General features: G+C 42.3%; 1 protein-coding gene across 4 annotated transcripts; it reads right to left on the bottom strand.

Moving 5' to 3' along the window:
- Positions 1-35,548: 35,548 nt before the first annotated feature.
- LOC135575246 (E3 SUMO-protein ligase PIAS2-like) lies at positions 35,549-66,363 on the bottom strand. 4 transcript variants are annotated; one of them, XR_010468720.1, is made up of 15 exons: positions 66,222-66,363; positions 56,944-57,418; positions 54,273-54,357; positions 53,586-53,636; positions 53,369-53,459; positions 48,867-49,001; positions 45,330-45,435; positions 44,867-44,940; positions 44,019-44,179; positions 43,279-43,412; positions 42,643-42,814; positions 39,783-39,922; positions 39,293-39,352; positions 37,941-37,978; positions 35,549-36,200 (listed from the first exon to the last, which is right to left on the bottom strand). XR_010468720.1 is itself a non-coding variant. In XM_065044898.1 (14 exons), exons 1-14 carry the CDS (start codon positions 66,243-66,245, stop codon positions 37,765-37,767), a joined length of 1,776 nt encoding a protein of 591 aa, XP_064900970.1. In that variant the 5' UTR covers positions 66,246-66,363; the 3' UTR covers positions 35,549-37,764. The 4 variants fall into 4 exon arrangements, 3 of the variants coding, with proteins under 3 accessions (XP_064900970.1, XP_064900968.1, XP_064900969.1); XM_065044898.1 differs by lacking the exon at positions 39,293-39,352 and having other exon boundaries at positions 35,549-37,854; XM_065044896.1 differs by lacking the exon at positions 39,293-39,352 and having other exon boundaries at positions 35,549-36,203.
- Positions 66,364-72,089: the final 5,726 nt, after the last annotated feature.

Raw genomic sequence — 72,089 nt, 5'->3', positions numbered from 1 at the left:
TAGCATTCTCATCATACTGTCTCAAAATAGCCACAGGTTGTTTCTATGTTGTAGCTATAAATAGACAAATCTGCAAGTCCAATCGAATGCAGTCAACCTGTAAGGTTGTCATAAATTTATTCCTCAAAACCTCCAACTCCATTTTAGCTGTCATATTTATTGGATATATTTTCCCTTACCGGATCGAAGTCCTGTTTCAGTTCTATCAGTGTAGTATTTGCTTTATCGAGACACTGGCTGTTAATACTGGTGGAAATACAGCATTCGAAATTTCCTTGGAGATTTCTCACTTGCACAAGCAGATCTGCACCATCCCAGCAGCTTCTTGTAGGCTACGCAACTAAACAGAATTCTCAGAAAACGTTATTTGAGCTTACAATTTGCTTAACAAATCTTAACCTAGGAGAGGTATAGGAGTTTCTAACAACTATAAGAGTTCATGTATTTAAACTTTGTTCCAAATTTGGCATTCCATTGGTCTCAAAATACGGCCTTTCTTTCGTTCTCTCTCATGACCTCAAAAACTAGCATGGTGAATGTACTAAGAAGTCACTTACAACTAATTACCACAGAATAAGTCTATTAACAAATTTTTGGTTTAATTTTCCAGTTTCATTAGAACTATGGATCCACTGGTGATGCCTTTAAATTTCACCCTCAGAGTCCTTCATGCAGTATTACAGCTCTCTAGCAGTAATATTGCTTGGGGGAGGGGTGCGGGGGGGAATAAAACTTCCCTCTCGCCCCCATCTGAGATGGCAAGACGTACAGCCCAGCATGAAAACACATCAGTTGAACTCCACATCAAACCAATCTGGCTCCACTCCACACTCAAATCAGTACCAGTCTGACCCAGAGAAGCACTGAACACTGTGACCCCCCAAAGCTGACCAGTGTGAAAGGACTGACTTCAGCAAGGAGGTAAAATTATGAGCTCTTTTCCCCAGATGTGCCAAAACCTAGGAAACAAGACAGAAGCAAAAAGAAACAACACCAACAAGCCCTGATTCAAAGCCGAAAAACAACACAGTGCCACAACAAAAAATGGATGACATAACTTCAGGGAAAAAAAAAAAAGGGCAGAGCGGGGGGAGTAAAGCCCCCCTTTCTCTGCTTTAAAGCGGGCCGCCAGGTTTTTCCAGTTGTTTTTTCTTTCTCTTCTTGCTGCAGTTTTAGATACAACCAAGGTCACGCAGCTGGCATACTGGCTGGTACAAAGTAGGAGGCTCTGGGAAACTTCTCAGTTACAATGAGCTGCACACAGGCCTGGGATATTTTGCTCTTTTGTTTTCCCATTTCATTCCAGCCATAATACACTTTATATGCAATTTCAAGTAGCTCAGCAATAGTTACATTCCTTAGCTCCATTTACCTTTTACAATTTAGAGATGTCAAAAAACATTATAAACCAGTATAATAAACATAAATCCATTAGTCTATTTTCCTAGATCCAAATCAGTTCACATTCCAGCAACCTTTACATACAACTTCATAACTTCATACAATACCCCAAGTTCACATCTATCATAGTATTTTAACAATTTAAATGCTTTTCTAACAATATAAGCGATTACTCTAATGTGTAAGGATGCATCCTAAGGGGGAGCAAGGTGGAATTTTAGCAGTGGAACCGGTTCCCATTTTGTAATTATCTCCCCAAACAAGATTCTTTTGGTACCAAATATTAATATGCAAACTAAAATACTGAGCTCAGATACGAAAACCATATAACAAGTTCAAATAAGCAGATGGATCACACACCAATTTAAGACAATATCTCAATTTTCACATTGCACCTTTGAACCGCTTACTGCTCAGCCAGGTGGAGGCACCTCTGGGTCTCCCTGACAAAATAGGTCAGTGCGCGCTGGAGCCCCATCGGCCCCCACAGCGAGCTGGACTGGGCAAGGCCTTTTTTGTTTTGTTTTGTTTTGTTTTGTTTTGTTGTAGTGTCTCATCTGGTGCACCACAGCTGTTATTCCAAAACCAGGATTCTTTACATGATGTGCATACGGAAAAACCAAATCCAGCACACCGAGATGAGACACAGCCTGTCACAGAGTTGCGCAAGTCTGAATGCCGGAATAAAGGTAGCATGCTAGAGAAAAGAAAAAAAAATGACAGCTACTACACACAAAATTTTACCATCACATTCACGCAGTAAAGAACTAAATTACATATGATCTTCTGTATTATCACAAAACGCACATTTTGAGTCAACGGATTCTCATAATTTAACAGACTGTGAACTTATCTTACCATATAACAAAGACCTACCAAAATTGCAACATGCTTAAACCGATACCCACAAAGAAAACAGGTTAATGAGGAAAGCACCTTGCAGACTTTAGCAAGTTTACTGTGACCCGCGTGTTATCACTTAATTCTCTCTCAGCTTGTTGACGTTCAAACCGTTCCAGCTGTAAAACTGTCTGAAATGATTTAATGATCTCTTGTAGAGATTTATTTTGTCCTGCTCTTCTCACCTTAAAAACAACATTAATTGCAACAAAATCCTATTCTCCGGACACTTTTCCCAATCATTTAACTTAAACAGCAGCGAACACTGATTCCAATATTTAACAAGATCTTCCTTCCTCATAATTCTGAGTGCTTTCCTAAGTTTTAAAACACCTCCCAATACTGATTTTTCAGGAACACAACTGAAAACAATTATTCCTGACCCCATCTTGCAAGTAAAAACCTTGAGAAGGGGGAGGGAGGGGTAGAAAACACAGGCTGCTTGCAGCACGACTGGGAAAAATGGCGAGAGAGTTTTATGGCGCACTGAAGAACAACTAGTAAAACAATTAACTCACATTCCTGACAAGCTGCTTGATTTTCAGAGAGGCAATACACAGAAACACATAATATGTACTGTAAAACTTGCAGGTAACATGTTGATAGCAAACATTAGCATTCTCTACTGCTAATTTCAGCACCAATGCTTCCTTAGCTTCTAAGTTTTCAACCTGCTTATTGATGGACTCTTGAAGATGGTCAATAAATTGCATGTAATTCTCACTGGGACCCTGATTAATAGTTGCAAATGATTTGGCTGCATTGTTGGTTTCAGGCACCTTTATCGTAGCTTGATATGCGAGGTCTGTTGACTGCCTCAAGATTTCAGAAAGTTATCGTGCCTGTAGTTGTGGTGTGTCAATTAGTGTCTCTTCCAGAAACGCACAGGGTCCCGTGGTTTAACTGTAATCGAAACTGGGGGTAAATCCCAGCTTTTTGGTAAGTTTGGTTTACGCTCTGAAACTCTACCCCCACCCTCAGGAATTTGCTTTTCAGCAGCATGGGAGGGAGGCGGGGGCAGGTTGGGGGGACCCAAATCCATAGGAATTACGTTATTTGGCTCGGTCTGGCTCACCACGGGGGTGTCCTCCCCACCTAAATCTCCAGGCAAGGGGGGATAGGAAAAAAAAATGTCCATTTTTTTTCTTCTGCGACTGATAGCGGCAGGGCAGAGGGTTGAACTGTGATCAATGGTGGTGATGCAGACGGCGGAACCATGGTTGATGATGGTAGAGGAGAGGTTTGAGCCATGATTGATGACAGCGGAGCAGTCGGTTGAACACACCGCTCCGACTGGTGTTTCGAGGGCCCCTTCCCGAGATCGCACATAACCCAACGCTGTTTTTTCATGTGAGTCTTTCATAGCTTTTATCTGATCTCGGGGCCACACATATGTATACGACTCTTTCATAGTTTTTTTCTGATCTTGGGGCCACACATATGTATACGAGTCTTTCATAATTTTTTTCTGATCTCGGGGCCACATATACGTACGCTCCTCCTTTATTCCTTTTAACTTTCCAATTAAGTGCCGCGGATCCTTATCCATGTCAGATAATGTGGACTTGGGCGGTTTTGACGAATCTTTAGTGACGGGGGGGGGGGTCGGAGCAGTACTTAATTGTTGGGGATTGGCTCAAGGAGCACGGACATGAGTCCACCAAGCAACTGTACGAGCAGAGCCCATTTTAGTTGACATAAGTAGGCCTTAGTTAGCTTGTCTATTAGGCCGTGGGAAAGGGGGGAACGGAAAAGTACTAACTAAGGCAGGGTCAGGATATCCTTGAAGAGATAAGAGTCAGAAGAATGCGGGATGCGCATAGCTAGCTTAAACCCAAGTAGGTGGAGTAAGTAAATGTAACCTTTTAGTGCTTAGCCTATTAGATAGAGACAAGTATGCATAATTATGGTATTTGGTATAAATGCACGCTATCTTGGGCAATAAAGTTGAAGTATGCTTTATCACTCATATTGAGTCGGCTGCATTTCTTCCTCCGTCCGCTCGGGTTTGGAACTCTGATGGAATTTCTCTCTGCAATTGGCGCCCGAACAGGGGACCTGAAGTGGCGGATAGAAGCAAAAGGCGCCGGGAGAGCAGCGACCGGTGGGCAAGAGCGACCGAGCACTGTGCTGCGGTGTGTCGACTCCGAAGCCTGAACCGACTGAAGTTCGCCAGTGCTGGGCTACAGGAAACATGGGCTGCAAGAGGTCTCTTAATTTAGCAAGAGGTACCGTACTATAGTGATGAATAACGGAGAAATGGATTAAAATGATGAATAACGGAGAAACGGATTAAAATGATGAATAACAGAGAAATGGATTTAGACGTAGCCCTAGATTTATTACAAAGCTTTTTAGAAAAGCGGGGGGTTGATTATAGTTGCGTTAAACAGCTAGCTGGTCTAGTAGCAACGGGGAAAACTAAGGGGTGTTTTCAGGATCCTGATTTATTGTTTGATGAAGGAGTGGAGGAAATTAGGGGATGTGTTGTGGGATATGGTCATAGACGAGGATAAAACAGCTAAGAAACTGATGAAACCGTGGAGGGAAGTAATTAATAATATTAAGCGTCATAAAGTGGAAAAGAATTTAGCCGCGGTAGCTTCACAGAAACTCGGCAAAATGGAGCCTTCCGCTCCGCCGATGGAAACGGGCATATCTGCGTTATCAGCGAAGAACCTTAAAAGACTATTAACTTGGTGCAGAGGCAATAGGTATCCTGCTGACCTGTCAGGAGTTTTTCAAATAGAGACTTGGAAAAAGATGGGAACTGTGTTGTGGAAGGCAATTAGTCACCGCGAAAGATATATTCTCGGCCTTGTAACCATCTGGAAACTGATAAATACTACAGTGAAGCAATTAAAACCTGAAAAGACTGTTACGAGCATTAGTGACTCAAAACTTGAACTTTGGGACAGTATAGAGCAGAAATTATGGGATAAAGTCAGCAATGGAGATACAGAAGCTAAATCATTAGTAACTACATGGAAGCTTGAACGGTCTGCTGCTGCCGGAATTTTTGCAGCGTTGCAGCCTGATAAGTATCCTGAAAGTTGCGGTGAAGTTCACCCGGTTTGTGTCTGCGATACCCTCCCTATTCCATCCCCTGCTGTGCTTTCAGCATCCCCCATGGTTCAGCAGTCCGGGGCGGGGGGAAGGAACAATGCCAAACGGTTAGCCTCCTGTACCATCATCTAACCCTGGTGAGAACAGCAAGTCCAGAGGATTGGTGTCAGACAACTTACTCAAAGAACCTGTGAAAGCTGAGAATGCTAAAGTCGTAAACAAGTGTACTATCAGTCCTTTTACCAGTTTTACCAATCTGCTTTTCCTGCATTTTAACCCTCTAACTTCCACAATAGAACAGAAGAAGTCACTGAAAATAGAACTGGACAACAGAACTGTGTGACAGATTAGATCAGTTAACAGCAAGTGAATCTGACAGTCGGCAATGTGGTCATGATAATCGTGACGGGAAAGGGGGTGCTCCTGGGGACTCAGGGTATAAAACTTAGAAGTTAAGGAAGCACTGGTTTTGGAATTGGCAGTAGGGAATGCTAAAGTTTGCTATCAACATGTTATTTGCGAGTTTTACAGTGCATATTATGTGCTGCTGTTTATTGCCTCTCTGAAAGTCAAGCAGCTTGTCAGGAATGTGAGTTAATTGTTTTACTGGTTGTTGTTAGAATTGTTTCTTTGTGGTATAAGTGCACCGTAAAACTTTCTCTCCACTTTTCCCACTCACGCTGCAAGCAGCCCTGTGCTTTTCCGTGGGGTCAGAAATTACTGTTTTCAGTCGTGTTCATAAAAAATCGGTATTGGGAGGTGTTTCAAAACATAGGGAAGCACTTGAAAATATGAGGAAAGAAGATCTTGTAAAATATTGTAATTAATGGTGGCTGCTGTATAAGTTAAATGATTGGGAAAAGTGTCCGGGGAATAGAATCTTGAAGTATAACACCTTATTGCAATTAATGTTGTTTTTAGGGCGAGAAGAGTAAGACAAAATAAATCCCTACAAGAGATCATTAAATCATTTCAGACAGCTGAGAGAGAGTTAACTGATAACACACAGGTCACAGTAAACTTGCCGAAGTCTGCACAATGTTTTCCTTATTAGCCTGTTTTCTTTGTGGGTATCTGTTTAAGCATGTTGCAATTTTGGTAGGTCTTTGTTATATGGTACAGTAGGTTCACAGAGATTCATGAGAATCGGTTGACTCAAAAGGTGCGTTTTGTGATAGTACAAAAGATCATGAGTAATTTAGTTCCTTACTGCGTGAACATGATGTTAAGATTTTATGTGTAGTAGCTGTTATATTTTTTTTTTCTAGCGTACTAGCTTTATTCCAATATCCAGACTTGCGCAACTCTGTGACAGGCTGTCTCTCATCTTGGTGCACTAAATTTGGCCTTTTTGTATGCACATCAAGTGAAGAATCATGGTTTTAGAATAACAGTTGTAGCACACCACATGAGACACTAATAAAAGGCCTTGCCCAGTCCAGCTTGCTGCGGGGGGGGGCGGATGCCAAATGGGCCTCCAGTGCGCACTGACCCATTTTGTCAGGGAGACCCAGGGGTATCTCCACCTGGCTGAGCAGTAAGCGGTTCAAGGTGCAATGCAAAAAATTGAGATATTGTCTTAAATTGGTGTAAGTGTGATCCATCTGCTTATTTGAACTTGGTATATGGTTTTCGTATCTGAGCTCAGTATTTTAGTTTGTATATTCATATTCGGTACCAAAAGAATCTTGTTTGGGGAGATAATTACAAAATGGGAACCGGTTCCACTGCTAAAATTCCACCTTGCTCCCCCTTAGGATGCATCCTTACACATTAAAGTAATCGCTTATATTGTTAGAAAAGCATTTAAATTGTTAAAATACTATGATAGATGTGAACTTGGGGTATTGTATGAAGTTATGAAGTTGTATGTAAAGGTTGCTGGAATGTGAACTGATTTGGATCTAGGAAAATAGACTAATGGATTTATGTTTATTATACTGGTTTATAATGTTTTTTGACATCTCTAAATTGTAAAAGGTAAATGGAGCTAAGGAATGTAACTATTGCTGAGCTACTTGAAATTGCATATAAAGTGTATTATGGCTGGAATGAAATGGGAAAACAAAAGAGCAAAATATCCCAGGCCTGTGTGCAGCTCATTGTAACTGAGAAGTTTCCCAGAGCCTCCTACTTCGTACCAGCCATTATGCCAGCTGCGTGACCCTGGTTATATCTACACTGCACAGAAAGAAAAAACAACTGGAAAAACCTGGCGGCCCGCTTTTAAAGCAGTGAAAGGGGGGTTCTCTCTCCCCCCCACTGCAGCGATATAATACTGAATGGAGCAGTCCGAGGGTGAAGTTTAAAGGCATCCTGAGCAGACCCGTACTTCTAATGAAACTGGACAATTAAACCAAAAATTTGTTGATAGACTTATCCTATGGTAATTAATTGTACGAGACTTCTTAGTAAATTCACCATGCTAGTTTTTGAGGGCATGGGAGACAACAAAAGAAAGGCCGTTTTTTGAGACAAACGGAATGCCAGATTTGGAACAAAGTTTTAATACATGAATTCTTGTATTTGCCTAAAAGTCCTATACCTCTCTTGGGTCAGGATTTGTTAAGTAAATTGTAAGCTCAAATAACGTTTTCTGAGAATTCTGTTTAGTTGCATATCCTACAAGATGCTTCTTGGATGGTGCAGATCTGCTTGTGCAAGTGAGAAATCTTCAAGGAACTTTTGAATGCTGTATTTCCACTAGTATTAACAGCCAATGTTTCGATAAAGCAAATACTACACTGAGAAATCTGAAACAGGACTTCAATCCGATAAGGGAAAACAATATCCAATAAATATGACAGCCAAAATGGAGTTAGAAACTTTGAGGGATGAATTTATGACAACTTTACAGGATGACTGCATTCGATTGGACTTGCAGATTTGTCTATGAAACAACCTGTGGCTATTGTGCAACAGTATGATGAGAATGCTAACAGACTGATATACCAATTGTTACTCTGATCAAGAAAATGCAGGGAATGAATTTAAGTCTTAATAGGCCATGATCCTTTTGTCATATATGCACCATTTGTGAAATTTAATTATGATTTTTTTTTATTTTGTAATCTATGTCTTTGTCAATTGCACTAGCTGGTTTTCTTAACAGCACAGCTTTTGGCATGCATAAATGTAAAATGTAAATTGCTGCAAAACCTGCAAGTCTTTAACATCAGGCCATAGGCCATACTTGTATTTGGTCTGATCCTACATACTTGCACAGTTTTTGTTGATGGTTTTGGGCAGTCTCATAAAGCTGTAGTGGTTTAGCGTGAAGATAGCGATTAGCATCATTCTGTGAAAATTATTGAAAGTTCAACCCAATTAGCAGAACTTGGCACAGCTTTAAATTATTTAGAGATTTTTAAGGAGGAACCTCTAAATTTGATTTGTGATTTTGAGTACGTAGTCAAGATCCAACGCACGTATCTGATTCTGAACTGTGTTTTTGTTTTGTTTTGTTTTGTTTGTTTGTTTGTTTGTTTTTAAAACAAAAAGGGGTATTGTCAAAAGGATTGTATGTGATGAATCACTTATATCTAAGTGGTGCAGCCTAAATTTGCCCTGTGATGAAACACTTTGTAAGTATGACCCAAAACCATGCTAAATCAGAAAGAACCTGCATTAGTTATGGTCAAATCACTAGTTAACGTTCAATGGAAAAGGCCACACCAATTGATAACCTGGGGGAGAGGTTATGCTTATGTTTTTACAGATCAAGAGCTGCAATGGTTGCCAGCACGAAACGTGAAACCTGTGTTATCTTCCTGACAATGATTGTTGCAGCTGCTGTGTTTTGGATGCCTGCACAGACAAAGACTAACATGTGGATTACTTTAGCCAACATGACTGACCATCTATATGCCTAACTACGATGTCTCTGGAAAAAACGTTCCACACATGCTTGGTTGGTGTCTTCCTTGATGACTACAGCAGCATCACACGACTGTTTCAAATAGTGGTTGATGCAGAGGCATTGCAACGAACTGTAATAATACTAACACGGCACTTTGGATTAATTGCCACCTGGAAGCAGACATCGAACCACAGGAACTGGAATTGCTGGCATCTATGCCCATGGATGCTTGTATTCAGCCGGTTTGTGAAAAGTGTCAGAACAGTATACAAGAACATGAATGGACAAAACTACAAAATGTTAATGCTACCCTTGGTGACTACAGAAATGAAACTCGACGGTGTAATGCTTCACAGAAGAATGCAAGGGATGTCATCGACAGCGACCCTAAAACCTCCTGTATGGTGTATTCTTGATCTGTGAAGATAGAGCCTGACCGGGAATTCCTTCTAATGCTGTTGGAGGACTGTGTATTTTGGGACTATTAACTCTCTTAACGCCCAATGTATCTATGATAATAGATCACAGAAGAGCAAGACGAGAAAAACACTTTTTGCGTGTATATGAGTCAAAACGTGATGATAATGTAGATTATTGAGGATCAGGGTAAGGGTTTTAGGATCTCTTGTATCTAGTGTTGGCACAACTAAAGCTTTAAATATTTTAGAAAAATTAGGATGCTGGCTAGTTAAGCAAATAAACAGAACTTCTAAGGCTTTAAGTGGACTTTTGTTAGATGTAGATTCTGTAAGACATGCTACGCTGCAGAATACAGTCACAGGAGACTTTTGTTATTAGCCCATGGCCATGGATGTGAGGAATTTGACGGAATGTGCTGTATGGATTTACAGAATAAGTCGAGATCCATCCACAAGGAGATTAAACAACTTACGGACCATTCACAGAAGATCAGAGAGGATGTGGGCCTCTTTGGCTTAGAGGGCCTCACAAACTGGTTTGGACTAGGAGGATGGGTAAAAGGGCTTTTGCAGAGTGCTCTGGCTCTCTTAATCATAGTAGTAGTTGCATTAATATGCTTGAGTTGTGCTATATCATGTATTAAGAAGATTTTAGAGCAGACACTTGGGCAGGCTCTGCTCATTAAAAAAAGAAAAGGGGGGAGATGTTGGGGATTGGCTCAAGGAGCACGGACATGAGTCCACCAAGCAACTGTACGAGCAGAGCCCATTTTAGTTGACATAAGTAGGCCTTAGTTAGCTTGTCTATTAGGCCGTGGGAAAGGGGGGAACGGAAAAGTACTAACTAAGGCAGGGTCAGGATATCCTTGAAGAGATAAGAGTCAGAAGAATGCGGGATGCGCATAGCTAGCTAAACCCAAGTAGGTGGAGTAAGTAAATGTGCTTAGCCTATTAGATAGAGACAAGTATGCATAATTATGGTATTTGGTATAAATGCACGCTATCTCGGGCAATAAAGTTGAAGTATGCTTTATCACTCATATTGGGTCGACCGCATTTCTTCCTCCGTCCGCTCGGGTTTGGAACTCTGATGGAATTTCTCTCTGCACTTAATCTTGCTTTTTTCTCCGAATCTGGCCCAGGAGAGCCAGGAAGACCATCCCCCTCCACCACCTCTGCCTGTTGCTGTTTTAACTCTTTCAGAGTATCTAATAACAAGCGCCACGTCGTTAACAGTTCAGTTGCTTCCTTGGACCCTTGGGTAGCACTGTCAAACAGTTTATCCCCCAAGTCCATCCATTGTGACACACTAAATGCTGTCACAGGATTAACCTCTAAACCTTGTGCTTTGCCCCATAGTAACATTTTTCTTAAAGTCAGTTCCGGAAGGCTAACACCCTGCTTCTTCAGAAGCAGCTTCCATGTGGATAATATAGTACCCTCTTCTTTAGATAAGTTTCCCCCCATGTTCCCGGTAGCTCACCTACTCCTTAGCGAGGTGTCTTTTCAATGATCCGGATCTTCGGCAGCTCTCCTTGGCTGCTCTATCAGCTGTACCGGGCTCCGTCTCCACAGCTCTTCTTCGGCTGTTCACAGCTTCATGCTGTCACCTTGTCATGCGAGATCCTCTTCAGGCAGGATCACGTCGGGGTCACCATATGTTGCGGTTGAGACGGACAAACGACATGGACCAAGTTCTTTCAAGATGAAAGTAATAGATGCTATTTATTGCTACAAGTGCATTTTTATACAATTCTACCAGTTCATGTGTCTTTTCACTATTGGTTACAAGTTACAGCACTAACATCTCATTTAATTTTCCTATCATCCATGTTATTCTTCTATCCCCTTCTCTCTCACGGGTACATCTCTCCTCTCTCCGGATACTCCTTTACTCCCATCCTTCTCAAGGGTAAATCTTAATATCTCAAGGCTGATCTCTACTCTCATATTTTCTGTCAAGGATTCCACAGACCCGCTGCAGTTTCCCACAAACATGGTACAAAACAGCAGAGGAAGGAGCAGAGAACATTATGGGGTGGCTGAAAAATGTGTGAATCAATCTCTATGTTCTCCTCTTCTTCCAGCAACGCCACGAGCTCATCAATATCTCATTTAGGGGAAAGAGAGGACTTGACCAGAGGCTGGGCCACTTATCAAATTTCGCTGAGAAGAGTTTCTTTCCTGGAGCATCCCACAACTAAGCTTTGGGAGTGTGGCCGTGGGCAAACACGGGACTGCGAGCCTCCATGGAGAGCTTGAGGTGGCTTTTTATGCCCTGCTTGTAAGGGCAAGGGGCACGGCACAGCTTACAGCCATACAGCTAATTTTTTCCATCTTTCTCCAAGAAAAGGGTGCCTCTGTCTACACCACTTATTGGGACCAGTCCCTAGTCTATGATGTCCCCTGTGTTGTGCCCAAGCTGCCTGCTTTCAATCAGATTCCCCCTGATTGCTGGACTTGAACCATTTCCACCATCTTCTTGTGAAGAAACATGCTAGCCCTGTGCTATGTTTAGGCTTAAAAGCATTGTATATTTACTGGAATAGTACTTCAGGGCAATCTTTAGGTTTCTCTAAATGTAAATATACTAGGGAATTTCTTCCCACCGCCTTGGGAAGAGGCCTAGAGGCTGGTTACTGTTGCAGATGTTGGGATGTGAGCAAAGGTGATCATAAAACAAGCAGCATGTTGAATCCTAGCGAGTAAATGGCTTTAGGTTTAGGCAGCAACTCCAAGCTCCAGCTTGGCAAGTGGCACCAAAGCTATAAATATCTCACTTTCCTTCTGCACGAATGCTCTCCAAAACCACCAGCTCCACTGTGGGCCCTGGTGGTATGAGATATAATATGTCTGGTATCAGCTTTTAACAGGGGATTGAACACAGGAGGTTTGAGAAGGAAAAGAGTAATTAAAGAGTAATTACAACTACTGCTGCACAAAGAGAAATGGTGAGCAAATCGCTCTGGGAATGTTAACCATAATGTACTGCAGGGCATGAGAGAAAGGGAAAGAAAAGGTGAAAAAGTACCTTCATGATGATATTATGGTAATGATGTAGGCTGCTATGTAAATCACCTTTCTATCATTAATAACTGACAGCCTGAGACTTCTACATCCTGCATTTTTAATTCCATGAAAGGTGGGAACTACCACTTCCCAGCAGAAAGGAGTCAAAGTGCTTTTTCTCTGCACTGAGTGGGAGGGACCCTTTTAGAGACTTTCATGTGATTAAAAAAAAATAAATAATTACAAGCTGGAATTTAAAAAAAACTAAACAGTGCTTTCCAGTCAAAGTCACAAAATGTATGCACATCTCCCTGCTTTACCCTTTTTTGACAGAGTGCTCAGAACCAAACTTTCTCCTTACAAGCCTGGGAATCGAACATCACTCTTTTTTGCATTCTGGGCAGTTTGCTGATGAAAGGAGAGGCCCCCAGGGCATGAGACAGGACAGAGATTGGCCACAGAGATCACTCAGTGGAAGAGTTTTAGTTGCGACTTTTCACCATTTTATCTTTGCTATTTTTTTCCATTTCTATCTATACTTTTGATTTCTTTTTCATTGCTGCAATTTTGTTGCAGTCCTATCAACTAAGAAAATCAAGTACCAGTAGGGCTGCAAGGCCTCTAGGACAAATGAGAAAAACTGAGGAAATAAGGCAAGATGAGACTTGAACTGGTCATAAAGTCATCCTCTCAACACCAAGGCAGATCAATATGACCCTTCTCTACCTAACATGTTCTTGAAGCCCCCAAAGATGGAGATTTTATACCTCCTCAGGCAGCCTTATTGTTTAAAAGTTTCCTTCATGGGTAAAGCCAAATTTTTCCTTCTGCAACTTAAGCCCATGACTTCTTGTCATCTCAGGAGTCTTCACAGGGATGTGCTTATTACCTTCCTCTTGGCAGAAATAGTTTGGGTTTTTTTAAGACAGTTATCCTATCTCCCCTCAATTTTCTCCAAGACGAACAAACACATTTTCTACAACTCTGCCCATTCTTGCTGCTTTCCTTCTCCTCCTTCCAACTGAGTCACATCTTTTGGAAAGCAGAGTGCCCAAAAGCAGACAAAGTCCCTCAGCCAAGGACTCACTGCTAAGCAAGGTACATAAATTGCTCTGTGGATAAACTACAACACTCCTGTCTATACATATTAATATTATGCTTGATCTTCCCCCTCCCCTTCCAGCAAGAAACCTTTGCTGATCTGTCAGCATTTTGCTTGCTCTTAGCACAAGGTAAACAACTACATGATTTGCAAACCAGGCAAGAAACTAAAGCATTGCAAAATGCAGCTAAATTCCAATAAAAAATTCCACAGCAGCTGCCTGCACTACTGAAACCCACTTACCTCAAAGTACGTAAGAGAAATGTTCTGTTTACAGAATCATACAAGCCACAACACCTCAAACTGATTTTAAGTAAAATAAACTCTGCATGGGTCAAGGCTAAAGACTGGAAGATCGCCACTGGTGTTTGCTGTAAAAAGAGCTGTACCATTTTCAGATCAAAGACTGATGTACTCTACAGCAAAGCAGTCTCGGCAATAAATCCCTGAGAATTCAGCAGTGAAAAAATAAAGTGCTCTCTCTGTTATTTGGAACACTAATATTGCCACATTGATTTTAGGAATTTCATCCAGAAGACATTAAAGTTTAGGCAATGAGCATGCTGCCTTAATTTAACCTCTCAAGCCATTTCAGCTTGAATTTACATAGGGTGAAAAGCCTATATGGCAGGGTCTGATCAGGAGCAAATACTCTGGTGGTACAAATCAATCTAGCTTAAATTAAGTAAAACCTAGATTTTTACAACAGCCGGGCACTAAAACACAATCTAAGAAACACACAAATAATTACATTCTGCCTAACAGTCTCCTTTATGAATAATCTAACAGACATTACAGATGCTGGATTCACCTTCCCGGATTGACAAGATATTTAATATTGCCAGCACAACACCGAGAAGTGGTTTGAACTGTTATAACGGTATGGCTGGATCTGTGTTTCCATTCAGTTCGATCAACTTTTCCCGTTCCCTCAAATCCCCCCTTACCTTTTGAGATAGTTTCTCCCATAGAGGATCTGCTGCAGCAAGGTGACCACAGCAAAGGCACAGATGAAGAACAAAGTTCTATTTCCCAGCAAATCCCTGCTTGATGAAGGGTCGGTGTATCCCATCCTGAAGCTCTGCTGGGAGAAAAAGTCAGTTCATTGTCGCTCTCATGCCGTTTTCGCTGGGAAGTGGAGGGAAACGCTTGCTGGTTTTTCTCTGAGCAATCCAAGGACAAAGTACCCCATTTTTTGGCCCTGCTGCCGCTTCCTTGCCCCTTTTAGATGTTAGATCCAGGGATGTGCACAATGGCTTGCTTCCACGGTAAAGTTTCCAGGAGATTCAGACATGGGTAACATCTAAAATCATCTCTGTGAGCTCTTTCAGCACAGCCAGCCTGTGCTGTGCAAGAGGCATTCTGTTCCCTCTAAGCCTTTCTCAAAAACCCACTAGCAATTATCTACTTCAATCCCATTTTCATATTCCAGATGGGGGAAGCTGCAAATAAACTAGAAAACTGCAGCCAATGGCAAGCTCTGGCAACCTGCGTTGGAAATGCATAGTCATCAGCTCGTCTCAGCTTCTGCTCAGTGTGCTCAGTGATTCCAATGAAATGTGCTTGTGAAGAGAATTGACTGGGGTGTGCTATTATTGAATAAGCATGTAACGATCATGAGGATTTCATTCAGTTCCCTGCAAAAAACAAAATAAAACAAACAAAACCCCAAAAAACCCCAAACAAACAAGCAAAAAAAAAAAAAAAAAACACAAAAAAAAAACAAACAAAAAACAAAACAAAACAAAAAAACACAACAGCAGCAATCTGGTCAGGCTAGCAGGAGAGCTGCATTCTGTGTAGCAGTGTGTTCCATACAGTAGCATTTGCATGCAGAATACAGTGCCCTTAGTCGTAGAGTTCTCACTATTTGGGCTCCTCTGTTTCCCCTGGTTATTCCTCCAGAGTGAGCGTAAGCAAGGTCACTGTGCATCTCTTCAAGGACAGAGCTCGCAGCTCCTGCATACTGATTTATTGGAGGCTCTGAGTAGCCTCAAAGCTGCAGAGAGGGAGACTGCCTCTCCGTGCAGGATCCAAGAAACGTTCATTTAAAGAGACAAATATTCCAATTGTTCCTTCACCAGAAACAGTTCGCTTCACCAGAAACTCAGTTCCTGAGATCAGCTGATCGGAGGCAGCTCGGCGGGTCCCGATTAAGCGAAATCTTCGAGGTACAGAGAAGCCTTTTTTTGTGTTTTTTTTTTTTTTTCTCTCAATCGGGCACTTTCGTTCTCTAGAGGCCCGGCAGCTCTCGGCAGCCCTTGCGAGAGCAGCTGACGTGGAGTGGGCGTTACCGAGGCGAGGGCGATCACACCCCCGCCCCTCGTCTTGAAAAAGCCTCCGGGAGCACAGCGACGTGTTGCTGCCCACCAGGTGCTGGAAGGGGCAATCGGCTTGTGACGCGGGTGAGTAGCACAGTATCACAGTATGTTTGGGATTGGAAGGGACCTCAAAAGATCATCTAGTCCAATCCCCCTGCTGGAGCAGGAACGCCTAGGTGAGGTCGCACAGGAACATGTCCAGGCGGGTTTTGAATGTCTCCAGAGAAGGAGACTCCACAACCTCCCTGGGCAGCCTGTTCCAGTGCTCTGTCACCCTCACTGAGAAGAAGTTTTTTCTCAAATTTAAGCGGAACCTCTTGTGTTCCAGCTTGATCCCATTACCCCTTGTCCTATCATTGTTTGCCACCGAGAAGAGCCTGGCTCCATCCTCGTGGCTCTCACCCTTTATATATTTATAAACATTAATGAGGTCCCCCCCCCTTAGTCTCCTCTTCTCCAAACTAAAGAGCCCCAGCTCCCTCAGCCTTTCTTCATAAGGGAGGTGCTCCCTTAATCATCTTGGTTGCCCTACGCTGGACCCTCTCCAGCAGTTCCCTGTCCTTCTTGAACTGAGGGGCCCAGAACTGGACACAATATTCCAGATGTGGTCTCACCAGGGCGGAGCAGAGGGGAAGGAGGACCTCTCTCGATCTACTAGCCACCCCCTTGTAATACACCCCAGGATGCCATTGGCCTTCCTGGCCACAAGGGCACAGTGCTGGCTCATGGTCATCCTGTTGTCCACCAGGACCCCCAGGTCCCTTTCCCCTACACTGCTCTCTAATATGTAATTTCCCAACCTATACTGGAACCTGGGGTTGTTCCTGCCCAGATGCAGGACTCTACACTTTCCCTTGTTAAATTTCATCAGGTTATTCCCCGCCCAACTCTCCAGCCTGTCCAGGTCCCGCTGTGCTGCAGCAGGGGGTGTGGTAACTCGTGCACTAGGGTGTAGAGGTTGTCACCTTTTACTAGTTAGACTCCCACCTATTGTCAGTGTCTCATACTGTTGCCAACTATGCTCTCAACCAGAAAGAGAGCTTGTCTGAAGAAGACTGTAGCAACTCAGACTGTCTGCCCCACACTGTGGCTGTTCAGGTTTCTGACTGCAGGGAGTGCCAGAGCCTGCTGCTGCTGGATGACAATGGCCAGCATCCCACTTATGTGAGGTGTGAGCAGGTGCAAGATCTGCTCTACATGGTTGCAAAGCTTAAGGAGGAGGTTGAGATGCTGAGGGCCATCAGGGAGTGTGAAAAGGAAATGCACTGGTGGAGTAATTCCCTGGCGTGCCACTCAGAGAGGCTCCAGGGGGATACCCCCCAAAAACTGATGAACCCCTTGCCCTGTCGGGCAGAGGGAGAAGACCTGAGACAGCCACTGCCCTGTTGCTGTCAGGCAGAGGTAGGGGACCAAAAAGATGATGAGGGTTGGAAAGTAGTTCCAGTTCGGGGCTGTGGGCAACCCCCCTCCCTACCTTCTTTGCTTCACCAGGTGCCCCTCTATAATAGGTTTGAGGCCCTGGATCTTGAAGAAGAGGTAGGTGAGGATGTGGTGCAAGGTCCATCTATGAGGTCACATAAAAAGAGGCAGTTGACCCCATGCCTCAAGATCGCCTCAGATAAGAAAAAAAGAAGGGTAATTATAGTAGGTGATTCCCTTCTGAGAGGGATGGAGGGCCCAATCTGCAGAGCTGACCCTCATCGTAGGGAAGAGTGCAGTCTACCTGGAGCTCGGATCAGGGACATCACCAGGACGCTACCCAACCTGGTGCACCCCACAGACTACTACCCACTGCTGATCTTCCAGACAGATGGGGAGGAGGCTGCATCCTGCAGGCTGACGGGAGTGAAGAAAGATTTCAAGGCCTTGGGACGGATGGTAAAAGAGTCTGGGGCTCAAGTGATTTTTCTCTTCCCTCCTTCCAGTTTTGGGTGATGACATGGGATGGAATAGGAAAATTCAGTCTGTACACAATTGGCTACAGGACTGGTGCTACAGGTTCTTTGATAAGGGCTGGTTTTACAAGACACCAGTCCAAACAGTGATACGTGGGAAAGGTTTATCTCACAGGGAAAAGGATGCTGGGACAGGAATTAGCAGGGCTCATTTGGAGAGCTTTAAACTAGACTCGAAGGGGGATGGGGTTGTAGCTGGGCTTGCACCAGTGAGGCAGCACTCTAGAGTTGATGAAGACTGGGAGGCCTCCCATCCCCCTAGGGTGAAATCAGTGTGTTCAGCTCGCTCTCTGAAATGCCTGTACACCAATGTGCACAGCATGGGGAATAAGCAGGAGTTAGAAACCTGTGTTCGGGCAGGAGATTATGACCTAGTGGCAATTAGAGAGACATGGTGGGACAGCACACAGGACTGGAATGTGGTCATGGATGGCTGTGTCCTTGTCATGAAAGACAGGCCATCCAGGCGTGGTGGTGGAGTTGCTCTTTACGTGAGAGAGCAACTACAATGTATTGAGTACTGTCCAGGCCCGGATGAGGAGCGAGTTGAGAGTCTGTGGGTGAGAATGAAGGGGCAGGCTGGCAGGTGTGATACTGTTGTGGGCGTCTATTATAGGCCACCAGATCAGGGTGAGGAAGTTGATGAGGCCTCTACAGGCAGCTGAGAGTGGCCTCACAGTCACAGGCCCTGGTTGTGGTGGGGGATTTTAACTTCCCTGATGTTTGCTGGAAGGACCATTCAGCCAGCCAGCCACAGGCCAGGAGGTTCCTCCAGTGCCTTGAGGAGAACTTTCTGATGCAAAGGGTGGAGGAGCTGACCAGGAGAGGTGCACTGCTGGACCTCATCCTCACTAACAAGGAGGGGCTGGTCGAAGTGGTAAAGGTTGAGGGCTGCCTTGGTTGCAGTGACCATTAGATGGTGGAGTTCAGGATCTCCTGTGGCAGGAGCAGAATAGCAAGCAGAATTGCAACCCTGGACTTCAGCAGGGCAAACTTTGGCCTTTTCAAGCAATTGCTGGGGGAAATCCCATGGGCAAGGCTGCTTGAAGGCAAAGGGGCCCAAGAGAGTTGGTTAGTGTTCAGGGACTGCTTCTACCAGGCACAAGATCAGAGCATCCCGACACGTAGGAACCCAAGGAAGGGAGCCAGGAGACCTGCGTGGTTAAACAGGGAACTGCTGGGTATGCTCAAGTGGAAGAGGAGAGTTCATAGATCATGGAAGGAGGGGCTGGCCACTTGGGGAGAATATCAGGCTGTTGTCAGAGGGTGTAGGGAGGTAACTAGGAAAGCTAAGGCCTCCTTAGAATTAAACCTGGCGAGAGGGGTCAAGGACAACAGGAAGAGTTTTTTCCAATATGTGGCAGATAAAACGAACACCAGAGGCAATGTAGGCCCACTGATGAACGAGGTGGGTGCCCTGGTGGCAGAAGATACAGAGAAGGCAGAGTTACTGAACGCCTTCTTTGTCTCTGTCTGCTTTGCCAGAAGCTGTCCTGGGGAGCCCTGTACTGCTGAGGCCCCAGAGGAAGGCAGGACAATGGAGGAGTTTGCCTGGGTTGATGAGGACTGGGTTAGGGAGCAGTTAGGCAATCTGGACACCCATAAATCCATGGGTCCGGATGGGATGTACCTGCGGGTGCTGAGGGAGCTGGCTGAGGTCATTGCTGGACCACTCTCCATCATCTTTGCCAAGTCTTGGGAAATGGGAGAGGTGCCTGAGGACTGGAGGAAAGCAAATGTCACTCCAGTCTTCAAAAAGGGCAAGGAGGACCCGGGTAGCTCTAGACCGGTCAGCCTCACCTCCATCCCTGGGAAAGTGATGGAACGACTTCTCCTTGGTGCCATCTCAAGGCATATCAGAGATAAGAGGGTCATTAGGGGCAGTCAACATGGCTTCACCAAGGGCAAGTCGTGCTTGACCAACCTCATAGCCTTTTATGAGAATGTAACAAGGTGGATGGATGATGGCAGAGCGGTGGATGTGGTCTATCTTGACTAGAGAAAGGCATTTGACACAGTCTCCCACAGCATCCTCACAGCTAAACTGAGGGAGTGTTGTCTGGATGAGCGGGTAGTGAGGTGGAGTGTGAACTGGCTGAAGGGAAGAAGCCAGAGAGTCGTGGTCCATGGGGCAGAGTCCAATTGGAGGCCTGTATCTAGTGGAGTGCCTCATGGGTCAGTACTGGGGCCTGTATTATTCAACATCAACATCATTATTTCAGTCAAATATTCAATATCAATATTCAATTATTCAATATCAACATCAACAACTTGGATGAGGGAGTAGAATGACTGTCAGCAAGTTTGCTGGTGACACCAAGCTGGGAGGAGTGGTGACACTGGAAGCTGTGCTGCCATCCAGAGACATGGACAGGCTGGAGAGTTGGGCGGGGATAAATTTAATGAAATAGAACAAGGGCAAGTGTAGAGTCTTGTGTCTGGGCAGGAACAACCCCAGGTTCCAGTATAAGTTGGGGAATGACCTATTAGAGAGCAGTGTAGGCAAAAGGGACCTGGGGGTCCTGGGGACAGCAGGGTGACCATGAGCCAGCACTGTGCCCTTGTGGCCAGGAAGGCCAATGGTACCTGGGGTGGATTAGAAGGGGGTGGTCAGTAGGTCAGAGAGGTTCTCCTGCCCCTCTGCTCTGCCCTGGGGAGACCACACCTGGAATATTGTGTCCAGTTGTGGCCCCTCAGTTCCAGCAGGACAGGGAACTGCTGGAGAGAGTCCAGCGCAGCCACCAAGATGCTGAAGGGAGTGGAGCATCTCCCGTGTGAGGAAAGGCTGAGGGAGCTGGGGCTCTGGAGCTGGACAAGAGGAGACTGAGGGGTGACCTTATTAATGTTTATAAATATATAAAGGGTGAGTGTCAGGAGGATGGAGCCAGGCTCTTCTCGGTGACAACCGATGGTAGGACAAGGGGCAATGGGTGCAAACTGGAAAACAAGATGTTCCACTTAAATTTGAGAAGAAACTTCTTCATGGTGAGGGTGGCAGAGCCTGGCCCAGGCTGCCCAGGGAGGTTGTGCAGTCTCCTTCTGTGCAGACATTCCAACCCGCCTGGACACCTTCCTGTGTAACCTCATCTGGGTGTTCCTGCTCCCGCGGGGGGGCTGCACTGGATGAGCTCTCAAGGTCCCTTCCAACCCCTGTGAATCCCCACTGATTCTGTGATAGTACTGCACAGAAGAAAATATTTTAGAAAATGTATTTGAAGAAGACACAAGACTCTAGATGTACAGAACAAGCTAAGTTGTTCACTAAGATGCTGCCATTCTTATCTGGGCAGGTTTCAAATTTGAACTGTTCTGGGGAAAATCCTATATATAAACAGGCAAAGGCAGACTTGAAATCTTCAGGAAACATCCATGTAAAAGCTATATAGTGATGATAAGAGTGTCACCCCTGAGATAACACACTCCCTGAGGAAAGACAGACATTATTAGCTCAAAACCAGATCAAAAGGGATGTTTTTTCAGGTCAGAGCGAGCTGCCTTCTACATGGTTAACCTAGATGATAGCCAGAGAAGGTCCAGTCTGTCTACACAAGTCCATGTACAAATCACTTTTGATAACACCCATTCTCCAAACCACTGGATGTTGTGAAAATTCATTTGTATAGGTGATAAACCTGTTGAATCTATGACGAAGTACATCAGGCAATACACGGGAGAAACCTGTGCACGTGTACAAAAAGGAGTGGATTAAGGGCAAAACAGGGCAAGTGCAAATGGATTAAAAACTCTGAGAAACACTGGAAGCAAGAAAAAGTTCCTCCTGTTCCATCACAGCTTCTCTTAATGTGCAGGTTTTAACCAGCAAAGTAATATTTTTCTGTTCCAATAAGGCTTACTGAATCAGGACTCCAGCTCTTTGTACCCTCAGTACAAGGGTGACACAATATTTGGTACAGCTTGGACCAACTTATTTTCATGAAGCCTCAGCTACACTTCTACAAACCTTCTTTTTCAAAGTTTTTCAAACCTCCAAAATTTTCTACCGTCTCCTCTTACACTGCTGTAAACACAGAACCATTAATCACTTATACAAAATCATTTTAGATTCTCCAAGGCTGTATCAGCATATGAAAAAAATTCAAGTCAGTGCACAAGGAAGGTACAAAAATGATATCTCACTTCAATTTCACTTATGCCCTTAAACTGCATGCTGAGTGGCACACAGCCCTTGGGCTAAGTTATTTCTGTGGGCAGAGCTTTAATTCTTCAGGCACAATTTAGTTGATTATTGTATGGGAATATAGCAGAAGAATGGCAAGGAAGTTGGTTAAATGCAAATATGCTCAAGTGACTTGCACCTGTCTGTAGAAAAAGCATACACATCACACTAATTGCTTTACCGACCTTGTGTGCTTGATGAGTAGAACCTCTGTGTTAGGTAACATAGGCCTGTGAGAAACTCCAGGCACCTTATCACTATGGCTGAGATTCCTGCTGTGTTGTGAGAAAGAGCGGGAGGCTGCGCCTGCCCGAAGCCTTGAAATGCAGGCGAGCTCAGCAGGCCCAGTGATCTTCCAGCAGGGCTGAACTGACCAGCGCCTGCATCCCCGCCTGTGTCACCTCTGCCTGGGAGCTCAGGTGCGACTTCGGAGATCCCCCAGGAGAGAGGGAACTAAAATAAAACTTGCTCTTTGCAATGCATTCCTGGCCTCTGGCTCATCTTGTGATGTGCCTGCATTTGTGCACACATTTATTTGATTTGTTTTAGTGAAATTACAACTAGAGGGTGTTTAGTACAGCAGTCTCCATGTCTATGGCTGAAGGTGATGCTGTGGAAGAGAGAATGAGGACAGTAATTGCTCCAGAAATCCAAAAGAAGGCTGTGCTCTTAGTAAAATAAAAATATGGGAAGAGGAATGGTTAGCGCCTGTAATAAGATTTTTGTAGGTAACGTACAGGTTGAAAGATACTTTGTGTAAGAGCTGTCATTTTTAAATAGAAAAGAGGTTGTGTAAAGAATAAAATGCCCATGAAGATGGCAAGTCAGTAAACACTGAAGGGATTTTTCAGAGAGCCTGTTAATTTGGAAACTTCAACAGTTCTGTAAGGTTTGTTTTCCTCCACAGATTGGCATAACTTGGGAAAAAAAAAAAAAAAAAACACAACACAGAGGAAAAAGTTAATTTCAATGTTATTTATAGGATCATGGCCGAGCACTAGCTGTGAAAAAGAGTCCTAAAGTTGTGTACATGCATGCACAGAGGCACAAGGAAAAGGTTTTGCAATCAGCCATCAGGTCTCCAGAAAGAACTCTCTGTGTTGATGGAGAACTGCGCAGAGCTGAAATCCACTTTGCGTAAAGACCATACAAGTGCTGCCCAGTTCTTCAGAACAAAATAACAGTGTTTTTCCTCTTTTATGATACAACCAGGTTGATTAAAGGAAGCTGTCTGGGGTCTGATTCATGACCCCTAGAAGATACATGAAAAGAAAAATAAGCCTTTGGTTAGAAAAAGCTTGCCAGTGTTATAAATAAGAGCCAATAAATCGATTTTGAGCCAATCAATCGATTTTATTGAGCAAACGGTAATTAGGCAAAACAGCGCTGGGTGACCGGTGGAAGCTCAGTTCCGCCAACCGGCACACCGCTCAACCTTTTGTGTGTGCTTATATACGCACGTTCACGCACTGGGGCACTCTGACGAGTTAGCTCCTGGTTGGCTAGTCGACAGTGTCCACGTGCGTCTACCAGCTCCGGATTGGTGGAAGATGTTGCTGGGTGTTGCTGGGTGTTTCTGCCTCTGGAGTTCTGTTATCTGCTGCACCATCCGGGTGCTCCGCCATCCGCTGCACCATCCGGGCGCCGGCCTGGCCAGAGCCCCGCTGCCCCATCCAGGCATTGGCTTAACTACTACTACAAGGTTCTACAAAACATAATCAAACTTGCACAAGCACAGTTACTGCTTACAACAATATGCATAATATAATTGAATCCTACTCGATTTGTTCAACAATAACAATTTTGACCATCACTTATTACACCAGGAAAGTATCTGGTAAACATTTCTTCATGCTTGGGGAAAAGAGATGAATAAAACAGCATGTGGAAAGTCACAGGGGCTGAATGACAAGAAGCTCTCAGCCTTTTTCTTTCTTGGCCAAGACTTCAGTCACATAAATTATTTTGTTTTGAATACAGGTACAGCCAAGACAGCAAATGCATTGAGCTTACAGCCTGTTCAATGTGAATTTGCTAAGTATCTGGTTGAAGAAGCTCTGGAGCTCTCAGATGGAGCTTTTCCTCTCTTATAGTACTGCTTTGAGGAGTATGGTGCAACTAATACTTGCTCTTTGATAAAATGAGCAATGCCTTTGAGGCAACATATAATTCTGAACTCCCACTAGCCAGTTATCACCACTGAAATTGCTGTTAGATAAAAAAAAATGCAGGTCAGAATTTCCTAATCACATTACAGATCACAGGATCACAGAATGGTTGGGGTTGGAAGAGACCTCTGGAGATCCCCCAGCCCAACCCCCCTGTGTGGCAGATGCACACCCCCGTTCCCCCCCTCCCTTCGATATGGAAGGTGCAGACACATCTACCCCCTCCTCTCCTGCAATGGGGTTAACAGCTTCTTTTGTTTGACCCCAGAGCCCATTGGCCAGGGTCATTAAGAGAGAAGAGGAGGGGGTGCAGAGGTGCCAAGGAGCCCCTGGGAGCCCACAGCCAGAGTGGGGGTGCAGAGAAGCTTCTGGAATGTCTACAGTCAGATCTGACAAGGCTACATAAACGAGACCCCCGCCGAGGTTTTGCTGCCGGTTGTGCGGACCTCTTGGAGCGTGGGCCAAAGGCTGCGGCTGAGAGCCCTCCCCCTTAGGCAGAATGGCTGCCTAAGGTAATCTCCTGGGACCGGGATTCCCCCACCGAGCCACGTGGGTGAGTGATAAAACTTCTTTAATAATTCCTCGCAGGATCGCGGGTGCTTGTTCCGTGCTTAAATATAAGCACATGTATTTTCTTTAATAATTCCTTGCCAGATTCAGGCAAGTGTATACTTTTCCCGGAGTCATGGACGGCTCTGGCATTGTTTTGGTGAGCCATGTGTATGCACACTGTGGATCTCCATTGTTATTATTTGCTGCACCTCAATAATTACCTCGACTGATACTCGAACCTGTATTTATGTCACTATTGGAGAGCTAAAACCCCGTCTTCCACCAGTTAATCTGCTGCACCTTCTTTACTGAATAAAAGTTTGTTTTGGACCCTGTTGTCCATCTAAACTAACTTCAGGGTGCCTCCGTGACACCCTGCTAACGCAGGGTCACCAGAGCACATCACACAGGAATGTGTCCAGGCGGGTTTGAATGTCTCAGAGCAGGAGACTCCACACCCGCTCTGGGCAGCCTGGGCCAGGCTCTGGCACCTCCCAGCAAACAAGTTTCTGCTCATGTTCAGATAGAGCCTCCTGTGTTTCAGTCTGTGCCCGTTGTCCCTCACCCTGGCGCTGGGCACCACTGAACAGTCTGGTCCATCCTCTGACACCCACCCTGAGATATTTATCAGCATTGGTGAGATCCCCTCTCAGCTTCTCTCAGTCTCTCCTCATAAGAAAGATGCTCCAGACCCCTCAGCATTTTCCCACATTCCCACTTTTCAGTTCCCAAGTGCTTGCTACTGCTATTTTGATATCTTAAATGTATTTGATTGTATTAAGCTTTATCTATTTGAATAAAATCCTGCAAGTTCTCTCTCTCTCTAAAGCAGCAGCTCTGTTGAAAGTATAATAACAGGACAGTATTTTTCGATGCCTGACACTGCAAGTGGTTTCTGACAAGGACCATTCCTTCTGTATGGCTGATGCAGCCTTTTGTTCCATCTGTAGCACTTCATATTTAACAATATGCTTGCATAGCAGCTTGATTAGATATTCATCTTTTCTGATCTTCAACTCTTAGGAGTACTACTGTATAAATTTTCCCTTAGTTTGCTCTCCAAAGTTGGGAGCGGTGCTCACTCGGTGCTTGACAATTTAATTACCTAATATTTCTAAAAAACAATCACAGGTGAAAGCCTATATTTAAAATGTGAAATGCTGTTTGCAAGGGCAAAAACTCATGGACTCCACACAATCCAATATGAATTCAAGCGAAGCCATTTATTACAGAAACAAGCCTCCTTATATATGCAGTTATTTCCTGATCACACGTCCACGCTCCAAGCACGCATTAGCTGATGGGATATTGTCCATGTTCACGAGCTGTCCACGCGCCCGAGTCTCACTGCTACTAGGTCTGTTGATTTACATCTTGTTGAGGCCCTGTTATTGTACAACTGCCTCACTCCCACAGCAGGTCCTGTTTTCAGCTTTCGAGCTGGCCTTGAAATTCCTTTGGCTAGTTCAGAAATAAATCTCCATCTAATAGAAACCCATCCACACAACAACCTCAAGAAAATCCCTCAAATCTCCCACAGCTGTTATTACTTTAGTGTCTTTCCTGACTGAAAGTTGCTTTTAAAGGGATGAGACGTCACCTTCGCATCTCATCAAGGAACCGATCAGTCATTTAACTCATTTTTAAAAGTAACTAATAAGGGGCTGTGGCACCGAGACTGAATACCTATGCAAAGCAAGCGATCAAACCTGCCACCGAACATCCTAAGAGGGAAAACCGAAGCACCACGGCCGCCTCAGCCGGTCTCTCCGAGGGGAAGGGCTGGGGCTCCATCTACCGTTCACCCGGGTGATGACAGAGAATTAACGCGATGGCCGGAGCCGGGACTCTTTCCCACCTCCACACAACACGCAGGACCCTGGAGTTCGCTGCCACGGGGAAATTAACGGCACCGACAGCCCCTGTGAGGAGGGGGGTGCCCGCCCGCCGCCACCGCCTCCCCGCGCTCTCCCGTCCCCTTCCCGGACAATGGCCACCGCCCTTGTGAGGGACGCGGGAGACCCTTAGGGTCTGGGCGGTGGCTGGGGGGTCATGGCGGCGTTAGGAGCCCAGGGAAGAGCGGCAGGGCAGCTCACCTCCGGGGAAGGGTCGCAGCGGGAACAGGCAGCAGTCAAGGTGGACAGGGGAGACTGCTAGCACCGGCCGAGCTGAAGAGCACTCGGCTCAGGAGGAGGAAGCTCGAGCTCCAGCAACAGCTGATCTCGGCTCGTCCCCGCCTCCCGGCTGAGGCGGCGGCAGGTGGGATCCGCAGAGATCCGGCACGACGGTGAGTGCTGCTGCGGGGAGAAGGCCAGGTGTGGTGCCAAGACACCGGTCACAGGGGCGCTCTGAGGCAGCCGGGCCCTTGACCGCGCCTCACGAGGGGGCGGCTGCTATCTGTGTCGCCGCTCCCGTCACAGCGCTATCTGTCAGGTGCAGCGGGCTGGACAGGGGCGGCGGGTCGGAGCAACCCAGCTGGCCCTCCCTGGAACACGGTGCTTTTTCAGGAGTGTTCTGCTTTTTCTCTCATAGCTCTGGGGGTTGGCTGAGGAGGGGGAGGAGGTGGCAGTTCCCGCCCTCCCGCTGCTGACAGGAGTCGGGGGGGGGCGGGGCGCGGCCCTGAGCATGTCCCTTTCTGCCCGACTGTAGTACTGGGGCACCGCTGAGCTTATTAATTTATTTTTATTTCCCCCCCCCATGCTCTTTTATTATAAGGGTACCAGGTGCACGGGTAGGGAGGTGGCTGCTGTTTCTCTCTTTTTCCTCCTTTTGTAGGTGTGGGGAGTTAGGGCGAGAGGAAATGGCCTCAAGTTGTGCCAGGGAAGGTTCAGATTGGATATTAGGAAACATTTATTCCTGGAAAGGGTTGTGGAGCAGTGGAAAAGGCTGCCCAGGGCAGTGGTGAAGTCACCATCCCTGGAGGGGTTGAATAGACGCAGAGATGAGGTTCTCAGGGGCGTGGGGTAGTGCCAGGGGTGGGTTATGGTTGAACTCAATGATTTTGAGGGTCTCTTCCAACCAAAATGATTCTGTGAGTGCACCTCCGTGTAGGTCACAGATTTGAACATTTCCATACATTTTGCTCAGCATGTGTAGCAAATTCAAGTGTAAGATTAGGAGTACAATCCTGATCATCAGTGTATATAAAGGATAGGAGATAAAAGCATTGCTTCCAATGAGGCTGGGAAAAGGCTGTGCATATGTGCTAATATATGTATTATACAGTGCTGCGCTGCACTGATCTTGAGGAAGAATGTTCTTCCCTGAATCACATCAGCATTTTCTCAGGGAAATCAGTCTGTTGGAAACACTACAGGGTGGGTTGTTTTGTTTCATTTTTAATTTATTTTTCCCCTTAGTAAGCATACCCCATTATTTTAAATCACTGCAGCTCTGATAATGCGTTTCACCTGTTTTGAATCTCTTTATTCTAGTGAATCAGAATTTACCAGCCTGTTTCTGTGATAAACAGAAGCTTGTATGTCTTTGCATTTCTTGATGATGAGTGCTATTGGAACACTTTTTTCTTTTTTTTTTTTTTTTTCTTTTTCCCTTTTTTTATTTTTTCTCTCATTTCATTTTTCCTCCTTTTTTATTTTTCCTCTTCTTTTTAACTGTTATGGTCTTTCATTGTAGAAATATTTTTTACTGAAATGGACATTCTAGTTACCTATGTCAGCTTCAGTGTGTTCATTTTTGTTTTTAGAAAATATATTTCTGAATTGAAGCCATGTAATGGTTTGTTACAGTAAGAATTTGAACATCTGTAAGAGAAAGAGGTACCCTGCTGTTGTGGTTTAACCCAAGCTAGCAAAACAACCACAGTAGCTGTTCACTCATCTGCCTGCCTGCCTCTTCCCCCCCCAATAGGGGAGAGAGAATCAAAAGGGAAGGGAGAAACTTGGATTGAGATAAACACAGTTTAATAAAATAACAAAATACTAATGCACTACTAGTAAATATTTATATAAAATAGAATACAAAATAAAATATACTCACTGCAATTCCTCACGAACTTCATCCACACCAAGCAGCCAGTCCCAGGAAGCAGTACCTTGTCCCAAAGAGCTGATCCCAAAAAGAGAAAAAAGGCAGAAAGGCCCAGAGGCCTCTGCAAAATGGCAAAAGGCCAAACTAAACTGAACTCCCTCAACTCTGATAAAAAGAGGAAAGAAAAACGTGTGAGAGAGAGTGGAATATCCCAACTCTCCTTAAATATGAAGCATGATGCTAATGAGATGGAATATTCTTACTGATCAGTCTGGATGGCAGTCAAGCTCTGCTCCATCCATCCCCCCCTTCCTTGATGCCTCACACCTGTGGGCAGACTTCAGCAGGTCCTTGGCTCTCAGACCAGAGCAATTAAAAACATTAGCTCTGTGCTGGGGTGCTATCTATCTCTTGTTCTCAAACTAAGTCCAAATAATGAGCATGCTAGCTATGAAAAAGAAAGGTTCCTAACTGCAGGAAGAAAATTAACTCATTTTCAGACAATCCGGCACACCTGCAGAAGAGGAAGACAGTCTACTCTGGAGGTGTTGCAGATAGCCAGGGATGAGCAACACTGCAGTATGGACTTCCTAAATGGTGTAATGACAGTTAAAAGGTCACTTTCTGGCTGTAGTGGCCATGAAACTTGAGGGGTTTGGCAAAAGTGATGTTCTGTTTGTAATAAAGTGGTGATGTTTCTCTCTTTGACAAATACAGCTTTCATCTCCTTTGTTTTTTGTTGCACACAGAAGACCTTAACCCTTCTGAAGCAGCAGTTCATAGCAAGATAACTTTGATCCGGTTGCTGGCTATCACAGCAGAACAGAAACTCTGTAACAGCTCTTTAATGAAAAACATCTAAAATTAAAATTACTATTAATTTTTAATCAGGCTTTGTGATTTCAGTTGCATTTATGACCAAAAAAATTGTAATGCCAGTGCCTCTCTCTCTTGTAGAGCAGCATATATGGCAAACTCTGTTTTGATATTTGTGTAAATGAAATGTGCAGAAGTGGGCAGCATTTATTAATACATAATCTTGAAGTCCCTGCCAGAAGGCCTGGTAAGACCTTAATAGTAATGCTTGAACTGAGCTCTTTATCTTTTCAAATATTTTTTTTTAACAAGCCATTTAGCAAAAAGAATGGTTTACCCAGTTTTATTAACAAGAACAGCTGCTATGATATAACAAAGTGAATTAAAAGTGATCCAGCAGTCTTAAGGTGTTAAAAATACTCATTTTGGCCAAGGGATGACCCAAGCAATAATAAAGGAGTGCCATTTACCTTAACTTGGCTCTCACTATTAACTTCCTCCAGTCACACCATGATTTAAAGGTTCTTTTCCATCTCCAACCCAAGCTGTTCCAGCTCCACCACAAAGTGATAATAATATATTAATGACTTCTTGAAACAACAAGCAATCCATAAAACTAACATTCTGTTGTGGGACTACGGTGGGTCCTTGGATTCCCTGACGGAGGGCATGGGAACAGAAATTAGCCCTGAAGATATTAAGGCCCACCCATGAGAAAGATGGGAGTAAAGGAGTATCCGGAGATGTTAAGGATGTACCCGTGAGAGAGAAGGGAGTAAAAGAGTAACATTGATGAGAGCAAAAACAGCCAATGAGATGTTACTGCTGTAACTTGTAACCAATAGTGAAGAGACACATGAATTGGTAGAACTGTATAAAAATGCCCTTGTGGAAATAAATGGCATCTACTACTTTCATCCTGGAAGAACTTGGCCTATGTCGTTTGTCCATCTCAACCACGACATTCTACTTCCATGTCTTGTTTAATGGTCACTCCGTGTATCTGTTTTCATTCTACTTTTGCAACAGTGGGACATAATTATCCCAGCTGGAGAATAAGGCTCTGTTGTTTTTAGGCACAAATCAAGATTTTACAACTCTGATACTACCCTATCTCAGATTATAAGAGTAGCTTCTGTAGGAGAACATCCATCCTGCCAGAGGGACACATCCATAAAGTTTACATTTAGAACTAACGTAAATGGCTGTGCATAGGAGGACTATATGCTTAAAATATAAGGAAGAAATAAACTCTTGTTGTTATCTCTGTTCCTTGCCCCAAAGGAAAACTACAGTGGAGCCTGTGTATATAAAGATATTGGAAACTTGGAAACAATTAAAAAATACAGGTTTCAGTTTAAGATGTGATATCTAGTTAAATATTTATCAGAAGTAAATTTCACTTGTTCTGTTAAGAAAGTGTATAATTAGCAAATACAAATTCATATTGGATTGTGTGGAGTCCATGATTTCTCGCCCTCACAAGTGGTGACCCCGACATGATCCATAAGGAGAATTTACGGAAGGGGAACGACCGCTGCAGGGAGCGAGCCCCAGCTGGAACGGCTCGGCTGGACCGTGACCGGGATGCAGTCTGCGGGCTGCGTGACTCCTCATTGATTGCTACAGAAGCGGCAGAGGAGGGATAAAGGATCTGGTATCGTTGCAACGGACGCCCAAAGAGGTGAGCAGCTGGGGGCGAGAGGAGATGGGGCAGAATATTTTCAAAGAAAAAGAAGAAATACTGCGGCTCCTCTCGCATATCCTCTCTAAGAGAGGAGTGAAGTATGAGGAGAGTAACCTCAAAAGACTATTAATTTGGTGCAGAGGCAATGGGTTTTCTGACGATCTGTCAGGAGCTTTTCAAATAGAGACTAGGGAAAAAGTGGGAACTGTCTTGTGGAAGGCAATCAGTCACAGTGAAAAAGATATTCTCGGCCTTGTAACCGCCTGGAAACTGATAATTACTACAGTGAAGCAATTAAAACCTGAAAAGACTGTTACAAGCATTAGTGACTCAAAACTTGAACTTTGGGACGATATAGGGCAGAAATTATGGGATAAGGTCAGCAATGGAGATAAAGAAGCTAAATCATTAGTAACTACATGGAAGCTTATAATCACTACCTTAAAAGATCTTAAAGCTGAACGGTCTGCTGCTGCCAGAATTTTTGCAGCGTTGCAGCCTGATAAGAATCCTGAAAGTCGCTGTGAAGTTTACCCGGTCGTGTCTTTGATACCCTCCCTACTCCATCCCCTGCTGTGCCTTCAGCACCCCAGATACCTCAGCAGTCCGGGGCGGGGGGAGGAAAAATGCCGAGCGGGTGGCCTCCTGTACCATTGCCCAACCCTGGTGAGAACAAGTCCAAAGGACTGGAGTCAGACAACTTGCCCAAAGAACCTGTGAAAGCTGAGAATGCTAAAGTCATAAACAAGTGTACTATCAGTCCTTTTACCAATTTGTATCTGTCTTTACCGCCTTTTAACCCTCCAACTTCCACGAGAGAGCAGAAGGAGTCACCGGATAGGAACTGGACAAAAGAACTGCGTGAAAGATTAGATCAGCTAATAGCGAGTGAATCCAGCAGTAAGCAATGCAGTCATGCTGATCATGATGGGAAAGGGGGTGCGCCTGGGGACTCAGGTTATACAAATAATTATGATGCTAGAAAATATTGGCGAGAATGTGCATTGTTCCAAACCCCCATTACTAATGATTCTCCAGCACTGTTCAAGTCCGTGTTATCTGATGACTTGGATGAGGATGGGGGTTTGCAGCATTTTCTTGAAAAGTTAAAAGGAAAAGGAGTATGTGTACGAGTTGCCCCGAGATCAGATAAAAACCATGAAAGACTCAAGCAAAATTAGACCTGTGCAATGTAACAGCTATAGATCATTTAGGACGGAATGATGGGGACTCATTGAAAGGGGCGGGTATCCCCCAACTCTTGGAAGAGACACTAATTGGCACACCACAATTACAGGCGCTATTAGTTTCTGAAATCCTGAGGCAATCAGCAGACCGTGCATATCAAGCTATGATAGAGGTGCCTGAAACCAACAAAGCAGCCAAATCTTTTATAACTACTATCAGGGTCCCAATGAGAATTACATGCAATTTATTGACCATGTTCAAGAGTCCATCAATAAGCAGGTTGAAAACTTAGAAGCTAAGGAAGCACTGGTGTTGAAATTAGCAGTAGAGAATGCTAATGTTTGCTATCAACATGTTATCTGCAAGTTTTACAGTACATATTACGTGCTTCTGTGTATTGCCTCTCTGAAAATCAAGCAGCTTGTCAGGAATGTGAGTTAATTGTTTTACTGGTTGTTGTTAGAATTGTTTCTTTGTGGTATAAGTACACCGTAAACCTTCTCCCCACTTTTCCCACTCGCGCTGCAAGCAGCCCTGTGCTTCCCCCCCTCCCTCCCTCTTCTCATGGTCTTTACTTACAAGATGGGGTCAGGAATGACTGTTTGCAGTTGTGTTCCTAAGAAATCGGTATTGGGAGGTGTTTTAGAACATAGGAAAGCACTTGGAAATATGAGGAAGGAAGATCTTGTGAAATGTTGTAATTGATGGTGGCTGCTGTATCATTTAAATGACTGGGAAAAGTGTCCAGAGGATAGAACCTTGAAGTATAATACTTTGTTGCAATTAACATTGTTTTTAAGGTGAGAAGAACAGGACAAAATAAATCTCTACAAGAGATCATTAAATCATTTCAGACAGTTTTACAGGTGGAACGGTTTGAACTTCAACAAGCTGAGAGAGTTAACTGATAACACGCAGGTCACAGTAAACTTGCTGAAGTCTGCAAGATGTTTTCCTTATTAACCTATTTTCTTTGTAGGTATCTGTTTAAGCATATTATAGTTTGGTAAGTCTTTGCCTGTTATATGGTACAGTAAGTTCACAGACTGTTAAATCATGAGAATCCATTGCATTTTGTGATAATACAGAAGATCATGACTAATTTAGTTCCTTACTGCGTGAACGTGATAAGATTTTATGCGTAATAGCCGTTACTTTTCTTTCTAGCATGCTAGCTTTGTTCCAGCATCCAGACTTGCGCAACTCTGTGATAGGCTGTGTCTCATCTCGATGTGCTGGGTTTGGCTCTTTTGTATGCGCACCAGGTAAAGAATCCTGGTTTTGGGATAACAGTTGTAGCGCCCCAGATGAGACACTAATAAAAGCCTTGCCCAGTCCAGCTTGCTGCGGCAACAGGGGGGTAGGTGCTGATTGGGCTCCAGCCACACTAACCTGTTTTGTCAAGGAGACCCAGGTGGGTAGTTGTTTGATCTTATTACGTAAGGCTTAGCTACATTATATGTAACTGTAATCATTGTTGTTAATCACATGTTGTATGCTGCAGTATATTTCAAAGATGATTCAGCGCATTGTAAACAAGGCCTGGCTGGTTCAAAAAGAAAAAGGGGGAAGCATGGGAGATTTGAGGGATTTTCTTGAGGTTGTTGTGTGGATGGGTTTCTATTAGATGGAGATTTATTTCTGAACTAGCTCCGGAATCTCACAGCCAGCTCGAAGGCTAAAAAACAACACCTGCTGTGGAAGTGAGGCCTCAGGGCCTCAACAAGATGTAAATCAACAGACCTAGTAGCAGTGAGACTCGGGCGCGTGGACAGCTCGTGAACATGGACAATATCCCATCAGCTAATGCGTGCTTGGAGCGTGGACGTGTGATCAGGAAATAACTGCATATATAAGGAGGCTTGTTTCTGTAATAAATGGCTTCGCTTGAATTCATATTGGATTGTGTGGAGTCCATGAGTTTTCGCCCTTGCACATAATAGTAACAGAAGGCAAAAAGCACCTGACATCTGACTAAGGAAAAAAGGAACAAAACATTAGGAAAAAGTGAAAGCTGGTAATTAGGGAAGGAGTAATCTCAAATACAGCTACTCAACAGAAACACAACACTTGGGAAAGCTGCTATGTCAAACATATATAAACAATGCCATTATTCCAGCTCTATGAAAATGACTGTTTTCCTGGTCTGTAACCTCTTCCACATCCAGTACTGCTGAGGTTTTCCTTGGAGGCACATGGGGAGACACTGCACACACACAAAGTAGCAGCAGATTCCTCAGAAGAGTAAAACAGAAGGGAATTACTCCCATCCAATTAGAAAAATCCATAGTTTGGAGGCCATGCAATGTGGGACAAAGCACTATTAAGCCCTAAATACACAATTCCAGTTAGGTGGGAACTCTGCAGCTACAGCTTTTGTTTTCCAAAAAGCCAAGCATCCCCTGTGGCATGTCAGAGTGTTGTATTCCTGAGTGGAACACAGCAGTTATCAAAGCAACAGAAGCTGTGGGCAAGACATCCTAGAAAATAAACCTGTGCTGGAGAAAGTAATTCCTACTTTGTCTCCTTACAGCTGCCCACTCTTCACTTGTTCATTTGGTGGAGGCACCAAGAACATTATAACCTAAATTTGAGTTTAAAGGCTGCTTTTTTTTCCCCCTAGCACCTCAAAGTTATCCAAGCCAGAAATTCAACTGAAGCTCAACTGTGCATAGTTTGGAGTTTTTGGTGGTGGGGAGGTCTCTGAATTCTGACATGACAGCACAGCAATTGTGTGATACAGGGGTTGCATAGATAATTTGTCCCCTCCCCAGCCCAAAGAACTTAGAGAGAAGTCACAGCTTAGGATGTTGTTGCATTTGTGAAAAAATATGAAATCAGGATTAAAAAAAAAAAAGTTCCGTTTACAGAGGGTTTCCTACATCACCTGGTAAAGGGGAAGTGGGGAGCAAGAGACATACAACAGTAGTCATGGCCATTTCACAAAGCTTCATTGTCTGAAGTTTATTACAGGCCCCAGTGAAAATAGTAAAATTTCACCAATGCATACACTTTGGTGTTCTAGAGTGGTTAAGTGCCTTTTTTTTTAAAAAAAAAAAAAAAAGTTTGTTTTCACATTGTTGCTGTGTTTTACAACAAAATTGAAAACCATTTGTGGAATCCACCCAGCAACAAAAAGTTAGTTTCCCCTGAACAAGCCAAAAGCATAAAAGCACATTCTGAAGGGGCCTTTTCTATACCAGATATTTAATGAGTAAAAAACAACAAAACCAATAACAAAACAATCTATAACTTCTGTTCCTAACATAGATGAATTTACTCCATTTTCCAGAAGGTAAATCCTCTCAATAAATATCAGAACAACTTCTGAGATGCCCATGTTTCAGAGATGGGAGCAGCGGCTCTGTGCAATTTCTCTTGGAGTCCCTAAAAAGCTGCCCCGTGTTTCAGTCCAGTGAGATGATGTCGGGAGCACTGCTGCCACAGCTGGTGATCACCCCAGGCTCGCTCCTGCCAGAGGAGCTAACGTGCATGTTGCTCTCGTGATGACTGGTTGAGGTGACAATGCTGCCAGGTGTGCTGCTTGTTAAGGTTGAGGTGAGACTATCCAAAAACATAGGAGGACAGTACTGCTTGAAACAAACAATGAAGAATGAAGAGACTAACTGCACAAGGGAAATGTATGCTCTGAAGATACATCTTCCCTACGACAAGTGTGAAACACGTTAACTAACAGAACCTCGTTAACACATGCACAGCAAGAACTGGAGTTCTGCAAACCAGCAAGAGACAAGCAGAGGTGGTAGCCACAAGCCCTTCTCTCTCATCCTCCCCTCTTTTTTAATTTTTTCTTATGAACTGGTTAGCTTGAGCATTTACTAGCACATTAAGAAACACTCTAATGACCAAAAAAAAAAAAAAACACACCAAAAACACAGCACATACTACACAACACACCACCACAAAAAAAAACCCCAAAACAAATCAAAAAAAACAAAACACCACACAAACACCCATAGTATTTGGAGAATGTTTGCTACCCACAGGCACAACTGCATATTTCAGGCTCCTTTTGTCATGAAAAGCAGCAAAAAGCATTCTGCTACCACAACAGAGGTTAAAATAATTTCATCCCCTCAAACAGAAGCACTGTAGTAATCAACATTTTCATAGTATACACCCACAATTATACGTGCAGGTCTCTAAACATTTTAGCAATGATAAACGAGACCTGATCAAGTCTGATTAGGGAAAGTTACTCAGTTGATTTACATTTCCTGAAGTGGAAGACAAGCCTTCTCAAAGCAGAGCTCAACATTTTACACATTTAGAAACAGAACAAGGTTGCCAGGTGTCAAAGAGGATGATCTAAGACACCCCCATGCATGCACACACACATGTTGTTCAACACACTTGACTTTCTCTTACCCTGTGGATTCCAAGCTTGGGCTTATGTTTGGAACTGAGCCTGAACTGTTTGAACTGTCCAAAGTGGACATTTCGCAGCAGCATACCTGCTTCCAGCCTCCCACATCAACAAACTTCTGTTATTCCCACTTTTGGCAGTTCAGATCTCAAGGTCAGGCACAGAGTATTGCAAGATGCAATAAGTGGAAAGAAAAGGAGGAAGTTCATCCTCTGTTTTTAAGGCACCAGAAAGTCAAGTCCTATTACTGTTGTCTTCTAGTGACAGAGAGACAAAACAGAGGGTCTACTTCAGATCCTCTTGTCTTAATTAAGGAGCCAATATTACCCCACATTTCAAGGCTGTAATCTTGTACGTGTAAGAATCTAGTTACTGTAAGAATCATTCTCCCTAATTCTGTAAAGTTTAAGTTTCCAGAGAAGGCAAAAATACCACCTAGTTACTTTGGACCTACAAAATTTCCATATAATCCAAAGCCAATGGGGTTTAGGTGTTACACAGGATTTATTATAAAAGTGTTCAGCCATGCGCCCATCAAATTAATGAAGGTATTTTCTTTAGAACTTAATCTCCTACTAATATCAAAACCAACAGCAATCAGTGAAATATTACAGAGCTTAACCTGGCCTACAGATACACATTAAGAACTAAGAGTGTTAAATACACGAAGGGTGTATTCAAGTTAGTGCTGTGCAAGTATTCACTTCGGAAAGGTAAAAAGCATCAATAAAGAGCAAATGTCCATGCCTGGATTTATCATAGTGAGGCTAAACTGAATCCTCCCTTAATGCATCTTCATCACCACCTCTTGTTGGGAAAATGGGTTTTCCTGGTCTGTGGCTGGGTCTAACTGCAAACTTGATATGGATGATGACAGCATTTGAGCAGTATGTCACAAAAACCAGACTTGGAAATTAAACCCCAGAGCAGTTCAGACACATACCTGTGAATCAACTGGGATTAGCGAAAGAAAATCCAGACCTAGGAAAAAAAAAAAAAAAAAAAAAAAGATTAATCTTTCTTTTCTTCATCACAAGAAACGTAAGGAACTTTTTTTTTGTGCTCATAGAACAGATTTTGCAATTGTTACACAAGTTTCTAAATGGAATATACCATGGTGACACCACTCTCAACGACCACTTCAGGCAGCAGCAAAACAAGTTATCTAGTACAAGTGGCTCTTTTTAAGAATGAGAATGACATAATGATGTATTATTCACTGGATATTGCAGGGTGGTTCAATGTGGTTGCTTAGATGAAGGTTGCTGTTTGGAGCTGTTGGTTCATAATGCGCGTTTCACTGCGTATTGTACCTGACTTGGCCAAACTGGGACATGAAGAGTGTCATCACATTAAAGATGCTGGAATGAAGTAAAGTCACAACATGCACAAGTCCAAAAACAAGCAACAGGTCTCTTCCTCCACCCACGGGCAGCCAATAAGGAAACACTTCTAATATCATCCCCATTTTGTGTCTAGACAAATAAAAGGAACGAAGAAGAAACTACAAGTAGTTGAACGTATATCCTCTAAGAGCAGAGACAACTATTGTCTGTCTTATACACTATTAGTGTGTAAGCATTTAGGGCAAGATGTTTAAAATTAGGAAACCAAAGAGAAATCACAGCCTTTTTTGTTTTGTTTTTAAATATTGGCCTTGTGTTTGCTATGTCAACAGAAAGAAATGGTAAATCTACTCCCTCCCTCTCCCCTCACTTCCAAATATGTTCTGGCCAGTGGCATCTCTCCTCCTTTTCTCCATTTAGAGAAGAATTTTGAAGGAGATTTAAGAATTGTAGAATACCAGGTTGGAAGGGACCACAAGGATCATCTGGTCCAACCTTTACTTGGCAAAAGAAAACTCAGCTGCTTTTACAGAACTGACAGCTTCTTTTGCTCTCACATGTTTATAGAACTTCATGGACAAAACAGTTCTAGTTGCCCATTCTCTCAGCTTACTCTCCAATTTGGGAAGACAATCAATTTTTTTAAATGAGGGAGAAGTGGAGTAAGGGAACCAAAACGGACAGAAAAAATAAAAGGAATGATATCCAACCCATTGCCAAACTGGTGCTGAAAGAAGAGGAAAAACCCATAGATGTTGCAAGGGAGAAATGGAGACAGGCAATGGAGTGGGGGAAAAGGAAGGTACAGGAGGCCAGCATGACATCTGTCACCACAAGTCACCATCTCCTAGGCTCTGGGTTCTTTACAGCTGGCCAATAGAACCCCCAGAGTCCCTATATACAGCATTCTTTTCAAGGAGCCAGGGTAGAAAACAATCAGTATCCCCACCTTTTTGTCTGATATTTAGCAGCAGTGTTGAAGAATACATCATAGGCATTTAGGGTATGTCTAGGTAAAGAAAGTCAATAGAGGTCAGCTTACATATTGTAGCTCACCTTAACCTTTTTCATAAATTCTAGACAGAGCACCACTAGAATCAGGCAGCAGAACATCTCTACATCTGCTCTCCCTCGCATCTACGACATGTAACAACCAGACATTCACACAAAGTCTAACTCAATATAGTGAGAAGTGTTTCTGGCTGCCATTCCAAAAATGCCAATTTGTACCCCAGGAGCAATGTTTTTCACATGACCATCTGAAACAGGAAAGACAGCCTGTGCTGGACTTGTCTACACAACATATCAGTACAATACTGCATTTAGTCTTGTTCCATTAAAAAAAAAAAAAAAAAAAAAAAATTGATTCTCCAATTTTTACCCACCCCATCAAATTAATAAAGCTGTCAGAATACATATGAAAAATAGCCACCACCTACCTGACAAGTCTGATGAAATACTGGATATTGGTGGGTGATGGAATGGTACTGGGTAGTCTGTTAATGAAGGAGGAATAGCAGCAGCATCAACTGTTGTCACGCTGGGCACTCTGACAGTGGATGGCTGATACATGAGAACCCTGTTTCAAACAGCACAGGAAGTTACAACCTGGCCATTAGTTACCGATGACAAATCAAGCACCACTATGTGCTCTGAGTCACAAGGTCGCTATGTTACAACACAACTACAGCATGGCTACTCACTACACAGTATTCCACTCTAGTTTCCTCTTTCATAACAGTCTTCATAATAACATGACCATATCTTGGTTCTCAACAGCAGCTGTGGTGTAAGAGCAAGTTGGCATTAAAACAAAGTACAGTGATGGAGTCATTTATACCAGTCTACCACCCAGAGACAGAAATGGACGTCTGGATCTGCACAGCACCCCAGGGAGGGATGCACAGGGAGCCAGAGCTAGGGGAAGAGCACTCGTTTCAATTTCTCCACGTTTCCTCAGTGTTAACCTGTCACACCAAGGGCACGACTGACTTATTCAGCCCCTGGAGCAAAGATTACACATGTGGGAGTTTAATATCAAAGCCTTCTTTACTCACAGCCTGAGCTCGAGCTATGTTCAGCTCTTTAGGAGCATGCAACCAGTTAAAACCCTCCTTCAGCCTCACTTTCTGCACTATGACTTCATGGCACTGTTAAATACGAAACTGCAGGCATTTGGGCTACAGCCACATACATAAATATCTTTATAAAACTTCAAAGCATGTGGAAATAACCAGAGTCCTGCATCCCACTGTCCTGCCTTGTTACCCACTCACATCTTCCCATACTGCTGCACTGGTGCATTTATGCTACTTCTGATTTTAGAAGGTTGGATTTCAGGCCTTCCCCTCTCAGCACCTCTTACATTTCAACCTATGTTGCTTCTGCCTATAGGTAGACACTCCATGGTTTTGCCAAAAACTAGCATTCAGGTAAGATTGTTTACAGCAGAAAAGCTATTCCCCCAAAAGCCTGGCTTTGACTTGGATTTAAAGAATGAAAACATGCCGTTTCCATATCCAAACAATAAGGAAAATACATTTGTCACAGATACACAAGAAAACTCAGTTCTTCTACAATTATGGTTGCAAGTAGCCATCTTGGACAAACACAAGAGCATGGAAGGAAGTCTTGATACCTTCTGAAACTTCATTAAGAGATGTATTTGTAGCTATTTTTTCTTATAAAAATAAGAAACAAAAGTCCCTTGCAGAAGGATTCCTCCACAGCCCTCACAAGCAGCAACAGCATTTCAGTATCACCGCTACAAGTTGTTGAAGACATCCATTTGCTTCCCAGCTGACTGGATTTAGATGAGCGAATTGAGTGTACTATCAGCAAGTTTGCTGATGACACCAAGCTGGGAGGAGTGGCTGACACGCCAGAAGGCTGTGCTGCCATCCAGAGACCTGGACAGGCTGGAGAGTTGGGCGGGGAATAACCTGATGAAATTTAACAAGGGAAAGTGTAGAGTCCTGCATCTGGGCAGGAACAACCCCAGGTTCCAGTATAGGTTGGGAAATTACATATTAGAGAGCAGTGTAGGGGAAAGGGACCTGGGGGTCCTGGTGGACAACAGGATGACCATGTGCCAGCACTGTGCCCTTGTGGCCAGGAAGGCCAATGGCATCCTGGGGTGTATTAGAAGGGGGTGGCTAGTAGATCGAGAGAGGTCCTCCTTCCCCTCTGCTCCGCCCTGGTGAGACCACATCTGGAATATTGTGTCCAGTTGTGGCCCCTCAGTTCCAGAAGGACAGGGAACTGCTGGAGAGGGTCCAGCGTAGGGCAACCAAGATGATGAAGGGAGTGGAGCACCTCCCTTATGAAGAAAGGCTGAGGGAGCTGGGGCTCTTTAGTTTGGAGAAGAGGAGACTAAGGGGGGACCTCATTAATGTTTATAAATATATAAAGGGTGAGTGCCATGAGGATGGAGCCAGGCTCTTCTCGGTGGCCAACAATGATAGGACAAGGGGTAATGGGATCAAGCTGGAACACAAGAGGTTCCACTTAAATTTGAGAAGAAACTTCTTCTCAGTGAGGGTGACAGACACTGGAACAGGCTGCCCAGGGAGGTTGTGGAGTCTCCTTCTCTGGAGACATTCAAAACCCGCCTGGACATGTTCCTGTGCGACCTCACCTAGGCGTTCCTGCTCCAGCAGGGGGATTGGACTAGATGATCCTTTGAGGTCCCTTCCAATCCCAAACATACTGTGATACTGTGATACAGCAGACTTGAAAGTTGGTGGTTGTGCTAATTAAGGTGCAGAACTGACCGATAACCACGAACAGTGTCCAGAGTTTAAGAAAGAGATGAAAGAAAAGCTCATCTTTATTCAAAACAGCAAAGCACCTCCCTTCCAAGACTGACAGGATGGATGAAACACGCAACATAGCCTAATTTCCTGGGCATCAGTGGATTAGATAAAGGGTATAATAGTGAGAGAAAAGCCTTTCAGATGACACTAACTTAGCAAGAATGCATAAAGCTCCTCCACTTGGCATCATCTGCTTTCTCAGGAGAATCCCATCCATTAGCCTGATCAGCTTCCTTTTCTACGGAAAAATATCCCTGCAAACACAGCAACAGCAAGTGCAAGTCTTTTGCGAGATGTAAAACTATTTAAGTGTTTTGTCTGTACAAAGTTACTGAATCAATACATCCTTCTGCAAGGAGAGGCCTAGAAATTCTCCTCTGGAAGTGTGGAGCTAGATCCCAAAGAGAGATGACAAGTCCATTCATCTACACATCAGTTTATCTGCAACATTACAGAATAACAACTAACTTTAAAACTGACAAACCCTTTGGTTGGGCTTCCTTGTGTTTCAGACATAAATATGCTCTTCCTTTTGGCAGGAGGATCTTCCTCTTCATCAGAAGAGCTTTCTATAGTCAAGTCAATAATGTCAACTTTCTTCTTGTTTACCTCATTGGTCACCATCACAGAACAGGGTTTGCTAACAACACTGGAACCTAAACAAGAAAAGAAACTATCACTTTTTTTTTTTTTAAGGCTGTTGACATCAGAAGTTTCTATTTGCAACAGAATCAATATCTCAAATCCTGGTTTAACTCATCTTCCTGGCCAGTACAGAGAATGTTACGACCCAGGAACAGTTCTATTAGTATTCTGTATCATGTTGATATTATTAAAGCACAAGCTTTAATCTTCACTTATCAGTTTAAGGACCTAAACCAAGACCAACCATTCATTTATTTAACTGCTATTATAATAAGCAAAGACAAAATCCACAAATTCACACTTTTAGGGATAACACCCCTTTTTTTAAAAAAAAAAAAAAAGTTTAAATGAAAGTAAGTTGAGAAATATTAACCCCCCACAGAACAAACATCAGTATCCACACACATTATCCCAGCAATAACTAAGTCTCCAAGATTTTTTTGTTGGTTTGCAACCACCACCCAGATGTACGTACTTTCTATTTTGGTGCACTGTGGACTTGAGACTTTCACAGCTTCTTTCTTTGGCCTCATGGGGCACCAGGAACCATCTTCTTGGAATTTGATCTCATCCACATCTGAACATTCGTTAAGGATTTCCATAAAAAGCCTGAAAAATAAAAGCGGTTTCAAATTTTAATTCCAGGCTTTTGCCAAGTGAGGGAGACACATCTGAAAAGCTAATTATGGTCACCTTCGACCCATAGCCTGTACTTTCACCCTAATTAGTCTTACCTAAATGTCTGCAATTACAGCCTTTGTGGACACCCAGACATCAAAACTCAGGAGAGTATCCCAACCTACCTCGATACCACTCCAACATTACTGCAATTCATAAATTTCCATACAGAGGTAGAAATCATCATCTTTGGAATCAAGTTTCACCCTGTTTCTAAGTTTAAGTTTAAATGTTACAGTTAATTGCTTCAGAGATAGGGTAATGTAAAAGGGAGCCCTATCCCTAGATGTCACATTTGGGTTTCTCCAGAGGATATATGCTGAGGTTCAAGAGTTTGATGATGCAATTAGAAGATAAACTAATGTACTTCATTACATGGGAACAGAAACTAACGGAGTCAAATAATTCCTCCCAGTCTAAAATATTTTGACAAAGAAAATAATACGAAATAGCTACTTTTGTGACTTGAGGTGTAGCCATCTAATACATCATGAAAAATTTTCATTAATTCTGTACTCTGCAAACCCTGTGTCTTACCCATCTAATATTAGGCTCTCGTAAGCTGCCTTTTTGTCACAGACAGGGCAGATCCACGTAGGCTTCTTTTCATTCATTTGAAGATAAAGAGCAGCATCAAAACATTGCAGGTGTGTGCAAGTCACAGCCCGGCATGGGATTGTCAGTCTCATTTTTCCCAGCTGCAGGAGACAAATTTAAAGAGTGTGAGAACAGAAAAGAGCAAAGCAGGCCTGGATGGCTAACAATTAAATCAGAGGTGAAGTAACTCTCTCTTCTCACAGCAGAGATGCCCAGTGCTAAGGTCGCTGGAGGCAAATCCACCCTATCAAAGCACATACAGTGCACTCAAAGCAACAATAAAGCCATCCCCAAAGTCCCCACCAAGCTGCAAACAAACAAACGTTTCTAATGGATCTGCAGCAATGTTATTTCTAGGATTTTGCACCTGCTTGATAATTTTCTTTCAGCCAAATATTTCAAGGGATTTTGTGAATTCCAATTATATTAGACTCAAAATGGCATTAGACCTATTTTAACATTTAACTTAACAAACCAGTCACAAACACAAAGACCAGTTTCTACCTGGAAAGAGAAACCCCAAGGCAGTATTACCTTGTTACAAGGTGGTAATATATATATATATATATATTTTTTTTTTTGTTACAGCAAGAGATGAGGAGACCCAAAGTTTTATTTATCACTGTGCCCTTTAATTATTCTGTCACCCTGCCCAATTATTTTATATTAATGAATCAGTATAAACCAGAAGCCAGTGAAGTTCCTAAAGTGGTGCCTTTTAAAAGCAGCCCAACTGCACTACAGATGAATACACAAATCTGTACACGATTATTTCCAGCCATACTTACAGGACACATCAGAGAAACCCGCAGACTGGTTGTGGCAATCTCACTATCAGGATCTGCAGTTAATTTTTCTTTAACTATTAAAATAAATTAAGAAGTTAGACACCATTATTTAAAATGCTAACCTTGATCATCTAGGAAACTAGGTCATAGCAATATCAATATCAAACAATAGTTTTCCTCTTTATAAGTGACTGGCAAACACTGTGAATCACAAGATAGTGCATCTGCAAACATCAAACAAACAGCCACAACAGTTAGTGGAGCAAACTCAACCCAACATGCAAAGAGATAAAATAATTACCAGAGAGTGAAGCATGACGCCTCAGCAACAGCAAAGAGAACCTTTGATACTCCGGACTTTCTTTTCAAAATGCTGCAAATCCCCTAAATATTACTAGTTCTAGTTTTAAAGAGCCACCAACCACCCTGAAAAAGTACAGAGATGCAAATTAATTTGACTTACTTAGTGCTCTGGAATGATCGGGGTTTCTGATACCTTTCATTTTTAACCTCTGCAAAAGCATAGCTGAAGTGAGCTGACGAACGAGATACACAGACATGGAGTAATTCTACAAAAAGAGGGATTAAAGATTAAATATTGATTTCATACACTACTTCCACTACAGCAACAGATTACTACTTATGCTAGTTATAGTGTACAGTAAAACCAAAAATGTTGATTTTTTACTTAATAGTTATGAAAAGTGTAGGCAGATGACTTCATTACTGTGAAATAGTCCAATATTCTGCCAGAATTCTCCTGTCAATCAAGTCCAATTGTGATTTAACTAAGAACAATAACTGTACAACAAAAACACAATCTGGGCTCTTTTCTTGGAAAGATGATTTAGACTGATGACACACCTCCTCGTACATGCAGTTTTTAAGAACTTCTCATGTTTGACACTGAAAGAAGGGAAGGATTTAGGAGACAATCTGTTAGCTTTTAAGCCAGGCCTTGTTACGCCGTATCTACTCCTCTGAGGCTGCCCACATTCCCCAGCATTTATTACTCTTCCCTAATTCACACCATTTGCCAGCTGCTTTTCCTCAGCCTTCACTCTCTCCAAGGTCACTAATGAAGAGAAAATTCCACAAGTCACAAAATCCCAGCCTGGTTGGGGTTGGAAGGGACCTCTGGAGATCATCCAGTCCAACACATCTGCTAAAGCAGGGTCACCAGAGCAGGTTGCACAGGGTCGTGTACAGGGGGGTCTTGAATGTCTCCAGAGAAGGAGACTCCACACCTGCTCTGGGCAGCCTGGGCCAGGCTCTGGCACCTCAAAGAAAAGAAGTTTCTCCTCATATTCAGATGGAACCTTCTATGCTCCAGTCTGTGCCTGTTGCCCCTCATCCTATTGTTGGGCACCATGGAAAAGAGTCTGGTCCCATCCTCTTGACACCCACCCTGGAGATAGTTATCCACATTGATAAGATCCCGTTCAGCTTCTCTTCTCCAGGCCGAACAGCCCCAGCTCTCTCAGTGTCTCCTCATAAGAAAGATGCTCCAGACCCCTCATCATCTTTGTGTCCCTCCACTGGACTCTCTCCAGTAATTCCTTGTCCTTCTTCAACTGGGGAGCCCAGAACTGGACACAGAACTCCAGATGTGGCCTCACCAGGGCAGAGCAGAGGGGGACGATCACCTCCCTCGACCTGCTGGTCACACTCTTCCTAATGCACCCCAGGTACCATTGGCCTTCTTGGCCACAAGGGCACATTGCTGGCTCATGGTCAACCTGTTGTCAGCCAGAACTCCCAGGTCTGTCTCTGCAATGCTGCTCTCCCTAACCTGTACTGGTGTACAGGGTTATTCCTCCCCAGGTGCAGGACCCTGCACTTGCCCTTGTTGCACTTCATCAAGTTTTTCTCTGCCCAGTCCTCCAGCCTGTCCAGGTCTCGCTGGATGGCAGCACAGCCTCTGGTGTGTCAGCCCTTCCTCCCAGTTTGGTATCATCAGCAAACTTGCTGAGGGTGCACTCAGTCTCTTCATCCAGGTCAATGATGAAGAGGTTGAACAGGACTGGACCCATTGCTGACCCCTGGGGAACCCCAGTAACTACAGGCCTCCAACCAGACTCTGCACCGTTGATCACAACCCTCTGAGCTCTGCCATCCAGCCAATTCTCAATCCATCTCACTATGCCACTACTGCAGAATAATAACGATTTCATCTGTACAACAAATGTAACCTGCAGTCCCTTATTTCCAGTCCCTGCCAGTCACCTTCATATGGTTCCTATACTGTCTGGGTATTACAAAATAATTTTGAACATCTACTGCCCTGCTCCACCTTTACCACCACCATGAAACCAGAGAACTTCACCTCTTGAGGAAAAGTGGGACAACCTCTAATTTATCAGTTTCTATGAGAATATCTTTGGCAGATACAAGGCGGGGGAAGAAAGCAGGGGTCAAGCAGGAGAGGCCGAGACCACACAAAACCTTGCAGTCATTTCAAGATTCTTGTGCTTTCTGATTGTGAAGCAACTGCTTAGATCTTGCCCTCTATCTCTGTTTTAGAAAAAACTTCTCTGTCAGCACTGCCCTTCATTTATTTTCTGAACATGAGCTTTCTCCCCAATGTCTTTTTAAAAAATTTTAGTGTGTAAAAGCTTATACTGAAGTCTAACTTGGAAACATGTGGTGTCTCTGGTCCACAGATTTTGATTTTGAAGAAAAATATAAGAGGTAAGCTACTTTGATAATTGAATCCAGAAAGATTTACACAACTAGTCAGAGAAATAATTAGGTTTTAACTTCCCAACATCTGAAAAGGCTGCTGCAACAGCTTTTTAGACCTAGGAAGAATTCATAAGTTCTCACACTCTCCCCCTTTATTTCTTCAGTAAATCCATAGGGGGATTTCTAAACAGCCACACATTTTAGAGGCTAATTCCATTTAAACTGCAATTAATCTTGGCACCAGAAAGCAACAGGTTTCACATTTCAGTCATCGCCTCCTTTATCTCCTGACACCTGAAGTCTAGCATGCTTCTCCCCCACTGCAGCTTTCCATGAAGTTTAGAATTGCATTTTTTTTTTCTTCCCCTAGCTCTCCATCCTTCCCCACATCAAGTCAGCTTTCCCTCAAGTCACCCAAGTTTCCAGGAACACTCTTTCATTTGTAAGAATAAAACCACACTGCTCAGATATCCTACAATACAAACACACCATGCATGTATGGTCCAGCCAAGCATGGTTGAGATCCATCAAGCCCAGGAAGAGCTGACACCAGCAGCATGACACCTCCCCAGTAAACCCATCCCGGCAACCTGCCATCTAAGAGCTTTCTGAGCTGCAAATTCCACCCCCATTTTGGTTTATTTACAAATGAAGTTTTAAATCTACTCAGAGGCCATTTTCATGTAAAAAAGGGATCTCAGAAGAATAAAGATGGAAATATCCATTAACCAGCTCTTCCTCTGAAATAAAAATTGCTTTTGTAAGACCATTTGGTATTACTTAGAAAATACAAAAATCTCAAAAGCAAGCATCCATCTCCACCCCCATGGCCTTGGCACATCTGGTCAGTTTAAAGAGCATTCTCCAAAGGACAGTTCCAATAGATACTGAGAAATGTGCCTTAGAAGATATGGTGCCATAATTTCATATTCATATTACCACATCATCAGGCTTCAAGCAAGAACTGAGGTTTTCCTTTTCTTATTTTGTCATGTTTGAGCTGCTTTGTACTATTTAAACTACAAAGATTTTTGGTATTTTTGGCACACTTCAGGTAACCCCTAACAGCAGGCTTTCTAATGTGAGTTCTCTAAGGAAGTCTTTGCTATCTATATGCAAATCTTCTATATATTACTGTAAACTATCATAACTCCAGAGCAAACTTTGTTTCATGGCACTGATAATAAGCTCAACCACCTCATACTAAACACTTTCTGGCACATACTTCACCAGCAACATCAGATAACAGAGGAGAAGAAATGCTAAATTATGTTATTTAGATGACTTTCTGCATCCTACAGAAATTACACTTTACCTTTCCAATTTCAGAAGCCCAGGAAATGGTAATCTGGTTTGGCACTGCTGACGACAACCTAACTAGAGATGTTATATTCAAGGGGCGCCCAGGTCGCTTCTGTTCAATTCCGTTTTTTGGTGGTGGAGCGTATCCCTACAGGAAGAAAGGACAAGGAAAGCGTTAACAAGTCTCTCCACTATATTCTGAAACCTGCTGAAGAGATTTGTTAGTTTTAAACAGACCTGTGGGATGCAGGTAAACCCAGAGGCTCTGTAGGCTAGAGACTAAACTCAACACTTATTCTGAGAAATATCAGTCTTTGACAGTTTAATACCACAAGCCAATCACAATTTTAAAGCATTTTTTGTTTTAAAATGATTTTACAGAAGTGCTGAAAAGGTCGAAGAGAAGGCAGCAGTTTTGTTGCATGTAAGTTCACTGGAAGAATAAAAAGCAATGTTAATGCTTTGTCTTTTTTTTTTTCCCATCCTGCTGAGAGTGGAACATTGCAAGGACACAGCAAGTCATGAAGAGTTAATTCCATGTTTCACACCCAAAAAACACTTCATTGATGCTATTTAAGAAACAATAAAGTCTTGGAACAAGAGCTCCACATCTCCTTGGTGTCTGCTTTGCCTCACACCAACCACACCAGCCCCATCAGTGACAGGTTTTCATCTGTGCTTTGCCAGGGCCCCTGAAGAGCAGCTGTACATGGAATATCAGCTGTATTTAATAGCTAACAGGCTTTGCTGTTGTTTGCAGAAACAAAATCAACTAGATATTTGCTCAGCTTTGATGAAAAATTTCATAATCTGGACTGTTTCTGCAGTTTTATTTCCTATTTGTTTGTGAATTGAATCAGGAGCCATCCTGTCCCCTTTTGCTTCTAGGCAAGCATGTACTCTCCAGCACACTGTGAGCAGAAAGTACTTGTGCTATGAGAGGGAGCACACAGACTAATTGCAGCTTATTCCTCTCACCCTGTGTCTGCCATGAGGAAAGCAAGCCAGTCTGTAACAGGAACACTGAAAATCTGTTTTTAGCTCACACAAACAACCTGCAGTCCACTCACCTCTAAAACTCATCCTGCACCAGAAGGATGACACTAAGAGATCACAGCCCTATGCCTTGCACAGAACCAACTGGCAGATCTAATTTAGTTCAAGACAGTTGTTCTATACAAGAAACTCTCCCAGAAAGGGTATGCTGAAAACCCCCACACATATATTGTTTTACACACACATTCACAGCCTAGTGCTTGGGGAAGAAAAAAAAAAAAAAAAAAAAAAAAAAAGTTATTTTGAAAGATGCCAAGTCCAAAAATAAAAAACAGAAATAAAGAGCTTCTTCCACTCATCAATCAAGTATATCAGAGGATAATCACAAACTTTAAATCAAGGAAGACTCGATAGTTATCACATCATTTTCTAGGTTTCCAAAGCAGCAATATTCCTATTCCATACATTTCGGCTGACAACTAAGCCCTGGCTGTGCCTCACCACCACCCTTTATTAATTTCAGACAGGACACTTGCAGTAACAGAATAGGGACTTGGAGCTTCTACAGGCAGGTCTGCTGGGCCAGAGCATCAAGCAATTGCTGAAGATTTGTTTCTAAAATGGTTCTCACCCCAGATGACAAGTGACCCAGTAGCTACCAGGAACCTCACATGTGCTCTACCACAGAACGTACAAGGCAGCAGGCACATAATTAACAGAATGAACATTCTGCCATTTATTTAATCAGACATAACAGCTGCAGCCATTTATATATTTCCCAATTGCTTTGCTCCAGTAGTCTTTACTATGGTGACTTTACAATGAATTTATGTTGACAAACACACCATCCCTGCAATATTTAGGAGAGTATTTCCACACATACTGTACCAGTCACAATAACCCTGCTGGTCTCCAACCTAAAATGAAGCTGCCTTGCTTTCAAGAGAGCAAGAATGCAAGTTCTATTTCCAACTTTTTTTTTTTTTTTTTTTTTTACAGACTGCAGTGCACATGCTTCACTTCAGCCAAGTTTTTGATGTTTTCTTCCACAGAGCAATCACCTTGAGATCAGATTCAATCTTGTACTCCTAGAACACTTCAGAATTTTCCCTTCCTAGCCTTCCAGGAGTTAAGTAAAGAGCACTCTGCTTGCCTATCAAAACAGCATTGTTTAGTTAGGCTGCCAATTCTATGGCTATTTGGGTCTTTGAGTCTTCCATGTTTCTTGCAAGAACAACATTAGTCAAAAACAGATGGAATCTGCTAGAGCCAGGAAAAAAAAAAAAAAAAAAAAAAGAAAAAAAAACACACCCCAAAACAAATAAAAAACAAAACAAAGAAGGAGAAAGAAAAAAAAAAAAAAAAAAAAAGAGACCTGTGGTGGTCTGTGGAGGTCCCCTGGGAAGAAAAACAAATTATCTTTTTGGACTTTCCCATTTTGTCTTTCCTACAAGAGAAGTCAAGAGAATCACCTGCTGTAGTGCATTATGTATACAATCCTTGTTACTAGACAAGACACCAACATGCAGGTATCTACATTTATTCCTTTTTAAGTCAGAACACACACTGTAAGAAGATGACACAGTTGTAGGAATAAAACAAAACACCATGTTAGCATGAGTTGCCACAACCTGAAGCAGTACTGTCACACTGGCAGCATTTCTCTGAAGTTTTTGGTAAGGATTGCAGCCAAGGAGATGACCAAGAATAATTTACAGACCTCTGCACAGGCATGAACTGCTATACCAACGAAATACAGAACAGTACTCACCCAAGAGTTGTACAAATTGGCAATAAAGAAATCACGGATTAATTACCTAACACTAACGCTATCAAGCTGGACAACAGCGGTCTTTGAGGAAAATAAGTTATCTTACATTTCCTTCAACAGAAAGGAACCACAAGAGGGATACAGACAGTGACCAAATCAACAAAAAATATTTGCAGGAGAACTCAGACTGAGACTATATTTGTTTTTCAGCTCTTAATGAAGGAGGAGAGGAACAGAAGTTGCCAAGACAATAATCATTTATTCACTTTCTCACCTAAAGTTTCTGCTGAACAGATTAAAGAGTCATCTTACAACATGCAGAAAGATCAACAGGTTTTAGATCTAAAGCAAAGCAAGAATCCAAGATTACAAACAACTTTTGCTACAGCTGTGATGTATGTTACACACAAAATGGATAACATAACACAGCACAGCAGGACATAAACTATATTACCCCATTTCCCAAAAAAATAAACCCTAGCATGATTTTTCAGGATTGAGGATTATAGAAATATAAGCCCTACTCAAAAAATAAGCCCTAATTACTGTTCATAAAAAAGTCAATTTAAATAGTGTCCAAGCAGCTATACATATAAAAAAGTATGCATCTTTTGGAGCAAAAATTGTATAAGACCCTGTCTTATTTTCAGGGAAACAGGGTAGTAAGACTGAGAGCCAGCAGACATTGATGTCCACAGGTAACATCAGACCCAGTTCTTTTTGGTGGGTTGCTTAAATAAAGGAAAAACTGCAGAAGAAAGGAGAGAATCCTGCAAAGTTTATCACAGAGAACATAACTGGCATTTGCAGAAAATAGTGACCAGAAAACATGAAAGAAATCATCTTACACACTGAAGTCAGAAAGAAGAACAGTGATGCAATGGTTAAAGAAGTAGGGGGAAGAGAAGCTAGAGAGTCTCATTTAAGCTGAGCAGAGTGATGGTCACATATGGCAAGAGGGGGGGTACAGGACAACACATCTGACACCCCAAGAAGGTGACAAACATTCTGAGAGATTTCACACCTCATCTCCCCACACTGAACCTACTGCTGAAAAAAACCCTCTGTACCTACTACTTTTTCCATCTTCTATAGCTTTCAGAATGGGTTGCCTAAGAGTTTCTCCCTCTTCTGTTGTACAGAGATACCAATGCCAGAGATTTTTCAAGAATGAATGCTTTTCCCTTCTTGTGTATATTCAAACCTTGAGGTGACCCTGCCTACATACTAACTTTTAAAACATCAGACACCAGTAGCTGTACAACTTCCAACGCTGTCCTGTTCTTGTATCAGCAAATGCTGGGAACCCCAATATGTCTGTTCCTCTACAAACTTGTACACAAGAAGGTGATGTCATCCCCTCATAACAAGAAAGAATTCAAGCCAACACACAAATATAAATAGCCCAAACAGCAAGGGCTACTACCAATCAAGTCAAATAAATGCAGTTTGAAGACCAACGAGGAGGATTCCTCATACAGGCACTGGTTTGGTTTTGACATATTTTGTGAACCACAACAGATGAGGTTTGCTGTAGGTGGCTAAAACAATCCACACAGTTGCTGTAACATGCTTAAAAGTATTCATATCTATCTCACACAGCAAATGTACAAACCATTTGCCTAACATTAGCAACCAGAGAAATTTCAGTGATAATAAGCAACTTGATTCTTTTAGCAAGTTAACATTACAGAAAAAACACAAACACAAGTCACAAAGAAACCACAAATACATTTAAACAAGCTTACCGGCAATGGAAACAGCTTTCCATTTACTTTAATACACAAACTATTAGGGTAATTATCTTCTTGAGGGCAGCTTGTCTCTGCTAGGCATAACCTATATTCCCAAAAAGAGAAAGTGTCATTTTTCAAACGTAATTGCATTTATATGTCTCCACAAACATCTAGATTTATGTTACATTAGCCAATATAGAAGTTATAAAAAACACTGTGAAAAAAGTACCTTAGCTGAACTTGGACTGTGTAATCTCTCCCGCCCCCAGGGAAGAAGTCTCTGTGACAAATGAGAAAAAAATATATATATCTATATATATAAAAACCTCACTTAGCAGATTTCATATTCCAGTCATAAGCAGAAAGAACTGGCATATCTGCCCCAACATCACTAAACTTTGCTCATTTTTCTTTTATTGAGCTATGAACAAGTCTTATGAGCAACACTTCTGTTTAGCTACTTAAGCAGGATTTTAAGATCATCATACTCTGTCAAAAATTTATAGTAACAACAAGGTATGATGTTGCCAGAGAGGAAAATCCCATTTCTCTTTGCTTACACCATAGGTCTTGCAACAATATGAACCCCGAGACAAAAAAATAAAAGCAGCCTTCCATTCCTGCAGCCAAGAAACATGCAGGGAAAAAAAAAAAAAAGCTTACCACCTCTCTAAACAGCCACAATTATTCAGAACTGAGTAATTGTTAACTCTTTAGTGGCATAGGATTTACCCTAACTGCATGTAATTTCTGTGCATAGTAGTTCCTGAAGAAAAACAGAAATTCAGCATAATTTTGCTGAGGATTATCACCCTGCATCTGCAAGTTTATGCAACACATAAAATGAACCAAACCCCCCACACTTCATCCTGAAGTTTTGCAAAAGTTTACCTACATTATTCCACACTCTTCTTACCTGGAAATACAGATTTCTCTGACCTGCTGAGGTGTTAAAGCAAAGATAAAAAACTTCTCTTGGAACCTCTGAATACTGCTCTGTACTAGAAAAAAAAGACACACAAAAGAGGTTTAACCATGGCAATTAAAGTCATCAATTAAAACAGGATCTGCAATTGAGTTTTTCCCTGGAACAAGATACAAGCCACTGAATATACTCAAATTGTGCTTGAACTGCATGTAACTGTCAACAGGAAAGCAATGGAACAAATAATTCATACAACTGTATTAAAATGGCTTAATATCACATTATACTTCAGTACTAAAGAAGCTTGGCAAACCACATTATAATCAAAAACACACACAACAAAATACAACACTGGAGAAAAGGGTACCACAGAGAAGATGTTTAGAACTATTTGAAGGTACTACAAGAAGAAAAGGCACACCAGAAGTTATTTATGGACAGCTGGAAAATTACTCAGTTCAGAAACAGATAAAGGTAACTATGTATTTGGGGAAGAAGGGAGAAAGCACAAGCCCTAATGTCAGATAAGCCATCTAGACTTCAGGTCTCTTAATTAACCCTTGCTAGCATTTGGAAAAAAAAAAATATATACAACTTTCATATCAGAATCCTACTTGTCTCTGTCAGTGATGGAAGTAGTAATGTTTTAGTATTAAGGGTTCATGGTATGTACCTGTTACTTTTCAACTTTATTTCAACTTAAGAAGATAGAAATCTTGAACTGAAATAAAGTTAGACTGGACTTGTCCAACAGTTTAAAGTAACAGCAAGGACAAATGCAAAAATAGCACTAAAACTAAAAATAAACTAAACCAGGCAAATTTGGAAAACCTAGACTGTCTTGTACACTGTGACATTCAGAGATGATGATCTCTATGCCCAGAAGACACATAAAAAGGTCACAAACATGAAACAGAATCCAGATGGAACAGACACACATGCCAAGTTCCTCAAACAATTCAAAACAACTATATTGTGCATATACGTGTACACACACAGAGCATAAACAACATTTTATATTTATATTAGCCTACAGACTTCAAGGGAAAGAGGAATTTAAACACAGCTCTAACTATAACATGGTGACACCCCTAGGGAAGCATTTTCCTTTCAGGAAAAAATAAAGGATCATTTCCAAAGTTGAGGAAAACAGCTGTTAGGGAAATTTCCAGCATATGACCACCACCTCTAGATATCATTGACCAGGAACAAAAGGTGTCACAACACAAACAGAAGTGATAACAGGCATTGTAAATAATGCTTGTTAGTAAAGTTTGCTGCTTTAGGCAGTCAAGGATGACCAACCATCAGTATATGCCTCACTGAGGTACAATTCACAGCCTAAAATACTATTATCAGTTAAGAAACTAAAATGTCTAAGGGGATGCAAACAGCTTGCAAAATGCTGAAGTGTTTCTAAACAATATTAGAGAGTTCAGGAACACTTTCTACCATGCAAGATAAGACAGACTGAATTTCAAGACAGAAAACAACATATTTCCAAATAATTAAATGCGTTTAAGAATGAGGAATTAGAGGACACTAAGCTGAGATTTCACATTATTTGAAAAACAAACAGTATGGCAATAACCGGTAGACTGAGAAACCTTTGCTAAACTGAGACCAACACTGAACTTTGCTGCACAAAGTATCTACTTCAGTGCCAGACACCAGAACCTGCAGAATTGTTGCAGTGAGAGAAGTGTAAACAAACAAGCCAGTGAAATGGTTCTCTTTACGTTGCTGCAACTTATTAATTAGTGCCCCTGAAATACTTTTCCTGTTATCCCCTACAGGTATGTCCCACCCATTTGTACCTAGCAGAAACTTCAGGTCCAAATCTTTCAGCCAAAATTAACTTCAGGGGAGGCTCAGGCAAGATATTAGAACACATTTCTTTACCAAGAGGGTGGTCAAACACTGGAACAGACTTCCTAGAGAGGTGGTTGATGCCCCAAACCTGTCAGTGCTTAACGTGCATTTGGACGATGTGCTTAACTCTTATTCTTTAAATTTTGGTGAGCCCTGAGGTGGTCAGGCTGTCAAGTTATCATTGTAGGTGCCTTCCTGTGGAGAGGTTTTGATAGATAAAGATTTGTTGCTGAATTAGTCAGGCTCAAAGGAATCTCAAGGCCTCTTAGAGAAGCTGAGAACAGAATCTGCTGTGAGAAAGAGGGGCGTTCCTCAATCACCAGGGTCCTGGCGTGGCGTGAATCATCGGACGTATCATCAGTGAGACTCCAGAGCACGGACAGCCCATGATACTCATTTAGCGAATCCATGCTTGGAGCGTGGACGCGTGATTAGAATATAGTTGCATATATAAGGAGGCTTGTTTCTGTAATAAATGGCTTTGTGTGATTCACACTGAATCAGAATGCTGAGTCCTTTATCGTTCCAACACCTTCCAACTGAACTAATCTATTATTCAATATTCAAAAGACAAAGATCTTTAATCACATAATATTAGCAGAAGAGAACAGTATTTTCTGAAGTGCAGCTTGGCACTTTTGGGGACAAGCAGCGGAGAGGGCAAAGGTAGGGATGAGAAGGGAAGGGAGCTTCCACTTTTCCCCAGCTGCAAAACGCTACTTAAGTCTAGAAGTCACAAGCAACACCTATCTCATGAATTACACAACCCACAGAACTATTAAACACTTACCTAGACTTGTAGGTTTTATAAGCACGTCAAGCACATCGTAAAAAGGGAGGCTTTTCAGCTGAACATCAGGATGAACAGGTGGAATTGGAGGGGACGGCTGCTGCATCTCAAAGTGGGACTTAGTGTCTTGGAGGAGCACAGAACTGACGGGTGAGGAAGGAGACTGAGGGGTGACTGAAGTGGAAGGGAGTGGGTGAATGCTGGCAACAGCCAGGTCAGGCTCGACAGGAGAGGACCTAATGTCCAAATTGAAAACTGCAGGTTTTATAGCTGATAAATCCGAAAGTCCTTCAATTGTCCTTGGGTACCGATGCCTATAGAGTTCTCGAATTTTTATCTGAACTGCTGGGCTGCAGCCACTCTTCAGTAAGTGCAGTGCCCTCATCAGGAGGTCATGTTTCCGCCCGCTTTTATTACGGCCAGCAAACCCCAACAACACTTGTAGTTCAGAAACACGAAAACTTGATACCATATTCTAGAAAGAAAAAGAGAGATAAGCACAGGTGAACTAACAGCATCTCTTTCTGCAGGGAATGGTGAAGCATCTGAACTTCCATCACTCCATTAAGTGTTTCAAAAAGATGGACCCAATTTCAAAGATTATAGTGATTTCAAATTGGGTCCATCTTTTTGAAATGCCCTGTAGTTTCACACCTGTCATCTTGGATACTCCCATATAGAACAGGCTGCCCAGGGTAGTAGTGGAATCACCATCCCTGGAGGGGTTTAAAAGGTGTTTAGATGAGGTTCTTAGAGACATGGGTTAGTGGCAGAGTTAGGTTATGGTTGGACTTGATCCTGAGGGTCTCTTCCAACTGAAATGATTCTATGATTCATATTCTTACTCAACACAACAGTACGGTTAGTTTAAAGTAAATAAACAAAGTGTCCAGGATAAAGGTTGAGTTTGGTGGTGTTACTGATTTCAAAGTCTTCTAATTGCTTTCCCACTCAAAAATAACAAAATCTTAATGCAACCCATGCAGTGCCATCTTAAATTCACAGCCAGAAGCATAAGCTTTACCACAAAATCTGTCTCACTTCATGAAACAAACAAAAAGTCAGATGAATCAGTATTATCACTTGCTTTCCAACACACTTTAAGAAATAAAATAAGCAACTGTTAAAGTTCTGCACAGTTTATTCTGAACTGGCCTTTATTTTATGCAGCATGTTAAATGCACACGTGAACAGAGACAGACACATCAGGTTTCACTTGTGAAAGGACGGCACAGCAAGGTGGACACTTTTTTAAAAAGCTACATTACATCATACTAACAAACTGTTTAACCAACATAACTGATTCTGCCAGAACGCCACTGTTCTTTTCTTTTTGTATCACATTCTGGTACTGTGTGACACAGCAATCTCTTCAAAGGAAATAATAGTATTTACTTGATTATTGGAGTTGGTTGGGGATGACTGAGGATTGAATTACGAAGTTCATAAACAGAAAGATTCTCATTTAAAAAAAAAAAATAATGAAACAAGAAATAAAAAACTCACTATGCAAGAGGAAGTAATCTTTTCCCCACATTACAACAAACAAGTAACTTAAGACAGGTGCATCATTTCATATTTTTGTGAGCAAGCTCTCTTTTCAGAGGTATAAAATTGTCCAGAATTCTTCTAAGCAATTTCCTTCCTATTTCTGTGGGACTCTTCCACTGTAACAAGGAATTTAAGTTGTAAAGATGAAAGAACATCTGACTTGAATCTGTACCACTGCACCATAGCAACACCAGACTCGAGGACTGGCATATGGAGGACATGACAGAAGGTATGAAGTAGTAGACACCTGGGATCATCAAACATATTTTTAAAAACAGTTCAAAAGCATATTGTTGCCTTTTAAATAGTAGTTCAAAATACAGCATTGATTTCAGAAGAGATACAACTCAAAATGCCATGTTTTGGGTTTACCTTCCCTAATCCTTACTATGTAGTTACAGACTTCACATCCACATATTCTAACATAGATCTGACCCCAGCTGAAGTTTTAACACAACTATGCTACAACCACACAGCCACCAAAAAAAAAAGGTCTGAACTCCCCCACGTCCCCAGCTGCTTGCTCCCTAGTTTCTCCTTAACATCAAGAAAATTGTTTTTACAGTAACAAAGATCAGGGAATTGAGCCAGATAAAAACTGAACTTGTGCAAGCAGCCAGGACCCACCTTTTCAAGGGCCACATTATTTGTGCATGTCAAAACAATCATCAAAAAATACTATGGTCATACTCTCATCATGCCACCCCTTCCTCATTGTGTAGGGGACCAGGGTATCATATTGCAGATCCTGAATTTCAACACTTTCAGACAGTCAGTTTAGGTACAGCAATGCTTCTATTGAGTAGAGTTAGCTAGTATCGAGTTAGCTATCAGGAAGTCAAACCAGCATACTTCAAACTGGGATTCCCCCAACACTCAGTCAATAAATGTACCACAGATACAATTGCCAGTGAAAGAAGAGACCAACAGCAGATGTCACCCTAATTTCATCCCAGCAACTTCTCTGAACAGCAAAACCATACAAGATATGAGGAAAAGATGAAGACAGAACTACACCCAGTTTGCAAGCTGCTGGAGGTTCATTTCTGCCCGTCCTTCCCTTGCTACATTTCCTTAGTTGCACAGTCAAACAGGGTGAAGAAAAACTGTTTCAGTACTCGTAAAAAGTAGCCGGAAGTACTGTAACAGCTTTATAGCCATGCCACATTTAAAAAAAAAAAAAAAAAAAAAAAAAAAAGTGTTAGCTGTAAAAGATAATACTGATATTCAAGGATTTACTGAGAACTTCATGTTGTGTGCTTTCATGGATAGTTGCATAAGCTTGATAGCAATGTCAGCGTGATTCTGGATTCCATAATCAGAATGCAAACTAGCATTTTGTTACAAGATGGATTTTGTTTTATTAGAAGACACAGACTGGCTTCAATACCATAGTCAGCAAGATTTGAAATTGTCACCTCCATTAAAAATGCTTGGAAGTATAAAAAAAATACATAGTTTTGCCCATCAACACAAAAATCCTATATACGCTTTTGAAAGAAGTCTTGCAAAAGTAAGTTTTACTGGTAGTAATTAAACAACAGCTTTTGCAATATTTTTTCCCTAAAGCCAATTCTACATTCTCTTTAAGGCAACAACCACCATATGCATGGAAACACATTGAGTCTGATCTACATGTTTTCATTTATTACTCCATTTACAGATATATCAAAGCGGACACTTGTTATAATCAAGGTTTTATGAAGGCATAAGATATCTTTAGGAGCATTTATAACTATGGTGTGAGATGGATATTACTTCTAGTAGACACCACCAAGTTGGAGGTTGGACTAGATGAGCTTTGAAGGTCCCTTCCAACCCAAATTATTCCATGATTCTGGGATTTTAAGTTATTTTCTTTTGGAGTTCCAGAAATATTGCAGAAGACTGCAGTTTAGCTATTAACATGTTTTTCACATCACTGTATTAAGATTAGAGATTCAAGTTGTGTCATGCAAATGCCATCAGTTTTCTCTTAAGACAAGTTCTTTACAGCTGCACAGCCTAATAAAAAGCTTTTTAACACAGAAGACCAAAGCCACTTTATTTTTATTGTTTCTCCGGGAACACAGAGAATAGTTTAACAGAACTTTTAGGAAGGAAATCAGACTGGATAATCCAAGTATTTCTATATTTCAGAAACATTTTTTCCCCTGAAATTCATACTTTAAGTTCATCAGAAGTTTCACAAGGTTTTCTTGTTTCTTATTGTTAAACTATAGCAACCATGATTCATAAGCAGAAATATTGTTCTAAAGCATTAAGCCATAGGTGTATCTAGAATGGCATTCATTTCACAGGGATCATGATGTTAAGGAGTCCAGGAAATGCTGACACGCTGCTAAAATTAAGGGCAGAGCAAAGCAAGCACTCAAACATCTCTCTCAAACAAGAGCTACATGCACAATCTCCCTGCAATATTAACAGTTATTGTACTTACATATATAAATAAAAGATAACAAAGAATGCGTGTTAAATTCTTGACATATGTCTACAATAAGCACCAACAACTGTAGCTTCTGGGGCAACCATGACTTTTGCAATAAATTTGCATGCCTACTGATTTGCAACTGGCTAGAAATGCAGAATATTGGTAAGAGAGAGCAACTAGTATCTTGGTATGGTTGAAAACCTCTATGTCAGGGATTGGCTCAAGGAGCACGGACATGAGTCCACCGAGCAACTGTACGAGCAGAGCCCATTTTAGTTGACATAAGTAGGCCTTAGTTAGCTTGTCTATTAGGCCGTGGGAAAGGGGGAACGGAAAAGTACTGACTAAGGCAGGGTCAGGATATCCTTGAAGAGATAAGAGTCAGAAGAATGCGGGATGCGCATAGCTAGCTAAACCCAAGTAGGTGGAGTAAGTGAATGTAACCTTTTAGTGCTTAGCCTATTAGATAGAGACAAGTATGCATAATTATGGTATTTGGTATAAATGCACGCTATCTCGGGCAATAAAGTTGAATCATGCTTTATCACTCACATTGAGTCGGCCTGCATGTTCTCCTCAGCCGCGTACTCGCACCTCTATGCTGACCCTAAATACAAATGTATTCTGGAAACTGATGGAAGAATAAATAAAAAAACTGCAAGTCCTGGGAAAGAATGAAGAGGTCACTAGTTAAATCTGTGTAAGTCATACAACACAGGAGGAACAGCTCTGAAGAACACAATGGTTGTTGCAAACAGTGTGACCACAAGTGGTCCTCACTATTATTGAGATTTTTCTTAGGACTAACTCTAGTCTGGCTCCTAACTTGGGCATTAGTCTTCAAAGTTGCATGCACTTAATATAACAGTGAAAATCCCAAATCAAATACTTGTGTTCATTTCACATAAGACACTCAAAACAAAGCTTGACTCCTTTCATTGCAGCCTCATTTTTTAAGTACCATAAACTACAATATCTCCTTCCTTTCCCTGTCACTATACCTCAGCACAATCATTAATTGTTAATTATTTTAGATACAAACTTTTAAGGTACCACAATAAGCCTCACTGGTCTAAAAAAGTGACCATGCGCCTATGAAGAACAGGGGAATTACATGCAGATACAAGATAACCTGTGATAAAATACTATCAATAACCTATGATAATATACTGTTATCTTACACTCAATGTTAACTGCAACCTAAAGATCACTACATCACCAACAGGAATGTCTCAATATCTATTCTGTCCATCATTTTAAGTTTATCCCAGATCAATTATTTGATTTCTACATCAAACCCTCAAAAAATGGTTGCTATATACAATACAATGTTATTAACATAGCTAAAATAAAATGGAGTACAACAGAGTGCTTGGCAATGAGTTTGAAGAGGACAGATGAAGATAGCTCTGTGTTTTCTTCTTAGTTAACAATTTAGCAGTAAGCACTGCTTCACCTGGTAAACAGGCAAACATTGTCCATTTAAACTGGAAAAATAAAGCAAAAGTGGAAAGACGTTGAGTCTATTATGAACAAGAGATCTAATACATACAAGAATGAGACTTCAATTTCTGTATTTGAATATGGTATCCAAACCATATTGCTCTTCACATTTGAATCACACTACTTCAATACTGGAGCAAAAATTAAAAGTGGGACTTAGTTTCAGCATTTATAAACCCCGATTTTCCAGTAAATTTTGTATAATTTCTCCCACCACATAGGGCATATGAGCACACTTCCATCTTTTCCTCAGTAAAACAAGTTTTTTTTTCCTCAATAGCCATAAAACTGATCACTAATGTCACACATCTTAGTTTTGGCACAGGCATGTTCATTCACTTACAAAGAGCTTTTAATTCTCATAAAGATGAAGCTAACACATTAACTTCAAAACCCAATTAAATACAAACTATAAGACTGAAGCTGTTGTCTTCTAAACTGGGGATCTGCAATGTTTCAAGGATAGCATGCACTCTGTGTTATTTGTTTGCAAATTAGAGTCAGAATGCCAGGAAAAACTTAGGGGACCCAAGAGATCATGTCTCTAAGTAATAATATATAAACAAACCTCTTATCTGCAGGATTTTGCTGGGATGAAAACCCAAAGCCAAATATCAGTGAGTTCAGAATTCATTGGAATAATTTTCTCACAGATGGCTCTCAGAAGGAGCTGTAGTTCCCCACTCCTGGGACAATTCTGTATAAATCGGTGTTCACATTCCATCTCTGACCTCCGCACCAGACTGCTGTTCCATGTCCATCTATGCCTGTGTATCCCCTTTAACGTTCATTGGGCTGCTCGTGAGCGAGAAACGTGGATGAAGGTATAAGCTATGTTTAAAAACACATCTGTGAACAGCATGTCTAGAAACCGTGTTTCAAAATATACAAGAAAGATACAGTTGTGCTCACCACATCTTCTTGGCAACTCCCTAATATTCCAGAAACTGGTAACCTACAGAATTCAAACACTGTTAATTAATTAAGGGTTAATCTGAAGGTCTGGAAGGGTAAGTCTTATACATGAAATTTTAACCAATATCTTGAAAAGTAGCGACCATGGCTACAGCTACTTCTGAATCCTTTAACAAAACTGAAGATTTGCAAAAGGAATGATGTAACAGCCAGTTCCTCTGAGTTTCTTTGTTTTCTTTCACTACAGCCTCTCAGTTACAATCCTTTGGTCATAGCTCCCCAGAATTTTTAGTCTGAAGATCCAGAGGATAGCAGGGATGATACTAACAAATATTAAAATGACCCTGTGCCCTGAGAACAGAAAAATGCTGGCCTTTCATGTTTCCTTCAACAACAGGATTTAAGAGAGAACTCTTACCTCCTGCCTTTAGTCAGTCCTTCAGGATTTACTGAAATAAATCCAACTCTCCAAATTGCCCTGTTGGCCTTTTATAATGCAGGTAGAGATCACATACTACAGGAAATAGCAACCAACAAGACAGCAGCAAACAATGCTGCCATAAAAACATCCCATATGTTAATCTATAAAACAGCAATTTAAGATCACTCCGAAAGATCAATTAATGAAATCTGTTGCAGGAAGGGGGTGTCTCTCTTCTTTAGCCAAAAGCAGGAGAATTGGTTGTCTGAAAAAAAACAAAAAAAAAAACAAAAAAAAAAAAAAAAAAACACACACACACAACAACCCTAAACCTGCAAACCAAGAGCCTAGTATTCAAGCAGACACATTCAAATGTATCCTCTTAAACCAAACCAACAAACAAACCAACCAACCCACCAAATGGCAGTAAAGGCCTTGAAGACATGAGGCAGTCTACTATATTATCTTCCAAAAAAAAAAAAAAAAAAAAATATCTAGAGCTTTCCCAAATTGGATCAATAATTACTGTCAGCTGGAAACTAAACATTTGCTCTGGCAGAAGGATTAGACTGGATGATCCTCTGAGGTCCCTTCCAATCCCTAACATTCTGTGATTTAGAGAAGTTCCAGGCTAAGAGATTCATTTCAGAGACACTCCAGTTTACAAATAAGATGAATGGGAACATCACAAGACTTTTCTTCAGGCTATTTTTTTTTTTTTTTTAACTACTGATACCTGTTCTTTTGAGTGACAAAAGGCCACTGCAATAGTTGGCCTGAAACCCAGTTCCCTTTTCCCTCCATACTTCATGTTACTTTTGGCAAGCAATTCAGGTGCATATATAATTTCAAAGGTATTTAGGTACCCAATTCCAAGACAGAATCTCCCAATACTTATGCATATCTAGGTAAGTGATTATGGTGCTTTGGAAAATGCAGATCGCAGCTCCAGCTCAAGCCTGGAGAAGAGGAGTTCTCTCTGCTGTAAACTTTACACTGAGGGTTTAGCCACCTATGTAGTACACCCTTTGAAAGACATTAGAAAGAGGGCTGAAAAGCAGTCAGGACACTAAATAAATAAATAAATTAAAAAAAAAAAAAAAAAAACACAAATGAATTTAACTTAGGAAAAAATAAGACAACCCTTCTTAAAGCTAAGATTAAGATAGAGCACTATTGTCCTCAAATGAAACACAGTTTTTTCTGTGAGGTTTTTATAACTGAGCTCCTCAGCTACACTCCCCTTCAACCCAAGCCCTGTTAACACTGGAAGAAGCCTCAGTGTAAGAAGTTCTCTAGTAATTGCAGCATATTTGCCACTGCTGGTCAGACTACAGCCAGTTCAGCCATCAGACCTTTCTCTACACTAAAGGCTACCTCACAGTGGGTGCCATTTAACTGGCTTTTATTCCCTCTGTAGGAAAATCTAGATCAGAAGGGGGGTTCAGCATATGCAGCATTCCCTCAAGGACACTTCTGCAGGTGTGGATGCTGCAGAAAAGGCAACATTAGAATCATAGAATCATTTCAGTTGGAAGAGACCCTCAAGATCACCGAGTCCAACCATAACCTAACTCCAGCGCTAAACCACGTCCCTAAGAACCTCATCTAAACGCCTTTTAAACACCTCCAGGAATGGTGACTTCTTCCGAGCAAAGATACTCACAGATTGATCAAGAAACATAAGGAAAAAACAGAAATAATGTAGTCAGTTCTTTATGTACACACCTTCAAATATGAAAGGCCACCCCACCACATCGAAAAAAATATATTACAAAAAGTCCACAAGTGCAATATAAAAGGCATTCAAAGGATGATAAAACAGGTCTGAAAAGAAATACTGTATTTCATGCTTCACAGGCACAGTTTGCCCAGTTAATGAACCTTCAAAGAATCAATAATTATTAGTATTTTAAAAAAAATCGGTTAATTACTCAGCATTTTCCCTTCAGTTTGCAGTCAGGGCACGGCGGCTCAGGGCCCTCAATGGCGCCATGCGAAGCGCCCAACACCCGAAAAGGCTTTTAAAATATCGCGGTTGGGGGAAAGAGAATCCCACCGACATCACAACCCACACGACGCAGCCGGAACGCGAGCCCGGCGTGCCCCACCCCGCCGAGATGACAGGGCTGGTTCTGTTCAGACACAGCCGGCAGCGCCGCCGGCTTCCGCAGCTTCTCGACCGCGCTTCAGGCCGGCCCCGCTTCCTCCTCACGAGGCCGCGGGCCCCCGGTACTTTCTAGCCGTTACGAGTGAGAGAAGCTGCTGGTTCACCACCCCCCCCCGCCCCCGGCAAGCACCGAGGGGTGCGGCGGAAGCTCCTGTAAGGAAAGGCCAGGGGAGGTAGGGGGAGGGCATCGCTTCTCCACCTCCACTTCCCCCACCGCGGGAACGGCCAGGCGACATCTTGTCCCACATCTTCCCCGCCGCCTCCTCCTCCTCCTCTCCCGTCCTCACCCGCAGTTCCTCGAAATCCGCCATTTTCTACCCGCTGCTGCTGCTGCCGCCGCCGCCGTCACCGGGCCCCGCCGCCACCATCGTGCACCCTGTGCGCGCTCCCGGCACGTGACGGGGGAGGGTGGGGGCTACGCGCCGCCTCTCCGCCTGGCGGGGCGGCCCTGAGAGGAATTGTGCCTTTTTTTGGTACGCACACACCCCCCGGTACTGGCCATAGTGCTTCTTACCGAACCCGGCCCCTCCGCGACTCCTAGGATCTCTTATCAGGCCAAGGGCTGCGGGGACGTGAAGGTGAGGAGAGAGCAGCCGGCAAGACCGCAGCCCTCGGTGCTGCTGCTCTCCAAATTTAACACCGCGGAGGACACAGAACTATTACATTCACAAAATGAACAGCAAATAACACGGTCTTGCCATTAGAGTATTTTCAATTGCAAAGTTGGACTTGCACTGTGATTTTATAACATGCTTAGTTTTATCCATCTCATCAAAAACATCCTCAGAATTTGTGTTATAATGATGATGCAACATGTTTTATGTTGCAAAAAAATGAAGTGAAAATGTCACTGGCAGTAAGCTTCAAAACAGAATAATGGGTTTCCTGCTGTAAGGGAAATGTTGAAGCATTTACAGAAAAATAAACATCCAGGTGCAGCTGAGAATATTATTTTCAAAAGCAGCCAGAGATCATTTTCTAGTCACAATCATTACCTAGTCACAATATTCAGTTTTATTGGCAACTGGGTTGTTAAACCAAACAATCTATTTCTTGCAATTAAAAAATAAAAAGGCACAAAGACTGAGACAAACAGACCAGCAGCCAAACTGACTCAAACAAGAGGTTGGAGAAGGACACTGGAACAAAAAAAAGGTCTGAAATGCAAAATATATTTGCCCATATTCACCAAAATCAGCAGGTTTTTGTATGATTGATGGATTTGGAGTTGTAACCACAACCATAAGATATTTCAGAACAAACTGTGAGCTTCTTAATGGTCCAAGACACAGACCACATTGGCAGCAAGCTCTGCTACGAAGGATTCCGACAGACAATTTTGGGAACAAATAGTTTAACTTTTATAGATGGCACTGACACCCACAAACACACTGGCTATGGTCACTTAATATCGCAACAGGATCTGGACACATAGGAACTCAATAATTAACATTATTAGCGGTAATTCTGCAACAGCCTTTTGAGGCAGGTTTTCCTTTTTATTTACTATCAGCTAGTCCAAGATAAACTCTTAGTTTTGCTAAAGGTTTTTAACCATAACCTCATATACCTGGTACTTCTCTGCATAAACTGGTTCCGTGCTTGCTCTTATAATAGCAATTTCCTTGAAGATTTAAACATAAGGACTTTATTACATTTAAAACCCCTTTTATTAGTTAAAACCAGGGATTCATAGCTGAATAAAGTGCGCTGTCTACCACACCGCTGCGCAAGTTCAGCTCTCAAGCGTGGGAAAGCAAAGACGTGGGAAAGCAAGATGTGCGGTTCCAGCCACCTGGATGATAAAGGAAGATCAGTACTAACATGACCATCTGGACGGTCAAAGAAGAAATAGTACTAACATAATTAGATCATAGCAATTAGTTAAAATATAAAGGGCCTTGGACAGATTGTGCTGAAGTACATTTCTCATAATTGTAAAGAGTGATAGCCCAGACTCATGAGAATGGTATCTTGGGCTGGATGACCGCCCCCAAGTGCATGGGATGTGTGAATGTCCAAGGGCCTGGTCTGTGAATGAGTGGGAATGTAACTGAAACAAACATAACATGAGTGTGATGTGTTTTTAATAACAATTATTAGAAAAACATCTTGTGTAACCTCTTAGTCCAGGCCCATATCTGTAAAACCTATAAACTGTCAATGGCTAATAAAGAGGGCCTCAGCCTGGCTCAGCTCTCTGCTCTGCACAGCTCTGCACTCCTTCCTGAACACAATCTCTGCCTCCGTGTGCATCTTTGCGTCCCAGTGTGTGTCATTCCTCGTTGCTGCACTCAAGTTCATCAAACATTTCTTTTTCCCTACAATTCAATACCAGACTAAAGGGATGAGCTGCAGGTTGGGATCTTTTCAATCATAAAGCCCACACCGGATCAAAGCTTTCTCTCTTATTTCAGCACACCCTTACACGTTCCTTCTTTCAAATATACCGGGAAACACATCAATGTTCAAACTCACATCAGAGCTGGGCTTTTTTTTTTTTATTCTCATGTGCACTCACCTCTCACTCCATAACCACATCTTTCAACCTTCCCATTCATCTCATCCCAAATATCTACTGGGATAAGAGCAAACAGATTACAGTTTGTGTTTTAACACCTCACATGCATAAGATAATAAGAGTTTACATATTAGCTTATTCCTAATTTTTTGTTTGAAGAAAAGAGTTCCTCAGAGCTCTTTTCTTAATCATATTTTGTTTTCCCCCAGCTTTGCTTCATAGCTTTTCTCCTACTCATCACTGGTGCCATAACCTTGAAAAAAACCCCAAGTACTCCATAATTCTGGTCCTCCTTAAGCTTTTTTCTAAGTCCCTACTTGACAAAAAGGGGGCACAGGCCTATTCTCTCACTCTGTTATCTCCACACCAAGGTTTTTCTCAAATCTCTCTCTTCTGGATTTTCCAGTAACTAGAACCAGTCTCCCCTTTTTGCTCTAGTTCAAAATCCAGGTGATTTTTCAAAACTCCTCACAAACACATCAGCTACAGACTTAAACTCCCCAGATACCCGGCTTACCAAAGTTCCAATCTTTTCAACACTTATCTTTCCACCAAACTTTTTAGAAGCCTACCTCAAATGCCAGACATTCTTCCAGCTTCTGACACTCCCCCTGCTGCTTCTTGCTCCTCCACTTCCAATATTTCTTCCTTCCCCTCCTCTTTCTCCTCTCACAACCCCCTGCTGCAGCTCCTAAACCATTTCCCACACTCTCTCCTTGAGTCCTTTCTGATTTTGCAAGCCAAGCTTCAAAACTCAGCCCAGCACCAGCCATTGGAGGCACAAACAACTTGCCCCTCTCCAAGGCAGCCACTTTGTACTCCCATCTGATAGGATATCACTGCAGCAGTTGCTGTTTTGGTTTGTTATTTTTCATTGGTTTTTGTTTTGTTTGAGGTTTTGTTTTGTTTTGTTTGTTTTTTTCCCAATAGGCTCTAATTAAGATAAGTAGAGAGCCTGTAGGTGCTAAGCATCCTGGCCCTAAATGGAGTTAGGCTTGTTACAGAAAAGAAAATACACCTGGGCTTCAACTTTCTCTAGTAATCTTCCTAGGACTATACACAGCATGGCCATACAAGCCCTGACTCCTTCTACACTGTTACCTACTGAAATAGGGACATTTGATCATCAAAATAAACTCCCTCTGCTTTCCCCAAACACACTGAAGAGAGTTTAAAAAAAAAAAAAAAGTAAAGCAGTGGTGCTCAATGCATGGAGGCTCGCAGACCCCCTTAGTTGCTCTGCAGCCTCTAAAAATGTGGGCTTTGGTTAGAAGATGTTCTGAGATAGATACTTACTCTATTTATTGGAAAGAAATAATTCATGTAGGTGCTTTGTATCTGCAATTTCTATGTGCTAATTGACAAAACAGAGCTTTGATGGGAAATAATCTTCTGTTATGTCAAGACATACAGTGAAGTTATATTAACTAAAGTGATGTCAGACACAGTAGATATATATAGACAAAATGTAAATTAGAAATCTGATTTTTTCTTCTTTATTTTTCTAAACAGTTTTGATGATGAAATACATGTTAATTAGTTTGACTTGCCTATCCTAACATACCAGGGCGATGCACCTATATTTTGGTTATTAGTGCAGCAGGGAAATATTTAAATGTTAGCTATAAAGTTGTTTACCTGCCCATTATTATTTTTATTAAATTATAGCTATTGAATATAAGGTCTAGATAATGAGTGCCCTAGCAAGGTTTCTTTGTAGGTTCTTGAATTGTTTGGGGACACTTTGATGCTACTAACCAGTGCTGTTCAGCTGCAGAAGTCTGCCTTTGCAGATTTAACCGCCTGAGCTTTCCTGGGGATTTTGGAGTCCTGAACGCAGCTTCCTGGATTGTGAGCATGCATTTGTGTTCTAAGGATTGAAGACTCTATCCATCAAAACAGCAGCAAACCACACATTAAGATACTACTACTTCTTTAAGAGACATGGTAGAAAACTCTCCCTAGTTAAGCCAAGCCAAGAACTCAGGCTATTGTCTCAAAAGTAATTATATGATTTTGGAAACCTAATTGGGATGGGTTCACTCCTAACTTCAATTATAGGAATTTCTCTTTCCCAGCCATAAAAATGAAGTGCCCAATAACAGCAATTACGCATTACTCTACCACCACATTAATGCCACAATATTAAGCACAAAGTCTAGTAGGAGAGGACCTAAGTTGGATGCAGGAACATTAATCTGATCCACTTTGAAAACTTCATGTTTTGTGGAGAAATTTAATAAAAAAAAATGTATTAAATTACATGCCTAACAGGATGAAAGTACATTACATTTGCCGTGCAACTAACTGAGCAATTAACATATGCTGAAGTCCTGGTTTTGCTTAGAATACCCTTGACATTGAGAGAAGGGTTATAACAGACATGTGCAGTTGGAGATGCTTAATGAAGGTGTTACAGGGAATTAACAATTAACTAACTAACACTTAAAGAACTAAAGAGCTAACACTTAGAGAGCTAACCCTTAACCCACATCACCATTGCCTAGCCTTGCTTAGTTTTGTGTAACTTATTGTACGAGAAACAGGACTTCACTGACGCCTTGCAAAGATAATAATCCTTGGGTGCATCCTTGGTGCATCCTTGGGTGAACTAGATTACAGAAACTTGGGCACAGGACAGGAGATTCGCCAGTTTTAACCAACTCAGCAGTCTGAGTCCCAACCAACTCATCACACTGGACCAAAGGTGACCATGTACAGAGAAGAGGACCCGGGTTCACGATCACTGCGCAGCTGAAACCAGGAGGAGCCAGAGGTGGAGGCTATGGTGTCCTGGTTTTGTTAAAAACAAGTTTCTCTTTTAGTGAATTTGCCTGTCAGCTAAAGCCTTCATATTAACTGCATTTTCCTGGAGAACCAGACACATGTTTTGGTAAACCTAGCAATGGAATGCAAACTTATTGATAAGCACGGATGGACATCTCGCGAGAGGGGCGACGAGAAACAAGAGACCAAGAAACTGACCAACTGTGTATAACATTCCATTCACGTGAATACTTCATATAAAAGTGGGAGATCACGAGGATCTCGTGTGCTTTGTGCTTTTCCCTTTTCCCTTCTGCTTATGGCCGACATTAGGAGAGGACCTTGCTAGTCGTCCCTGCGAACTGAGGCCTAGTGAGAGACTGAATCCAGCTCCGATTGGCTGCAGAGTCTAATCCAGGACTTCGGGTGCCGGCTCTGCAGTTGCCGAGACTTTCAAGATTGGTTTTGTATATTTTGTATTATTTTCTCTATTCTTATTAGTAGCATTAGTAAAACATCTTTAATTTTTTCCAACTCTCTTCACTCTGTGCTTCTTTTCCTCCCAATCGCCTCTCCTTAGTGAAAAGGGGGAAGAGGGAGGGGGAAGTGTGGGGGGGAGAGGGGGATAACAATACATCTGCCAGGGTTTTCTTGTCACCCCGCAATCTTAACCCTCGACATATGGAAATGGTCTCCCAGAACTCATTGTAATAAGAACCGCCTTCTCGGGGACAGGTTATGAATATGTATAGGCGTTCCTAAAACTTTCATGAATATGTAACACTTTACTGCATTTAACCAAGCTCACAGCTACTGGAAATTTACACACATCTTAGGTGGAAAGGATTCCCCCGTGTTTCCAGCACAG

The sequence above is a fragment of the Columba livia genome, chromosome W (genome assembly GCF_036013475.1).
Source record: "Columba livia isolate bColLiv1 breed racing homer chromosome W, bColLiv1.pat.W.v2, whole genome shotgun sequence".
NCBI lineage: Eukaryota > Metazoa > Chordata > Aves > Columbiformes > Columbidae > Columba > Columba livia.
This window is presented reverse-complemented; position numbering and strand designations above follow the sequence as displayed.

Excerpts from the sequence above, each read along its gene's own strand:
- LOC135575246 (XM_065044896.1), bottom strand. The coding sequence starts at position 66,245 with ATGGCGGATTTCGAGGAACTGCGG. Across the intron at positions 53,637-54,272 it reads AGAGAAATCTGTATTTCCAG|AGACTTCTTCCCTGGGGGCG; the intron begins GTAAGAAGAGTG and ends CATTTGTCACAG. Across the intron at positions 49,002-53,368 it reads GAAAGCTGTTTCCATTGCCG|GGATACGCTCCACCACCAAA; the intron begins GTAAGCTTGTTT and ends TTCTTCCTGTAG.